Genomic DNA, 72,089 nt, shown 5'->3' with positions numbered 1-72,089 from the left:
TAGAAAATACAGATACGCGAGAAGAAAACTCCATTCGTAGAAGAGGTCGTCCGAGACTTATTCGCACAAATTCACGCGGTAGGCCTCGAAAAGAATATTACACGTCAAATCGGAATGGTGAAGAATCATCCAACGAAGACGAAAATACAAGTTCAGTAAGAAAAATTGCTGATAAAAACCATTCAGATGATGAACCTGACAACAACGTTTTTGAAGATTGTGAAATGGCGTTTCTCACTACATACCAAACTCCAGTAACGATTTTGGAGGCACTTGAAAGCGATGAAACAAATTCCTGGTCAAAAGCGCTAGAAGACGAAATGGTGGCACAACTAAAGAATAAAACATGGGAAGTGGTCGAAAGACCGAAATCACGAAAAGTTATTGGGAATAGATTCGTGCTTCGAACTAAAGATGACGGAAAACAGAAAGTACGATTAGTAGCGAAGGGTTTTGCACAACGACCAGGTGAAGACTTTCATGATACGTTTTCTCCAGTCGCTCGTTCAACATCTATAAGACTACTTGCGGCACTGGCAGCAAAAATGGATTTGGAGATCCATCAGATGGATGTCATTACAGCATACCTAAATGGAGAGCTCGAAGAGAGTGTCTTCATGGAAATTCCCGATTATCTTATACCATTCCTGAACAAAGTTGTTTCATCAAAACCAGTGGGAAAAACTTCAACAATATTGTGTGGAAAAGTTAAAGAAACAGCGCAGCATTGGTTAAAGGCGATTAAATCAAGTAAGTCACCTGTATGTTTATTAAAGAAAGCTCTTTATGGACTCCGTCAGTCTGGGCTATCATGGTACATGAAATTGACAAAGAAACTACAGAATATGGGTCTAAGTGCAGTACAACAGGATCCTTGTGTATTCACTAAGCGAGAAGGCAACGACATTGTTTTGATGACAATATATGTCGATGATTTACTAATAGCGTCCAATAATAAGTTTCGTATAAAAGAAATAAAGGCTGCACTTGCGAATGATTTCGAAATGAAGGATTTGGGAATAGTAAGTAATTGTCTTGGCATCGAGTTTCATCAAAATTTAAGCAAGCATCAAGTTTTTCTTTCACAAGAGAAGTATGCAAAAAGCATCATTGAAAAGTTCAATATGAAAGACTGTAAACCAGTGAAGACTCCCATAGAATTGAACATTAAATTAACGAAACCAACAAAAATTGATGAAGGTGTTATGAAGATGTATCCCTATCAAAGCTTGATAGGAGCATTAATGTACTTAGCTGTTACAACTCGACCTGATATTGCGTTTGCTGTAAACTTTCTTAGCCAGTTCAATTCAAATTATAACGTGGAACATTGGAAAGCAGCAAAACGAATTCTAAGATATCTTAAAGGTACAAGCAACTATGGTCTATTGTATGAGAAAAACAATGAAGAATTGTATGGTCTGGTTGACGCTGATTGGGGCGCTGACTTAAACGATAGACGTTCATATTCAGGGTATGCGTTCATTATATCAGGAGCAGCGATATGTTGGGAAGCTCGAAAGCAACGTACAGTAGCGCTTTCAAGCACTGAATCAGAATATATGGCCATATCTGAGGCCACAAAAGAAGCGTTATATCTAAAGGCAATCCTTGATGATGTTGGCATTACAAGTAAGACAATTGAAATCTTTAATGATAATCAAAGCGCTCAAAAATTAACGGAAAGCTTCAGGTATCATCCACGAACAAAGCACATTGATATTCGTTATCACTTTATTCGCAGCAAGGTTAACGACGGCACTGTTAAAATCAAATATATGCCAACAGAAGAAATGCCCGCAGACGTCCTTACCAAAGGACTCACTACAGAAAAGCATGTTAATTGCTTACGGAAATTAGGAATGAAATATTAAAGTCATATTTTACACATAATAAAAGCACTTTAAGAGGGGGTGTTGTTATGTAAAGTACTTTTTTAAATATTAATTGCCTGGCAACTCTGGCCTGTCATTATTCTATATTCCTTTTGTAATTATTATTCATTATTCATTTTTAGTATAGTTAATAAAGCGAAGTAAAGAACATGTTAAAAATACATCGGACCGTGTTTCACTTTTGCTAAAAATATATAATATAATTCATTATCTATTAATAAAATTATGTCATTGTAATTTATTATCTGTTAATAAAATTAAGTTAAGTAATAATATTGTTTTCCAATAAATAAACTAAATAGCATCAATCATATTTTTGAGTTTAAAATATTATCAATAACACTAACCATTTTTCGTTGAGTGTAATATTCAAGTTTTGCCGAAATCAACACGCACGTGGACTAATCAACTCTTTGAAATAAGAACCAATAAAGAACAACGAATGTAAATACCGAAAAAGAGAAAGAAAACTAACTGAAAGGAAATTTTTAAGTATTGCGCCACTTTGTGTAATATCACAAACAAATGTCTTAAGGAATTTTTAACATCAAAAAACCAAAACACACAACAAAATTTCTCGGAAAGTGCTCTTATTTTAGCAAGTATCGTGGTGAGTAGGGACTGGGTGGGCAAAATAGCAAGACCAGGTGGGGAAAATGATCATGCGCTATTGTGTAGCATTAGGCTTTTTGTTTTTCTACTGCGTGATATTTTCACCTCATTACTCAAAATATTGAATATTATTATTTGAATTATTATAGATTTTATACACAATTTTTCGAGCAACTCTCAGTTTCTTTTCTTTATCTTCTTTGGTAAATACTTTCAAATTACTGCTTTGAAATGAGTCATTTACGGACAGTGTAAATGCCATTTTAGAATGAGACGTATAATTACTTATGTTGAATTAAAGAAATATTCGAAATTTTTAGTATGTAAGTATGGCAAATCCAAAAAATTTAGAAATCAAGAAAATGTTTAAAGAAACAATAGAACGTGCAATAAGAAATATATGGCAGGCTTTATAGTGAAAAATTCTTAGTTGGTAACATCATTTAATTTTACTGATTTTTTGTTCTTAGCGTCATTAGTTCTTTAGACTTCAGTTGAAAAATGTTTTTACTTATAAAAATATTATCAGAATTGTCTTAAATTCAAGTAAGTCAACCTGTGACTTAAGGACTTAAGTTTTGGTTATAAAAGTCCACGCAAAATGGTAAAGAAAATTAGAAAAAAAAGACCCAAAGAAATCCGTAATGCTAAGGTTCTAAATATGGATGAAAAGGTTGGCATATTAGAACCTAAACGTGCACGTTTCAACGAGGAATTGAAAATAGATCCTTCTAAGTTCACTCAAAGTAAGTTTTTGAACATTTTATTTTTATTTCCAAAATATAATTATAATCATGTAGATGCGCATGAATCGGTTCAACCTTGTATAGAAACTTCAGCACAAACTTTAAACTTTAATGAAATAAATACAAACTTAAATGGATTATATGAAGCTGAAAATACAGACGCTTCACAATCGGAAATCGCTCTTTTCAAAAACAAAACTCAAAAGTCTTACGAATTAAAATTAAAATCTCAAAACCAACTTTCTGCGAACAATTTAGATATTAAAAGTATTAATGATTCTGCGCATGCTGCTGGGATTGTTAACTCAAACAATAATGAATCTTTTATCAATACATCTCTAAACGGTTCTGTGCTACCCTCAGATACCATGTGCCCCAACGAAAATGACCCAAAGAAGAATACAAGCCTCGCAACTGGTTACAAATTGCGATCACATAATAAGATATATAAATACACTAACAATGATAGCACAATGAAGAATAAAAGTCTTCCAATTCGTTTTAACTTAACTTTGGACCACAAAGTAAATGCAACAACTTATGTAGAAGATACTACTAGCTGCGCAACATCTTCCATTATTTCAAATAACAACAATGATATGGTAAATCTTAAAGGGAGCAGTTTTAGTTTACCTCTTGCTGAATTAAACATTTCTTCGAATCATTCCGAAAATCAACGAGGCAACTTATCATACTCAAGTGCCCTATACAATAATTCTAATACATTCACAGGAATGCCAACTGGGAATAATTCTTTTATTGACTATTTAGAAAGAATATCAAACTCTTCAACTAAACAACATGAGCCAACACGAATCAAAAATTTACTATGTCCACCTCTTTCTCCCTCTGGAAATAATCAAGTTCAACAGAACTTACCATCAAATAGTGTAATAACTGAATCATCTCCAAGTATTCAAGAGGCTCAGGAACTAATGTCCTTGATTGTGTTAAATGTACCGATAAAAGAAAATTTTCTTTGTAAGTTTTGTGATCTCGCCTTTAGTATTGAAGCGGAGTGTAAACAACACGAAAATACTCATGACAGAAATAAGCCATATGGCTGCCAGTTTTGTACATTAATCTGGAGAAATCGTAGAGATCTTATTGAGCACATTAAAAATAATCATTCGAAATTAAAAGCAAATATATGTCCGCTCTGTAAAAAGGGATTTAATCGTCATTCAGATCTGAAGAAACACACTGTGATACATACAGGTGTGCGCCCTTATACTTGTGGTTTATGCAGAAAAACATTTTCACGAGACTTTAATTTACAAAAACACTTTCTACTACACACTGGACAGCATCCATTTGTATGTCCATATTGTCCGAAGTGCTTCTCCAATTCTACTAAACTGATACAACATATACAATTTCATAGTGCTAAAAACTTGTTTGAGTGCAAAATATGTAATGTATCATTTTCGCAACAGAAAAAGTTTATAATCCATCAACAAATCCATGGAGATTCGGATGTAGAAAACAACAAAACAGATTTCCACTCTGTTGCAAATACTAGCAGTAATGCCTCGACTTCAGTGTCAGTTGACAAGTCGGTTTATGCCCTGAAAAGTTTTTATAAGGAAATTAATGTTCCAGTTCTTCAAAATTTGGATACCAGTGACTATCTTAAAAAACATTCACAGATTGATTCAGATGGATTTCTCTCTTGTAATAAATGTGGCATGACTTACAAATGTTCGAAGAAACTTGTACGACATATAATAGATCGCCATGGTGAAGCAAATTCATTAGCATTTTTAAAATGTGGTGAAACTTTCTATGAAGATCCATCACCCGAAAGTATACTAACTTTCGTTGTAACACATCCAAATCTGTCCATAAAAGAACTTTGCATACATTTTAATATAACGGAAGACGAAGCTTCTGATAATATAACGACATATAATCCATAGAATAACCATATAAAGAATACAGTTTTGGATAACAACAGTATGATCGGTTTGGAATCTATCTATTCATAATATATGATAATAGTTATAATAATATTTGAATATATACAATTTTAAGTCAATTTTCCTTTCACTTGATAGTGTCAAATGTAGCTCCTAACAATTTTAGACTACAAAACTACATCAAAAAAGTAACACAAGAAATATCCATTAAGAAGTTTATTATTATCGAAAAAAGTTTTTTTGACACAAGATGAAATTAAATTGTACATTTATAGAAATTAATAAAAGAACCAATAAGGGAATTAATTATTCGTTTTTACATTTGTAAATCAGTTATCATATCTTTTGAAAGTATGTGTTAAAGAACACCACGAAGTTGCCTAAAAACAAATTATTCACATACTCTATATAACAAGTATCTGGCTATATTACTCTAGAACAGTCCGTACTGTTTTTGTTTTTTAATAGTAAACGAGTACATTGACTACTTCTCTAATCAATGTTTTGTGGTAGAATAGACATAAAGAGGTTTTCGAAGACACTCATTTATATATATATATATAACTTATATATATATGTATAACCCAATATATAAGCTGGAAGAGCATAAAATACGGACCATAGAAAAGCATTAAATTTTATCCATAGCAAGCATAATATATATATAGATATATATATATGTATATGTATATATATGCTGATGAGCATAAAATACGGACCATAGATAGCATTAAATTTTTTTTTTTATTTTATTTTTTATTTTTACAAAATGGGTCTTTAATTTATATACATAAATTAATTTTAATGTAGGTATGCACTCGGAGAATAAGACTTCAGCAATTTCGAGGAAGTTTTGATTTGCCGATAAAGACAAGACGTTTTTCTAGCATGGTATTCATAAATTGCAAGAAAATGGATCCAATATGTAGAAACCGATACCAGATATTTTAAATAAAAAAAATTAATTTCCCTTAAAAATATTTTTTTTTTTTGCCAGAAAGAAGCCGGATAAAACTTATGCATACACCTAGTACCTTGAGTTACAGTTAGATAGATAACTAAAATGGAAGAAGCACATCTTTATTTTCAAATAAAAAGAAGCTCAAGATAACTTTTTGTTTCTTTCATTTAAGATCAATTTAAGATGATGAAATCAAACAGATCTGTTACATTTTGATCTGAATCAGCATTAGCTGACTATCACCCAATGCAAAATTTATATATATTTAATAGTTTTCTTTAATGTCTTAGAATAGTGTAAATAAATTGGAGAAGTTCAAACAAAAAATTAAAACAATGTAAAATGCTTTTAGCTAATAAGACAGTAATAATTGGCATAGTCTCATGGAGTTGAACGCTGATACATTTTCTAGTAAACACTTATTTTTGAAGAAAGATATTGAAGAGAATACTGTGTCATTTTAAATAGCTTTTGGAGTCAATGCCTTGGCTCAAGAAAAAAATAAAAACGCAACCCCTGATTTTTAATATTTTGCACTCTGTTAATAAATATTAAAAATGGAACCTTTCCACTCAGTTACTAGAACAGTTTCAAGTTACTTAAGACCTAATATAGCAGTATCAAGCATCTACTTCACGCCGCGGCGTGACAAACATCATAACAAACTTAATTTACCCTTTTCACAATATCTTTTTGCAGTGTATAGTAATTAATTTTACGGTAATTTATGAAAAACTTAAGAACAAATTCATCACATCTTAAAAATCAAAATAGAGAGGTTTCGAACAGTACTGAATTGCAACAACAAAATTTTTTATTTTTTTTAATTAATTGAATATTTGGCAGACTGTACAGCTGTTTTGAGTATTGCCAAAAACCCAATATCGGTGGTCTTAAATTATTTCTTATATTTAATTATTCGTAAATAATTTTTTGAGATTGCAAATAAAAATAAATTAAAATTAACTTATTCTCAAATAATTAAGATAATAAAAAAAATTTTGTTGTTGTACTTCATTACTGTTCGAAACCGCTCTATTAAACACAAGACTGTGTATTAAGTTAAATACTACCGTCAAAACTTACATTAAAATTAAATATAATATAAAAATTATGATTTTAATTTTTAAAAGCAGAAAATGTTTTATAATGAATATTCTTTTTTGAATGAATATTCTTTTTAAAAAAAAATTTTATGTGTGTCCACTTCACTGAAATGCACTGCAATATTAACAATTTATTATATTTGTTGAATTATATTTATTTGGTTTATTAATTTAAATGCTCTTACTCGTATAAATTTATGTAAATATTGTTTCCTGGAGCACAAAGTTATTTACTACAACACTCTACTTCTGGGATTCCCCTTCACAAAAAAAGAAAACAAGACTAGAATAGAAACAAAGCGCAGTTTAAAATAAAAATTTGATTCTACGAAAGTTGATACCGAAGTTTTCTTCTTCCAACCTCACGGTAAATCCCCACAATAATGACAGCGACGATGATTCCGCTTATCAGCAGAAAGTTTTAAATTGTTTAATAAACAAAATTAAATGAAAAAAATTAAAGATCTTCAAATCAAAACATTTATAAACTGATAACACTAAAGTGAAATCAAGCATTTAAGTGTGAAGATTGAAACCGAGAAGATCAGTTCAAGACTAAACCATCAAAAAAAAAAATAAAATGAATACTAGAAACTATTTGCAAATATTCTTAGTGCTTGCAATAGGTAATAAAATTTAATTATAATTTAAATAAAATTAAAGTCATAAATTATTTTATTTAAAGCATTACCCGCTTGCTTTGCGATCACCGTACAACCGCGTAGTTCATGGGGTGCTGTAGCAGCTCGTTCTCCCTCTCGCATTAGAGGCAAGGTGGACTATGTCATCATACATCATTCGGATAATCCTGGTGGCTGCAGCAGTGCACAACAATGCAAGACTATGATTAAGAATATTCAATCGGATCATAAGAACAGACGTAGCTTTAGCGATATTGGCTACAATTTCATCATTGCTGGAGATGGTAATGTTTATGAAGGCAGAGGCTATGGTTTGCAAGGCTCCCATGCACCAGGATATAATCGCAATAGTATTGGCATTGTATTTATTGGTTCTTTTGAAAGTAAGTACTTTTCATCAAATACTAAAGTGATTTTATTTTAATATTTTATTATTTATTTAAATATTTTAGACACTGCACCTTCCGCTCAAATGTTGCAAAATGCTAAGGATCTCATTGCTCAATCAGTGCAGCAAGGTTACTTAAAAGAGGATTACACACTGTTGGGACATAGACAAACCAAAGCAACCGCTTGTCCAGGTGATAAATTATATACTGAAATCAAGACATGGCCACATTGGAAAAACATCTAAGATATTTTCTAATTAAATGTTAGGTTCATTAGATTCAAAAGATCAAATTATGAATTAAGAAAGGCTGATAAGAATTTTTATAGATTATAGTATTAATAAATAAAAATTGTAAATTGCAATTAATGAAATTAAAATGAAATTAAAACGTCAAAATAAATTTAAATAAAATTTTTTTATTTACATAATATTTATATATAATCAGTTAAAGGACATGAATGATAATTGATAATTATTAATGTGGTTGATTAAAGAGGCAATGATCAATGACGTAAGGGATCCATATTAAATTTTATTTTAACATCAGTTATGATGGCAAACTTATCGGATCTCCTCAACATCATATGGAAAACCAAATGTTTTAACAGGAATAGAAGATAACTATAATTAGCAAGTCGCCTCTCCCAGAATAATCTTCTTCTCAACCTATAATGGCAGAGACTATTTAACTCAATTTTAAATATTCTTACTCAATTATTTTCTATAGAGCGGTTATTATCGAGAAGTAGTAAATTACAACAAAAAATTTTATTTTTTTCTAATTTATTGAATTTTTGGCTGACCATACAGCTGTTTCGAGTATTACCAAATACCCATTATCAATGGTGTTGGAATTATTTCTTTTATTTATTTATTCATTAATTATAATTATCGTAACCTGCTGAATTTAAAGCTCAGAGTGAATTATCTTTAGCCAACTGACCCAAAGCCATACTTAAGTCGTATGTTCGAACTTGAGCTTTCTTCAATTTATTGTGAAAGTTAATTAACTGGTTAAAGTTAGAGATTTATAGTACTGTACGTGGTATTTACATAAGCTTTTTCTAAATAGTTCAAAATATATTATTGCTTCATCAATATTTAAACAACGGAATCAGTTTTAATGGATTCATAAATTAATTCATAATTATATAATGAATTTATATAATTCATATAAATATAACTAAATACTTATATAAAAAAATCCAAAAGTAGTAAATTAATTAAATCGTTATATAGATCACACCAGATCACACCTGTTAATGCACAAACTTGAGGCCTATGCTCCACGAACAGTTAACGGAGCTAAGAAGAAGAAGAAGAAAAATGCACATACTGATAGTTTGAGTGACAGTTTTATCTTAACAAGTTTTTCGAAATCTTAACAATCAGATATTAAAAAGATATTTAAAGTACCTAGAAGTACTAGTTGGATTTGTCGTTGTAATTTCGAAACCAGTGATGAAGCAAAGCACTACAACTTTAGTAGATCTTTATGCAAACAATTCAGGTTGATTATTTTTTAATATCACATTGGAAGACGCGTTCTGGCCCAAGCAAACATGGTATAATCGTAAAGAATATGACTGGACATGATATCTGTAGCTAGGGGTAACAGACATTTTTTCTATCAGCATTTTTCTATATAAATACTTAAGATTGGTAATTTGTAAGATCTTGTAGCAAAAAATGTTACATACCAATTAATTAAGTTTCTTTTAAAATATTTTTAATCTCTAGACTTCACTTCATAAATGCGATCGTGTTAAAATTTTAGTAGACAAAAATTTTGGTATTAGAAAAAATCACCTTAAAATGACTCAACCACAGCAACAATTCAACATAGCGTCCAGAAATACTGCGTTAAATTATCAAAAAAAATTTTATACTCTTTTACCGCTAGAGGACAGTAACCTTATTTTTAATTGGAGTTTGTCTTGACTTAGAAAAACGGTTTTAATGTTTGCAATATGAAACACAAGCTCAACAAAATGCTTTTCAACATATAAAAAGCTTTAATAATAACGACATAAAGATTTTTAAACAAATTCAAAATAATTAATTTATTGGATATTGAAAGTATTATAATAAATAAAGAATAAATAAAAAAATTTGTTTGAAATTTAGTTTTAAAAATCAATTATGACGAAAGAAAACTTTTTATTTTACTTATTCATTTTCATTTTTAATATATAGTTTAAATATAGTCCAAATATAGTAGTAATATTTAATAGTTAATAGTTTAAAAAACTTTTTGGACTTTCTCCTTAGATGAGAGTATTATTACAACTATTTTTGTTTTTCTCTTTCTTGTTCTTTCTCTTATCATTCTCAAATATATTTTGAAAATTAAATTAAACAAACTGTATTACTTATAATTATTTCTTGTATCAGTATCGCTTGAGTTTTGAAGTGTATTTCGCTTGAGTTTTGAAGTGTATTTCGCTTCTTGATTAAAATATTGTAAAAAAAAATAAGTTGTCACTAAATTTATTTAATTTAATTTAAAAATATATTTATTATACATTCAAAAAATATCTATTTCCGAGATTAAGAAAATATCTAATAATCTTATGAATCTTTAAAGTTTTATGCTAAGAATAACAAAAATATATAGATATATGCAATATGTTATGTTGTTACAGCAAAAGTGAAGCCAAAATTTAAGTCGCAGACGGTAAGTATTATTAAACTATATCTTTTTATAATGGAAAATTTAATATTTACTTTCTAAAGCAAATTTCGACACAAATGATTTTAATAGTCTGCTTTCTACAGAAAATTCCCATGCTCTCGACTTTTGCAGAGGATGTAAATTTTATTAGAATTCAAATATGCATTTATTTTGTTTGTCTATATTTTGAGATAGTGCTTGAAAATACATTAATAATTCTTTTTTAATAATCCTTTTTGAAATTAAAGGCATGCTTTAAATTGGTAATAATATGCTCATAGTTTTTTTATCTTTGTTAAAAATAAACTAGCAATAATTCTTTCTAAATTATATAATTCTAAAAATTATAAATAACTGCATTTGAATGAATCATGCACTGAACACACTGAGCTACTAATTAACTTATTGATGTTTTAAATGCTTGCTTTGATAGGGATATTCTTGAGAAGCAACACATTCATATTATATAAAATTATAAAAACAAATATTGTGGTATAAAAACGTTATTAACGAAATAATACTACAACAGTAAAAAATTTCTATAAAAGAATATTTTCAAAAAATAAAAAAAACAATCGTTTCATCCTAAATAGAAATACACTTTAATCAATGTAATCAAATTCGAAATTCATACAATAAACACAAAGCTACTTATACGAATACAATGAATACAATGTACTTAATATAGAAATATTCCTCAGAAAAAACACATATTGTGGCAGCAACAAAATATTAACAAAATAATACGACTATAATCTTAAATTTCTAAGAAACAATATTTTTGAAAAATTATAAAAAAAACAACCGAACTAGCTATTGCAATGCAAATTATATAGAAATATACTGCAATCAGATTCGAAAGTATTTAAATGAATCATACACTGAACACACTTCGCTACTAATTCAGTTATGAATCTGTAAATAATTTTTTCATATCATCAATATTCAATACTTCCAGTAAATGTATTTTAAATTAGTTTTCATTATTAATCATGTGATATCTCAATTTTGGAATTATATAAAATTATTTTTAGTGAATGAAATTTTAAAACTTTAAAGATAATGAAATAAAATTTGACTGTTACTTACTTGATTGAACACACGTCGCTGACAACAAAGAATTCCGTTAACCAAATATTACGAAATTGTTTTTGGTTGCTGTATTTTAATAAAATTTTATATAATAAAATCACGAAATTGTCGCCAATTTATTGAATGTAAACTTATAATAAATTGAATAAACATTTAAACTTTATTTTGCACATGTTTCTATCTTTTTAAGCTCAAAATGTTGTGTAAGCAAGTCTTTTACAAAAAATTACAAGAAATAGCACTTTTGAACCACTCTCTTGACATTTACACTTCACCTAACGAAGATCAATACTGATTTCCTCTCTCTCATTACATATGACAGATGGTTGGATTTTAATTGAAATGTTATCGGTTCTGATCACTGCAACAAAATGACAAGAACACATTGGAAACAAAATAAAATTGAATGAAAAAAATCGTATTAACTGTTATTTCTGTTATCTTTGCGCTGCGCTGTTGTTTAAATCTAATCTTTGAAAAATCTGGACTTCCATACTTCACAGTGTGTTTGGTAAATTTATGCATGTAAATATAAATATGTACTACTTAATGTCTTGAATAATTGCCTAATAAAATCATTAAGCATACATATATTGTATTATTTATATTCATTTATATATTGTTTTGCAAGCGAAAAATAATTTTATTTGTATCGATGGAAATGAAAAATTTTAATTAGAGACTATTTACATATTCGCCTTAAAATGTATATTCCTCTTTTAGAAAACATTTCATCCGATAAGTAGGTAGGTAGAAAAATAGATAGAATTAAATAGAAATATTATGAAAGCATAAGTATGAATAAGTCACTTCTATGGATATCTATATATACATTGAAAAAGTTGATTTTTCAACAAGAAAAAATGATTTGGGATTTCATTGCATTTAATTGCAATAGGTGCCACTACGACCTTTAGTAGGTCTATTCCCTTTATGAGGCTTGTTGGGGTTTTTATTTTTTGTTAGAAACGAACCAAATTCATTGAAATAAATTTAATTATTAATGAACCAATTAATCATAGCTTTCCGATAATCAGTTGGGGAGCTCTGGATCGATATGGACATTAGGCAATTAATTGCTCCATTATCTCTATCTGTTCACAGTAGCATCTGCATTCGACTAATTCAAAGCTACCGGTATGCAAGTAGTAGTGCTGCGGTTACTCCGCAAAGGTACCGATATCTATCTATTAATTTTTTTAAAAATTAGTAATCTGGCTGAAAACATAAGCCAGATGAAAGTTTTACACAATATTTTGTTAATATATATTATTACAATAATATTATTAATAATAATATAATAATAATATATGTTAGAAATATATATTATTATCTCTCACGTTGTTGTGGGCTAATTAGATATTCCGAAGAGCATATATTTTTAATAATAGTCTTTGCCAAATTAATATATATGGAAAAATGCTGCTGTCATGAAGTACAATATGTTGAGTTCTAATTGCTTTATTTGAGTACCTGATAAATGATTGAATTATTCTGAATTTGTAACAATATTTAATGAATCTGTGTTAGAAAGGTTAGAACATTCTCATTAAAATTAAAGACCAATACTATTTCTAAGGACTTGTTGCGATATATATTTTATATGATTCAATATAAAATGTGCTTTTAATTTTTAACTGTTTTAATAAATTTTCAATATTATTCCGCAATTATTTCGCTGTCTACTTTACTTAAAGTATTTGCCTTTTATTAAATTTTCTACATTAATTTTTTGCTCTATGAACCAATTTTACACCCACTTTTTTTAGCGTTAAATATCTCATTTTCTGCCCTTCACAATTTAATTCACTGCAAGGATGCTACCGCAGCTGGTAAGACATGTCATTTGCAAACATTTATCATACGAAATATTACAACACCTCGTCTTCTCTAACCATAATAAATGTCTCTACTGCACAAAATGGGTCACACTTCCTGCAGCCGCAAATTCTGCTTCACTTTTCTTCTTGTAATTTTCTAGGCAAACATTTTGAGAATCCTTTTGCGGAATGTGCATAGTGAAAGTGAGAACACTAAAATGTTAGAAAAGGAAAAAAAATAAAACTCGAAACTCAAGTGTTTAAAAACGCAAGACTACTCAAGCATTCAAGTTTCCATACATGAAAAGGGAAGGCAGGACCCAAACGGTGAAGTGTATATCATACAATATCCTTTGTCAAAGAATTCTGTAACTGTTGTGATGATATATTTTCTTTATTCAAACATTTATAAGGGACCTACAAACGAAATTTGGGAGAACATATTTATGTGTTTTAATCATTTTTAAAAATTTTAATAAAATTGTTTAAATTATTTCGATGTAATTTATTTCGTCGGCCGTGTAACAACGATTGTAGTTATAAATCTTCCTTGAATTTAATATACAAACATCGCTTTTCTTGGAAATTTTATTAGTTTATTATTATTAAGAACTATTTATATTGTTTATATAAATAAATATTTTACAAAGTTTTTCATATATCTTTTACTAACTAAAATTGGATAGATTGGATGGATAGTCCATTTTGCATGAGCAAAAGGCTTTAATCCAAAAAAAGCTTTTATTTAAGCTTTTATTAAAATAAATTTTAAAATATATGTATATAGTTTTTGTACTATTATCCGTGCGGGGTTTAAATTTCCTAAAACCCTTCGAAAAACAGAAGAGCTGTATTATTAAGCTATACTTAATAATACATAAAAAACTTAATAATTTAATTTTTATAAAAGAAAACTCTCGCTCTACAATTCTAATGTTTTGCTATAAAAGACTAACTCACACTTAGTAGGCGAATGCCCAATTTTTAAGGAACACAGAGTACTGTATTTCCGTAAACCAGCGCTCGATGTTAATGAAACCATACTGATACTGAATGGCCCCAACTGGAGATTATTAACGGATTTTATTAAAAATGCATTAAAATATAGGCAAAATATTATTAACGACGATTTTTAAATTAATTTATTTGAAATCTATTATTTTTGGTGTAATAATTTAATTTAATATTTATATTGTATTTAGTTTATAAGTAATAATATTTATTTAATATTTATAAAAACTTGTTATTAGATTAATCTAAACTTCCGGCACACGGCACATGCCATAGTTGTAAGCTTAATATATATGTATAATATAATTTTTTATTACTTTTTATGTAATACAAAAAATTTAAAATGAATTAAAAATAAAGCTAAAATAAAATAATAATAAAAGACTAAATAAAGCAGCGCTAGTCTATGCCTTTGTCATTAATATCTAACATTAAGCAGAACTATTATCTTATATGTCATGCCTTTTTTATATTACAAAGAATTATTCAGACATCACAAGCCCATTCCTCCGTCATTAAAACATGATATTAAATACAACTATTATTTTTTGGATCTTTTTTGAATATTTTTTGTATTGTATGGTATTATATACAAAATATAACTTTATAGTTTTAGCCGAGCTCCGCTTCATAGGGTCTAATGACTATGCTTATATAATAAAAAAAAATGTCTACAGGATATAGTATCTGTACCTGTCCCATGGACTCACTTAATAAAAATGGCCAATCTGCCGTACGGACTGCCATACGCACTAACATACAAACTATTTTTTAGACTCATTAAAAAAATAGAATTTAAACTCTCCTTCAAATTTTCTTTTAAGGATGAGAAAGCTACTCTGCGGACTCGTTTTCAAAAGGCTCAGCTGCTCTACGTACTCGTTATTAAAATTTAGATTATACATACGGCAGTACAGATTCGCTTTTATAAAGATAAGCTGTCTCACATACATGCTATAACGAAATAGTTACCCCGCAGATTCGATTTTCCAGACATTTCATTTTTAAAAGTAGAAGCTGTTCTATAAACTTGATATAAGAATGGATAAGCTAAAGTCCGCACTTACGCTTGTTGTCCTACGCACTACACGCACTATAACCATTTCCTAATACTTTGAAATAGTTTTGTGTATTAAAATACACAGTATATGCTATCTAAGTATATTAATAATAAATTTTAGCTACATAGTATCAATAATAAACAAACCAATAATAAACTTTTTATATATTTTTTTAAAAATAGTGCCACAATAAAGCTGTGTTTCAAAAACACAGTTCACCAGTCTCAACTTACTTATTTGGCTATAACAACCCGTTACCGAGTTTCGGCAAGACGCAGCATGTCTCCCCAGGCACCTCTCTGCGTGCGCAACTTCACGTATATCAAGTCCAGTTAGTGCTCCCTCAACTTGATCATTGCACCGGAGACACGGTCTACCTCTACGTCTTCTTCCGCCAACTACTGCTTCAAACACCTTTTTCGCCGGAACATCTTCATCCATTCTTACGACATCACCAAGCCAGCGAAGCCGCTGGATGTTAATGCGCTGAATTATATCAATGTCGTGATAAAGCTCGTACAGCTTGTGGTTCATTCTAATGCGGTAGTCGTCGCCAACTCGTAGAGGACCAAAGATCTTACGAAGAACTTTTATCTCGAACACTCTCAGTGCTGCTTCATCATAGGTGTTATACTATGCTAATGAACCAGTCTCAACTCCCGTCATAAAATGTCAAAAATTACTTATTTGAATAGATTTTCTACTAAACTACAGCCTATTAAATATCTCTGTGTTATGTAATGTCCGGCATCATTTTGCAAAATATTTCAAAAATATTGTTCTAAATTAAAATGATCTTGTTTACATTTGACAATAGCCCAAGCCAAAAATTAAACATTTTAAAGTTCTCACTCTATTGATTCCTTTAGTGTTGTTAACAAATAACTAAAAAATTATTCTTATATTATTAATATTTCTAGTGATTACTCGCCAATGAGTCCGGGTATTGTCGATGATACTTGGCCGTTCCGTTTACAGAGCGTACCTGTTATCAAGTTGACACATTTAAAAGGTGGATGTGAGATTATGCTGTGCTTGCTTGAGATATTAAATGCAAGTTTCCGTAGTGACATAACTCTAGTCTTACGGATTCAGTCTATTGAGCTTAACTAGTGACTGGAGCTTTGAACAACAAAATAAGATTGAGTGAAATGCCAATCTTCAGTCTTCTCTAGGGACTGGACGTCTGGACACTAAATAAAAATTTATCAAACGTAATAAAATTTCTTTCTCATTAACATTCTAACACAACATAACTGCAACTAATCTTATATATAATCGATATAGTGTATTATAACGAATTTATTGATATTCTTATTATCGCAATAACCAATCAATTGCTCACAATATACATTTAAAGAGTTTGGACACCTCTGCGAAATATTTTTTATATGGTACAAAGTACACATACGTTAATTTTTCATAAAAGTATGTCGGATTAATATGCAAGATACATCTCAGATCAAGCTATCTCATTAGTATTATTACAACGTATTGCTGCATAATTTATATATTTATTTGATATTTGATTGACATATGTAGATCAATTTGCTTAAAACTATATTTCCCTAAAGCAACTGAAAAGTTTATCTTTCTTCGCATCTGTCGAGTATTCAATACTAAAATAGTTTCAAACCAAAAACATTAACCAAAATTTAAAACGAATATGAGAAGCCATGGAATATTCAGTAGCCAAACAGAAAACTGCATGAATAAAAAAAACTTACGAACATTGCATTTGATTTGAATTTGAATATAAATATACAAATGAGAAGCAGCAGGCGTTATTAGCCATGTCAGCTCGGCATTTCACCCAAATAAGGAAGTAGCTAGATGCACTAACAGAGTGCATATAAAGTGCAACAATTGCTTGCAGCTGTCCAAAAGCATTTGTTATACATTGCAGTGCATTTGAATTTTGATACGCTATCCACGATATTATTACGTTTATTTTTGCTACACACATCACAAGGGATATAGCTAAGGATCACTATGAAAATTGTATGTTACCTATAAGTGCGCTTTAATATTTTTTATATGTTTTTTTCTTATCATCAACAAGTGTAAATGTTTAATTTTATTTCTAGCAATTATTGCTCATCAGCATTTGTGCAGCTGTTGCTGCTGGCAGTGTTATACCTGCCACACCCACATACCATATTGCTGGCATACCCACTGCACATAGCAGTCAAGTGTTTGTACGCAATTACGGACGTTACTATGTGCCTGGCTATGTGCCCACTGCAGTTGTGCCAAACGCCGCATATCCAACGTACGCTGGCGTATATCCTACCACGAACATTTACAGATACGGCACTTCTTATCCTTATGGTTATTATCCTGCTTATGGTTATGGTTACAGTAGTTATGGCGGCACATTATGGTAGCTCCCACAGCAAAGAATACAGTGCAGCATTCCTATTGCAACTTAAGTCAGTCGGCAGCTAACAAGTACTTTCACTCTAACAGCTTTGGCATTTCATACTTTTACTTTTTAATGCTGGCACTAATACTCAATGTTACTCATACGCCCAGATAATCTTCAGCACACTACTTTGTTGTTGTTGTTTTTGCTGTTGATTTTTAGCTTATCGAAAATGCATATTATCATATTTAATTATTATTAATTCTACATATTTAATGTAATTAAATAAAGTTATATATTAACTTAATAATGTATAAAATCATTTTTTATTTTTTAACCTTAATTTTAATGTAGTCAAAACAAGGGAATTTCTGTTGATTTTACGTATGACATTAGATACATAAATTATATTGAAAAAAATTGTACAATTGCATCGAATGTCTTTAAAGGTCGGTCACTCAACCTATAACTACCAAAAAAGTTTATCTAACCTTGACATAAATCATTTATAACCAAATAATGTATGTGCACATGTGGTAACATATAAAATTCAGAAAAACTATACTTAAGTAAATGGAAGTAGCAAAACAAAGCAAATCATATTTTGCTTAGCTTTTTTGTACTTGGTTCCATATATCTTCTGACCTATTGTGTCCAATGTTTACTACTCAACTGGCCAACCATAAAGTGGTCACCAGTGTTCACAACGATTTTTTAATTTTCATACGTGATGTGTTTGATAATTCGGTAAAGGCCATTCACTGCTTGCAGTTCGCTTTTAGTTTCAACGGAATTTCTTATTTATTTTCAAGTGTGAAATTAAATGCCTGACTTGATTTTTTTAAATTTTAAAAATGCAATAATATAGAAATTTATAAACAATAAAAATTATTTTTAAATATTACTAATTTGTTACAATCATTTTCACTTCTACTTCTTCTTTGCTTAATCAAACGCGAGTTAAAGTCTAAAGCACTTTTGCTCAATAGTGTAATCAATAGTGACCATTTAGATGATCCACTGTAATAAAAGCTCCTCTGTATACTGATAATAAGTTATTCAGATGATTTTATAGAACTATGCTTTGAAGCCCAGCATATTTGCCTGACGGAATATATATAGCATTAGATTTGAGAGAGTGCAATTGTGAATTAACATAGTGTGCGCTTCCACTGAATCGAATAATTCCAGTCTTTCTGTATGTCTTCATTTCGAAATTTTTTCAGCATGCATCTCAGTACAATATTCTGATAAGTTTGGAGTTTTCTAATGGTGAATGGAGCAGCATTGCTATAAGTAATACACTCATAATTATTTGCTTATAAAGAAGAATTTTATTTTTGATATCAAATTTTTTTGGTGTTAATGGACCCTTTTCATTTTTCACAACTATTAGTTTGATGTTGTGGAATACTGTGTTTATTTGGGAACCAGAGTAAACACTAAAAATGACGCCAATCTAAAGATTAAGCGAAGAATAACTCAAGTCAACATATTAACATATATTATTTCAGTCTAGGTAGGCAATTGAGACATAAAGCATATATGCCGACATATAAAAATCACGTATTTCATGTTTCTTAGTGGAAACAATAACCAATAGCATGAAAAAACGTTAGGAACATTCGAGAGGAAAATTCTTCTGAATATCAATGGTCCCTTACGCATTGTGGAAGAGTATCGAATTAGATGGAACAAAGAGCTGTACAAGCTATAGGAAAGGGTTGAAAGGTGCTTAAAACTCCATTCACTAGCGCAAAACGCGGTAAAGGACATAAGCCGCTAATCAGGTTGGATGCCGAAGCCTACTGGATGCGTCTAAATACGACTAACTTCTGTAATAGCCAACTAAGTAAGTAAATAAGTAAGTAATTTGCTACATTAGATCAAATTGTGGACACAGTTCTCCATCCGCCTGAAAAAAGCAAACTATTAAAAACGAATATTATGAGAGTCGATTGATAAGTAGTGATATATGAAAAGTGATAAGTGTTCTTTGAGTTCTATACACTTGATGAAAAGGACTTCCAACCATTATTATTATTAGTGATACTTTTATTAATCGAATTTCTCACAATCAGTCGACTGGTATTTACAATTTACGCGTTTTCAAGCAAGGTAAACGCTCTCTGACTAAGTCGACCGTTTTTACCTACTACTTTCTGCATTTATGTGACAATATATACTTTGAGATTATCACCTAATATTATTTTTATTTTTGTTGTTGGTATGGTCTCGGTTAAACTTAACATTATTAAAATTATTTTTACTAGCTTAACGTTTTGACTGTTTTTATGGCTTAAATCTAAGATACGGCTTTGGGTCATTTCGCTAATGAACACTAATTCTGAGCTTCAAATTTAGCAGGGTATTAAATAATGTTTGGAACTTGCAGGCTTAAAAATGTATATAGGTACGAATAATTAAATATGAAAAATAATTCTGAGGCCACTGATAATGGGTATTTGGCGATACTCTAAACAGGTAAACATAAATAATAAAACTTTGTTACTGCAATTCACTACTGTTTAAGAAACCAATCTACGAATTTCAAAATATATATAAAGCAGTTATTACCGACTTACCAAACAGCCCCACAAAGAATAACGATGACTTTTTGAAATACTATAGAACTGTTAACAAAATCTCATTTTTTTCACACAACTTATGCTATGCACCTAAATATTGTTCGTTTCAATTAAAACAAATTATGCCATGAATTAATTTTACAACTTACTTAATTTTATTCATTTATTTATATATCAGTCAAAATAACAAATCATTTACAATAAAACTGGAGCAGCTGAGAGTGGTGCAGAGTATGCCAATGGTGAACTATAGGCCAAAGGAGCAGCAGCATAAGCAGTGCGGGCTAATGGAGCTGAGTAGGCTAAAGGAGAAGCGTAAGCCAAAGGAGCAGCGGCATAAGCAGCGCGGGCTAATGGAGCTGAATACGCTAAAGGAGAAGCATAAGCCAAGGGAGCAGCAGCGGCCAAAGGAGCAGCAACAGGTGCAACAGCTTTCACAACTGGAGCAGCGGCGACAATTGGTGCAGCAGCGATTCCATTGAAATTTCTAGCAACAACTTGACTACTTGTAGCAGTAACAAAAGGTGCTGGAGCAGTTACGACAGCAGCAGGTGCAGTATAGGCTAATGGAGCACTTAGTAGACCGGGTTTAGCTGCAACACAGGCGATGACAGCGAAGATGACAACGACCTGAAATAGTAAATAATATTATTAGAAATATCCTTCTATAATTTCTCAATTAACTTACAAATTTGAACATTTTGATTGGATGTTTTTTTGTACTTTAAGTTACTGTGAAGAGAACTAAAACGTTTTTGATATCAAACAAAGAGTTTCACACTACTTTTATACAAAAATTTGTATAAGTAAAATGATTCACTTCACAATTGCTAGTTGCTAGTTGATAGTTGGTAGTTGGTAGTTGCCTGTTACCGATTTTTATTTACGAGTTCAATTTTAATTTTAAATTTCAATTTCAATTCATTGACTTAACGCGTTTGTATCTTAAAACGGTTATTGTAGTTTTTGAACTTCATTAAAATTCTCCACACAAATTCCCAAAAATTGTATAAATGAGGTTTCAGTGTTTAATATAAGAAACAAGCAATTTAACATATTTTATAAAATAGTTTTGGAATATTGAATGGAATGACTCAAATATTTTGTTTTGCATAAATGCAGAAGGACAAGTGCAAGAAATGACCTTTTTAAGCATTTCGCTTCACATTTGCAGTTGAAATTTGTATAAAAAGAATTCAGTTTCGGAAGAATATATCAAAAACAAATCAGCTTTTGTTTCATAAACAAACACAAATTAAACTCACAACAAACAAAATGTTCAAATTCGTAAGTTAACATTTCTTGATTAAATGTTAAAAGGATATTTTTAACAAGATTATTTACTCTTTCAGGTCGTTGTCATCTTCGCTGTCGTTGCCTGTGTTGCTGCTAAGCCTGGTCTGCTTAGTGCTCCATTAGCTTACACTGCACCCGCTGCTGTTGTAGCTGCTCCAGCACCTTATGTCACAGCCACAAGTAGTCAATATGTTGCCAGAAACTTTAATGGAATCGCTGCTGCACCAATTGTTGCTGCTGCTCCAGTTGCTGCTCCATTAGCTGCTGCTCCAATTGTGAAAACTGTTGCACCTGTAGCTGCTCCTTTAGCCGCTGCTGCACCTCTGGCTGCTGCTGCTCCATTGGCTTATTCTGCTCCTGTTGTTAGTGCTGCTTATGCTGCTGCTCCAGTTGCTTATGTTAATGCTCATTTGGACGCTGCTTATGCTGCCGACAGTGTTCACATCGGACAAAGATACGATGGCGCCATTGTGCCAGCAACTTATGCCGCTGTTGCTCCAGTTGCTGCTCCAGTAGCACCAGTTGCTCCATTGAAATATTCCGCTGCTCCTGTTTTGCTCTAAACTGTTATCGTTAACCAATTATAATGATCTACTTTCCTTCGAATAAACTACTGATCTGATATTTTTAAGCAAATACTTTGGTTTTATTTATAAAAAATTATGAAATTCTATTATGATATATTTATGGTCTTGTTTATTTTATTTTGTGAATCAACTTCTTATTAATGTGTGCTATTTGTGTACACTTATCATCCCTGAAGTAGAAATATTTTTTAAATTTATTGTATTGTTATTGTAAGGACATCCTTATGATTATCCTTATCGCAGATGATTCTTTGAATTAAATTATATTAAGTCCACATTCTAAATTGTATTGTAAATTTATATATTTTGAATCTTCCCTTCACTTTGTGCATCCTGAGTCCCACCACGATTGGCATAAGTGTGGGTAAATTTCCTTAATGCAAAGTTTGTAATGACTAAAATTTTATTACATATAAATTTAGTGTTACAAAACCGCGGGCATGGCTGAGTACAGAAAAGTAACACATGTCACACTCATATAAAACACAAACACAAAATGACAACCTAACACAGCAAATACCAAATAAATTTTAAAATATCTTAAAATATCTTTTTATTTATAAAATATATAAATATCTTTAGAATATCGTTAAAAGATCTTTGTAAGTTTGGCCGTAGTATGAAGCTGTTTTGTTGTATTTCCTTCGTGGTGAAATCAAACAGAGTTGCTAATCGCTATCGAATGCAAGTAAACAATTTAATTTTAATATAAATGTAATGAAAAGCTGCAAGATATATATTTAATTATTATTATTATTTATGCATAAATAATTGTTTACTGAATTTAACTTATATCATGAAAGAAATGGTAGCAGTTATTGCTCTATTAACAACAGCAGTGGTAAAAATTGAATTACTTTTAAAATCATAACTTATATATATATATAAATAAATATATAAATCAATGTTAAATAAATTTTAATAAATATTAACATTTAAATATATAAAAAATACATATTAATTAGTAATATATGAAATATATATTTTAAAATTTTTATAGAAACGGTAGAGTATATCAATGCATTTAAAATTAAAATAATAATAATAATGAAGTAATTGTTCAATTTTTACAAATTTCAATCTTCGTGAAATTGATTTTTCGTAGAAATTGCCCCATCTTAAGCCCATATAAATATTTCACTATTGACGTGGAAAGAAGTTCCATAAACAGTTAAATGTAATGGTAAAAATGCACAAAAAATGAATTATTCTGTTTTATGGACTTTTGTCTTTCTATCTGCTATACCCAAACAATGTATCTGAGTTTTGTCTAGAATATTTTTTGGAGAAGCCAATTATTAAAGTTTTACAAATAACGAAAATTTATTCATCACACATTGTTTGCCACCTGTTTCAGGTGCCACAAATCACTTAAAATTAATGTACAATATGACTTTAATAAACCTCATATATATATTAACAAAAAAAAACCCAAATAATAAAACAATATTTTTTATTTTAAAAATATTCAATTTAATTATACAGTCAAACTTCCATAACTCGAAGTCCAATTCTGCAAAGAAAAGGTTCGATTTGTGGAGACTTCGAGTTCGAGAATTTTTTTAAGATATGTATTTTAAGATATTTATTTATTTTTAATCAAATAAAACACAGAAGTTATAGTGAAGTAAAATAATCAGAAATTAGGGTTTGGGATTTTAATTACTTTTTCTTAATTTTAGTAAAAACAGATCCAATTTATTTCATCAGTTGGAGTCTCATACGTTTGTAAATAAAAATTTAGAATTTTGAATGAATCTTGTACTTCATTCTTGAAAGGTTGATGAGCAATTTCATCTACTAAACCCTCATCACACTTTCCTTTGCGCTTAAAATCGGATCCACTGATTCAGAGCAATAATGCTCAGTAATATCGTTATCTGTAGGAAAGCTTGATGTAAAAATTTTGTTGTCAAGCTCAATATAATCGTTAAGAGTAGCATTGGAATTTATTTTATTTAGTTTAAACCACATTGCAAACGACTGGCATTTGCAGAAGCAACATAAAAAAGAAAAAATTAAGCATTTGGTTCGGAAAAAGGGATTTCCCCTAGCAGCAAAATGCATTTATACTTAAAAAAAAAATTCGAATTATAGAATGCACTTTCCCATATTAGAGAAATTCAAGTTATAGAAGTTCGAGTTATGGAAGCAAAATTGTATGTAATATACCCTCTAAAACCTTGGTGCATTGTTTTTGGTTCGAGTTATAGAAAATTCGAGTTATGGTTGACTGTATTTCAAATTTCAAGCAGATCATTTGAAAAACTACGAAGTTATCACACATTATGTTTAGACGCATGCTCTAATGCAGGGCGAACACCAAAAAAGTACCATAAATATTTTAGTATAAAAATAAGCCAAGTCTATATTGAGACAATGCCAGTAGTGGTTGGACTCATGATGCACAAAGTGAAAGGAAGATTCAAAAAATAGAAATTTAATACAATTTAGAATGTGGACTTATTATAATTTAATTCAAAGAATCATCTGCGATAAGGATAATCATAAGGATGTCCTTAAATTTAATAAATTTCAAAAATGTTTTCTTCTTCAGGGATGTTTAGTGTACACAAATAGCACACATTAATAAGAAGTTGATTCACAAACTAAAATAAACAAGACCAAAAATATATCATAATAGAATTTCATAATTTTTTATAAATAAAACCAAAGAATTTGCTTAAAAATATCAGATCAGTAGTTTATTCGAAGGAAAGTAGATCATTATAATTGGTTAACAATAACAGTTTAGAGCAAAACAGGAGCGGCTGTATATTTCAATGGAGCAACTGGTGCTACTGGAGCAGCAACTGGAGAAACAGCGGCATAAGTTGCTGGCAAAATGGCGCCATCGTATCTTTGTCCGATGTGAACACTGTCGGCAGCATAAGCAGCATCCAAATGAGCATTAACATAACCAACTGGAGCAGCAGCATAAGCAGCACTAACAACAGGAGCAGAATAAGCCAATGGAGCAGCAGCAGCCAGAGGTGCAGCAGCGGCTAAAGGAGCAGCTACAGGTGCAACAGTTTTCACAATTGGAGCAGCAGCTAATGGAGCAGCAGCAGCAACTGGAGCAGCAGCAACAATTGGTGCAGCAGCGATTCCATTAAAGTTTCTGGCAACATATTGACTACTTGTGGCTGTGACATAAGGTGCTGGAGCAGCTACAACAGCAGCGGGTGCAGTGTAAGCTAATGGAGCACTAAGCAGACCAGGCTTAGCAGCAACACAGGCAACGACAGCGAAGATGACAACGACCTGAAAGAGTAAATAATCTTGTTAAAAATATCCTTTTACCATTTCTTGATTAACTTACGAATTTGAACATTTTGTTTGTTGTGAGTTTAATTTGTGTTTGTTTGTGAAACAAAAGCTGATTTGTATTTGATATATTCTTCCGAAACTGAATTCTTTTTATACAAATTTCAACTGCAAATGTGAAGCAAAATGCTTAAAAAGGTCATTTCTTGCACTTGTCCTTCTGCATTTATGCAAAACAAAATATTTGAGTCATTCCATTCAATATTCCAAAACTATTTTATAAAATATGTTAAATTGCTTGTTTCTTATATTAAACACTGAAACCTCATTTATACAATTTTTGGGAATTTGTGTGGAGAATTTTAATGAAGTTCAAAAACTACAATAACCGTTTTAAGATACAAACGCGTTAAGTCAATGAATTGAAATTGAAATTTAAAATTAAAATTGAACTCGTAAATAAAAATCGGTAACAGGCAACTACCAATTACCAACTATCAACTATCAACTAGCAACTAGCAATTGTGAAGTGAATCATTTCACTTATACAAATTTTTGTATAAAAATAGTGTGAAACTCTTTGTTTGATATCAAAAACGTTTTAGTTCTCCTCACAGTAACTTAAAGTACAAAAAAACATCCAACCAAAATGTTCAAATTTGTAAGTTAATTAAGAAATTATAGAAGGATATTTCTAATAATATTATTTACTATGTTATTTCAGGTCGTTGTCATCTTCGCTGTCATCGCCTGTGTTGCTGCTAAACCAGGTCTACTAAGTGCTCCATTAGCCTATACTGCACCTGCTGCTGTCGTAGCTGCTCCAGCACCTTTTGTTACTGCTACAAGTAGTCAAGTTGTTGCTAGAAATTTCAATGGAATCGCTACTGCACCAATTGTTGCTGCTGCTCCAGTTGCTGCTCCATTAGTTGCTGCTCCAATTGTGAAAACTGTTGGACCTGTAGCTGCTCCTTTGGCCGCTGCTGCTCCTTTGGCTTACGCTTCTCCTTTAGCCTACTCAGCGTCATTAGCTCGCGCTGCTTATGCTGCTGCTCCTTTGACCTATAGTTCACCATTGGCATACTCTGCATCACTCTCAGCTGCTCCAGTTTTATTGTAAACGAGATCTTACGTTGAATGACTGATATATAAATAAATGAATTTATAATTTTTAATTTAATATACATCTACTTTAATAACTATCTACAGTATTAACTTCTTAGGATTGTCTTCTAGGGATTTTTTTTATTTTAATCGGAGTAGCACTAGTTACTATAATTAAGTTTAGAGCTTCAGAACATACATTTAAACTATGAGATTTTAAATGGAATATGTTTTAGTTTATGAACCAGTTAACTTTAGCGTTACCATTATACTATAATTAAAAATTTGTTAACACTATTTTTCAGATCTAAAGCCTTTATTTTTCTAAGTAAAGCAAATCTGATCTATACAATTTTATTTACAGTGATATAAATTTTTATATCAATTAATTAGTGCATTATTTAGTAAAGAATAGTAGATAATATATAGTATCTAGATCTAGTTTGTTTATACGCGCTGAGACTGGATTGATATACTCAGGCGTATGTGGTTGTGCATTTCACAGAAATTGAACAATTAAATATTAATTGTTTAAAAAATAAAATGAAAAATTTCATGGGAGGATTGTCTTCAATAAATTCATTGCATTTACTGTGGTATTATAGCACTTTTACAATGCTTCATCTAGGCAGTTTTTTTATTAACGTCGCTTATGAGGTTAAGTGCCATACGAAGATCTTTAATCTAAATAAGCTAATTATGAATAAACGCTAGGAGATATATGTATTATCCACTGTGCAACCTGGATTCAGTTACTGTTCAATCCCTGAATTTTGCTAGACCCACATCAATCGACTCGTACCTGCCTATCTAAACCAAAGAATCGATTTCTTAATATATTTACTCATCTTCACTGCCCAGTCGCGAAAACTAAATAACCTTCTACCAGGTGCACGCACCTTTTATATCATTAATGGATCAACCTTACTGCGTTGAAGTTCATTGGCCGTTGACAAAGTTTATCTTCTGTTCTTCTGCAACGCACCGAGCGAAAATCTAGGTAAGGTTGGAGTAGCGGCCTAGTGTACCAAGAAAGCCCACTTGAGCTTAAATAATGTCCCGTTGTGGTACCACAGTAATAGCATTGGTTTGTACATAGCTAAGGTGATCAGTATACGATCAACGCCGAAAAAGGTAACGACTCCCCCATTGGGTGAAGGTAAACCAACCTGGTAGTTCTATGAATCTGGGTAGATCCCTAATATTGTAGGATTTATGACGTGCCAGAAGACAACTTGGTCCAGAAACCTTTAGCCACCAGCCCAGGACAATCAATCGGAATGTTAATCAAAGAAGTCCAAGGATGAAGCAGTTATTGCCAAAGGATATTGGAGCCAATGAAAGCGACAGCATCCTGGGAGGGAGATAGATCATTTGGCCTTACCCACGTGGAGGCGATCTAAGCTACACCCCAGCGAAAGTCTAGTTTTATGGCGAATTCTCATCTCTGAATAATGTGGAGCCTGGAAGTTGAGCCTTTTTAAGCTTTGATGCAGTACCACACCTATGCACGAAGGCTTTCTTGTTTTGACATTTTTTCTATTGTTTTTTTTGTTGTTAAATAAATTATAATTCGAAATAAATTTCGTGGTGACAAATAATTTTTAGTCTTTGTTAAATTTTAATGTCTTCACTCATAATTTAGATGGCTTTAGGTGTACCAACTGCGTGCCTACGGGAGTGAATTTTGGTGAGTTGGTTTTTATACTGTATATTACTACCAACAACGTCTATCGAAATAAAGCATTAAAAACTTTCAGAAAGAAATTAACAATTTAAAATGCGAATTGAAATAATATAGAAAACTTCCAATAAAAATTGTTTAAAATTAAAAAATCAGTAATTCATGAATTATATCCTCCATATCAAAAAATAAATATTTACATTACATTATTAAAAAATAATTTTTCCTCCTTTCACCTGAAAAACGAATTATCCTTTCACATTAAAAGTAGCAACTGCAAGTAATTACATTTAATATTATGATTGCATATCTCGCACACGTTAACGTCTTTACAGTTGCTTCAGCTACTGCAGTTGACAGCAGCTCTGCTATATTTAGCTTTGTTTTTCTTTATTCGCATGATTTTGCTTACACTTGCTTTTGCGAGTTTATGTACACCGCTGCTACTGCACAGCTAGATTTAATGTTTTTATTATATTTTGTTGTATTTTTTTTTCTCTATTTTATGTAGAAATTATTGTTTTACATTTTCTCTCCATTTTAGCATAACTAAAGTTAAGAACACGCACAAGTATGTACCTTCAAGTTATGAAGCTAAAATTTATCTCCTCGCGTCATCCTCTTAAAGGCAAGCACTGCTAATATTAACATTTTTTTATCTTTACATTGTTTTTGTTCGTAAGTGACTGTAAGAGCAATGTTGCTATATGTTGGTCGCTGACAGCTTTAAGCATAACGCCTTCATTTAAGTGACGTCTGCATTTATGCTTAAACAACATCATTTTGCTTGGTAACACTGTTAGCTACTGCTCTCTTAAGCTCAGGCACTGCATTCTACATGTTGCTTACTTTCTTTGCATATTAAAACTCTACTTGCGCTTTTGACTTTGTTATTCTTGTTAACTTTTTGTTTATTGGTGTATGTAGTGCGTATGTTGTGTAAGTGTGTGTACAATTTGCATACATAACATATATGCGATTTGATATCCTCCTTTAGTGCATACAATGTGTAACAGCTGCTGCTGTTGCTCTTATATCTGTTATTGCAATTCAGATTGCTTTTAATGTAATAGCAGCACAATTTTATGCGTGACGCATTTGCATTTTCTGCCGCTGTTAATGTTGTTATTGTTGATCGTTGCTTGTTGCTTTTTAAATGTTGCTAATATTATGAAGCAACTTTTCTGACAGTTTTTCTTGTCACATTGCTGAAAACAAATATTTATGTTTACATATTAAATTATGTTAAATGAAACCATTAATCATATAGGACATGTGTAATTTTAATATTAACGCTTTTACATTTTCGTAATATGATTATAATATTTTACCACTCTTATTAAATATAGTGTTGGAGCGCTTGAACTCAAATAATTAATATATTGTATGATTAATTTTTCTAAATTTGATATATTATATATTGTAAGTTATATATTTAACATATTGTACAATTGATATATTATATAATTAATAGGTTAAGATATGTTTAATTAATTATTCTAACTAATCCCTGTATAATCTGTAATCAAACCAACAGTTCTAATTCTTGCTCTTTATTGCCTGTTGTTTTCGTGCTCAAGATGAGCAAATTTTACAGTTTTTTGTATCATTTTCTTAATAATTTTGTATTATTTAAATATATTAGATAGACGAATCTTTCACACTCTCTATCTTGATAAATATTGAAAACGGATTTCCTCTTTCATACTATTTTATTATGTTTTTTCGATCAAAGAAACAATTTTCGCTGCAAAAACACTTTTAACCGAAATACCCTATATATGTACATCTCCTTACTCTTAAATGTTACCCAAAGATTGTGAAGAAAATGACATAGTCAATGTATGGCATCAAAATTGAATGTGTTTCTCAAAAAAACAATTACTATTAGAGCCAGCAATATATATCAAGACTAACTCCATTCTCTAAGATATTGTGATAAAAACCGATATAGACAAATTTCAGTATAATTATAGCATTCAACTCGATATAACATGACCTTTTAAAAAATATATATCAGGATATCAAGTTGCTTAATATCGAGAATTTATGTAAATGCTGTGTAGTTTATAAATTCGTTGTCTATGAGTTTAGTAAAAAATTTATATCTAATGAGATCCTTTCACTAAAGTTATACTTAATTCATTTCCTTAATATTGATATATTAAAAAAAATTAGTTTTTACAATTATTTATATAATATTTCTTTATTTAATTGTTTAAGTACTTATTATGTATCAGTTCATAATCATCTCAATAGGTGTTTGCTTAGCTTAAAGTACATAAGAGTATGGAGATGCAGCGGTATAGTGTAAATGTGATGCATATGATGGTGCATAGGCTAATGGTGCAGCAAGTCTAGGTGCTACTAAAGGTGCAGAATAAGCTAAAGGTGCTGAATATGCCAATGGAGCAGCAGCTGCCAGAGGTGCTGCTACTGGTGCAATTGGTCCAATAGGAGCAGCCGCAAGTGGTGCTGGTGCAACAATTCTAGCTACTGGTGCAACTGGTGCAACAACTCTAGCTACTGGTGCAACTGGAGCGGCGGCTACAATTGGTGCAGCAGCAATTCCATTGAAAGTTCTAGCCACAACTTGATTACTTGTAGCTGTGATAAGTGGTGCTGGCGCAGCTACAACAGCTGCTGGTGCAGTATAAGCTAAAGGTGCACCAATTAAACCTGGTTTGGCAGCAGCGCAAGCAATTAAAGCAAAGATGACTACGGTCTGTAAGAGATTTTAAATATTAAATGGTATACATTATCCTTAAAATTACTATTTTTTATACTTACAAATTTGTACATTTTTAATTTTTTATTAAATGTTTGTTTTGTTTCTTCGAAGTTGACTTGTTAGTTTCTGATATTTGATTGCTAACGGTTTTCTGCTTTTATACCTTCCAGCCCACAATAAAATAATTTATGACTAACCCACTCAAAATTGATGGCAACTGGTCGTACTCAGGGCATCCAATTTTTAATTATTCATGGCACGTCGTTTTAATTGATATATCGGTACCCAGTGGTAATGAGTTCTGTTTTGAAATTATTGTGCTCTTTGAATATTTGGTGGTCTATTATTTTATTACATATATTTATTACATATATATTGTATTTTTAAATTTATAATTTTTTTAACTTAGTACTGTTGATGTAGCATTTATTTATAGGTAATAATTTTTTTTAAATAAAATAATTTTCTCTAAACACCAGTTTTTATTTTTACTATTACTGTTAAAAAATCAATTTATTAATCTCTTTAAAATTGAATTATGCTCAAATAAACTATTTTAATATTTCAAATAGTAATGCATATACTATCAGATATATTTTTACCGTAAAACAGTTACTGTAATATGTTGACTACACCTAAACCATAGCTGCTCGAATCAACACCTAATGTTTGGGGATTTCAATATAGCATATACGAGTATCAAAACTCATCATAAATTCTTTATTATATTAATAATGTTTCTTCATTATTTATTATTAGTATTATTGAACTAAAACATAAACAGAACCATAATGTTTTTAATTTACTGCAGCTATGAGATACTAATTTGATCTTTTAGTTTCTGATCGCTGACCCTTAAGTCACTCTACTATTGCTCCTATTTGAACTTCGCCACTAGAGTCTTCCACTCTCTGGCGAAGTTATGAGAAATAAAATGTTAAATAATTACTCATCTACTAAATTAAACTTATTTATTAGTTTTCAATGTAAGTATAAATATTTCAACCTATTTTAATCGTACGTCCACACATAAATTTTTATGCTTGACAATTATTGACATTGAATTTAAGTTTTGGACGAGTCGTAATATTGCAACAATTTACATGAATTGAAGACAAAACTCAATTATTTAAAAAATATACTAAATGGTACCAATACAATATTTTGTCTATAGTTTTAAGGTCATTGAACGACTTATAACTTAAAACAAATTTTAAAAAATATTGCTTTATATAAATAACTGAATTTTTGGAAACATCAACACAGTTCAACTTTAGTTGTTTCTATCAACAAAACAAAATTTTTAACAAACCAAAAATGTTCAAGCTTGTAAGTTGTATCCTCAATGGTTTTAAAATAAAATTATATTAAAAAAACGTTATTAATACAATATTTTATTTTTTAGACAATCGTCATCTTTGCTTTAATTGCTTACGCTGCTGCCAAACCAGGTTTAATTGGTGCACCTTTAACTTATACTGCACCAGCAGCTGTTATAGCTGCACCAGCACCACTCATCACAGCCACAAGTAATCAAGTTGTGGCTAGAACTTTCAATGGAATTGCTGCTGCACCAATTGTGGCCGCCGCTCCAGTTGCACCAGTAGCTAGAATTGTTGCACCAGCACCACTTGCGGCTGCTCCTATTGCACCAATTGCACCAGTAGCCAGAGTTATTGCCCCAGTTCCAGCACCACTTGCGGCTGCTCCTATTGCACCAATTGCACCAGTAGCAGCACCTCTAGCAGCTGCTGCTTCATTGGCACCTTTAGCTTATTCTGCACCTCTAGTAGCACCTAGACTTGCTGCACCACTAGCTTATGCACCATCATATCCATCACATTTACACTATACCGCTGCATCTCCATACTCTTATGTACTTTAAGCTAAGCAAACACCTGTTGAGATGGTAATGAACTGATATGTGATAAGCATCTATTAAATGAAATAAAATAATATATTAATCAAATTTTTTACATCTTTTAGTCTTTTTCTATTATTCTTACTGATAGTACAAGTGACAAAATATTTAACTTCCTTAAATGATGGCATACTACGAACAACTTTTCCAACCACTATAAATTTAAACCACTATAAGTGTTATAACGTCCTTTGCTTTCTACCTCTGTAGCATAAATTTAAACTTCGTTTAAGAGCTTTGCGTACATCCACAGGACACGCACTCACCTTCGAATAGACTTTGTACGCAAGGATTCATGTCGAAAGGAGGCGAAAAAAGTTGCATTAAAATAGTAAAACTAGTAGGTAGCAACAATATGCACACAATGTTCATTTAATCTAATAGTGCCAGCCAGGTATGCTGGTATCCTTGCTCCTTTTTTCATACAAAGTGTGTACATCTTTCATGGCGCCACCACAATTTATGTGCTGTAGTTTTTAAAAGCACTTTTCTGTTTTAAGTAGATAAAAGTACTTTGTGCATATGTTTCCCTTGTAGGACGCACACTTTTACGACCATGATGACAATATTGATAATAGCCGAAGTTGTGACATTTAAATTGTAAAGGATCAGCTAAATACTTTAATGATTTCTTATCGTTTAAGGTAGATTTATTCTGCAATATATAAGACTGAGTAGCAAGAAGTCATCTTTGGATCATAACTGGCTAAAATTTATTACAACTATAATAAATATGTTTTATGGATGAATTTTTATTACACCAAATAAGTACTTAAGAGAGGCATATATGTCCCTTTTTACTAACCAATAACTATATGTTTTATTGAGATAGAAAATATTTGTTTAAAAGATTAATAAAATAAAAGAAAAAATAAAAAGATTTCAGAAAAAACTTTTGGATGTCTTATGTTTATCGTAATTCTTCTGAATATTTATATATATTAAATATAGTTTTATATTGTGGAAGGTTGGGACAGCACACCGTTCATCAAGTGACCCCACTGAAGTGAAGGATTAGCCGAAATAGACCACGAAACGTTGGATCTTTTGTCGTCGGTCTTGGATATCGTTATTAAGTTAAAGCTGCATCGCTTGTTAGTGCTCATTTGATTGAGGTTGGCTGCCAAATCGTCACCAATCCAATGATGTCCCATGACAGTCAACTGAAAAATATCTACTGAAATGTTTATGTTCTAATTTAAAATAGGGTCTTACTCAGCATAGCATTTTAGAAATATAGTTAAGTAGCGGTATCTATATTGCACAGTTCCAGACGTCCTTGCGTAATATACAAAAAAGGCATTTTACGGATGATCAAATTTTATTAAGCTAAAATTAAAATAAAACGGTGCAAAATTATAACATTATTCAAAAATGATTCTATAGAAATAGTCTCTCTAAATTGTTTATAAAATTCTATTCTATATACCAATTAACCTCTTTTTTATATAAAACTGCTCTTATTTCTCCATTAAAGAGCATAATGTTAATTATATAATTATTAACTGAGAACCCAATACTTTAACATAATACAATGAAAAAAGTTTAAAGGAAATAAAGTCGAATATTTCTACGAGCAACTTTATATCGACATTTCTAGATAAATGCTTACACGTTCATCGAACTTATTTTATATAAATTGAATGTGGTTGTGAGATATATATAGTATCGTCTTAGTCGAAATTATCTATTTGATGCACCAGAAAATGAGTTATTTTGTTCTTGTAGCATTCTTCATTCTTAGTAAATCCAAAAGCTATTTTAATTATCAAAAATGCAATGCATCTGCATCTCCATTAGTATTATTATTATTCTTTGTGAACGTGAACTTCCATCATGAACAGGGATTTTCACTTTTCAAATGTGCCAATAACGCTTATTTACAAAACTATATAATCTGAAATTAATTTCATTGTTAGAGATGATATTCCATAATGAAGTGAATGAAGCTGTTTTGAATAGCTCTAAAGTTCAATTTACACAATGTCTATGCCATTAATGATCAAGTTTTCCGATTAATTGATTTTCTGAAGCTCTAAACTTAAAATAGTAACTAGTGCTACTCCGATTAAAATAAAAAAAAATCCTTAGAAGACAATCCTAAGAAGTTAATACTGTAGATAGTTATTAAAGTAGACGTATATTAAATTAAAAATTATAAATTCATTTATTTATATATCAGTCATTCAACGTAAGATCTCGTTTACAATAAAACTCGAGCAGCTGAGAGTGGTGCAGAGTATGCCAATGGTGAACTATAGGCCAAAGGAGCAGCGGCATAAGCAGCGCGGGCTAATGGAGCTGAGTAAGCTAAAGGAGAAGCGTAAGCCAAAGGAGCAGCAGCGGCCAAAGGAGCAGCTACAGGTCCAACAGTTTTCACAATTGGAGCAGCAGCTAATGGAGCAGCAACTGGAGCAGCGGCGACAATTGGTGCAGCAGCGATTCCATTGAAATTTCTAGCAACAACTTGACTACTTGTAGCAGTAACAAAAGGTGCTGGAGCAGCTACGACAGCAGCAGGCACAGTATAGGCTAATGGAGCACTTAGTAGACCTGGTTTAGCAGCAACACAGGCGATGACAGCGAAGATGACAACGACCTGATATAGTAAATAATATTAATAGAAATATCCTGCTATAATTTCTCAATTAACTTACAAATTTGAACATTTTGATTGGATGTTTTTTTGTACTTTAAGTTACTGTGAAGAGAACTAAAACGTTTTTGATATCAAACAAAGAGCTTCGCACTATTTTTATACAAAAATTTGTATAAGTGAAATGATTCACTTCACAATTGCTAGTTGCTAGTTGATAGTTGGTAGTTGCCTGTTACCGATTTTTATTTACGAGTTCAATTTTAATTTTAAATTTCAATTTCAATTCATTGACTTAACGCGTTTGTATCTTAAAACGGTTATTGTAGTTTTTGAACTTCATTAAAATTCTTCACACAAATTCCCAAAAATTGTATAAATGAGGTTTCGGTGTTTAATATAAGAAACAAGCAATTTAACATATTTTATAAAATAGTTTTGGAATATTGAATGGAATGACTCAAATATTTTGTTTTGCATAAATGCAGAAGGACAAGTGCAAGAAATGACCTTTTTAAGCATTTTGCTTCACATTTGCAGTTGAAATTTGTATAAAAAGAATTCAGTTTCGGAAGAATATATCAAATACAAATCAGCTTTTGTTTCACAAACAAACACAAATTAAACTCACAACAAACAAAATGTTCAAATTCGTAAGTTAATCAAGAAATGGTAAAAGGATATTTTTAACAAGATTATTTACTCTTTCAGGTCGTTGTCATATTCGCTGTCGTTGCCTGTGTTGCTGCTAAGCCTGGTCTGCTTAGTGCTCCATTAGCTTACACTGCACCCGCTGCTGTTGTAGCTGCTCCAGCACCTTATGTCACAGCCACAAGTAGTCAATATGTTGCCAGAAACTTTAATGGAATCGCTGCTGCACCAATTGTTGCTGCTGCTCCAGTTGCTGCTCCAATTGTGAAAACTGTTGCACCTGTAGCTGCTCCTTTAGCCGCTGCTGCACCTCTGGCTGCTGCTGCTCCATTGGCTTATTCTGCTCCTGTTGTTAGTGCTGCTTATGCTGCTGCTCCAGTTGGTTATGTTAATGCTCATTTGGATGCTGCTTATGCTGCCGACAATGTTCACATCGGACAAAGATACGATGGTGCCATTGTGCCAGCAACTTATGCCGCTGTTTCTCCAGTTGCTGCTCCAGTAGCACCAGTTGCTCCATTGAAATATACAGCCGCTCCTGTTCTGCTTTAAATTATGGATAAAAACCATATTCGATTGAAAAATAATTAAACTAATGAACTGAATATCTCAAACAATTTTATTTTTTATGGTTCTAAACTATATTGTCGGATATAGTAGCCTAATATAGTTGAAAGTTTTAGCCTTTTATTAATTATTAATTAATTAATTAATATTAATTATTATTTCTTATATCCAAATTTTCAAAAAATGTTTTTAACGTTCCATTTGTGATTTTGTGTCAACTATTTGAAGTTTTAAGGTTTACTTTTTGGTAAAGATATTAATTCCCAATGACCATTAATATATTGTTGAATTTTAATTCTACTATTTAAAAGACGATATTGATGGCTACTGACATATACGATACATATTTCAGCAATATGAGTTTGATATTAATGAGTTGTTATGCGACATTGTAGTTTAAAGTGCATTACACGCTAAATATTGCTTCGTTAGACAAGGGGCGCAATATGAAGCATATTGGTACTCCTGAAAGTGACCTTTATGAGATGTAATCAAAAAGTAACAAAAATGTTTATTCCTTTTCTATTTTATTCTTATCGTATTCAAGTAACTTAATTCTAGTATTTTTTTTAACTATTAGTTCTCCGTAATTTAAGAAACACTGTTGGAATGTCTTTTTAGGTATGGTCTTGAGCGACTGTACTTTTGACTTTAGAAAATAAAAAATGTTACTATGTAATACACATTGAGCGTAGATGTATGCGGTATAATAGTGATATACTGCTTCACCACAGACCATTGAAGAAGCATCAAATTATTAAAAAAAATTTTTCTTGCCACTCATTTCATTTCTTAAACATTGGTAAAAACAGCTTCTCATGAACTATTTATGATTCCTACTTCCTCAGCAAGCTTTCTCTCTCTATTAGAAAACACTATTTATTTAATTTTTTTTCATGTTTTCATCATTGATGAATATATTGGACTGACCAGACCATGCGTTGTTTTTAATATCTTCTCGCGCTTTCTGTGAAGATCATTACATTATGATTGTGACATAGCCGCCAAAAAACTACTTTAGCATTGTACATGCTACACTATTTATCATTCCGTTTATAGCATATCGGGTTTCAGTATAATAACTCCGACCCGATTCTTTCCCACACAAAAGATCCTTAACCACGATAATTTTCATTCGCTCTGCATAACACAAGCTAAGTATCGCAGCTGCTTTATAGTTAATGTATGCGTTACTAGCAGTGCAACCAATATACAAAAAAAAATCGACAAGAAACATAATGTACAACTTTGAAATTCTCGTTACTTTTTGAACATATCCTTTATGGGGATTGTTAACAAAGGGAAATTTTTATCAAAATTCGCATATATCCTTGCAATAAATTAATTTAGTGCACTGAAATTTGCAACAATAAAAAGGAAGTTAATATTTTTGAAGCAATCATTAAATTTTTTTTATTAAATACTTGCCAGTGAAGTTGTTGAAAGTCTTTATAAAAGTAAAGGAAAGAATATCTGTTATTAAGCTACAGCTTAAATATGTTGCAGCATAAATTCAGTATAAATTTAGTGCGAGTTCAAAATGTAAAGCTGTCTTTTCGCAGTGTCCAAAGGATAAACATCTGTATTAAAATATTGCTCAAGCGATTAATTCTCTGGCAACAGCAGTTTTTGATATATGAAAATGTTAAATTTGACTTCAACCCAAAAATGGAGATTTATTTATAAATAAATACTCAATATATTAAAATTACTTAAGATTTATATTGAAATTTAATAATATAACTCAAAAAAGATCAGTCTTTGGAAGTGCATAGTTCAAAGTAATCTGAGATCTATACAGAATGTTAGCACGCCTTGGAATGAGCAGTAAATCTAACTACTAAACCAAAACTAATTTTTGGTTTAAACAAAAGTGTTTAATAGTAGATATATTGAACTCGACTTAACTATTTGGAAATGATATGTTAATGCAACTGAGTTTGGCTCCTACTGGAAAGCCCGATTAAATCATGTGGCAGGCAATCAAAGCAAAAGCAATCAACTGTAAAATTAGTAAACGTACTAATTTATTTAAATTTTATTTCATTTCGGATGCATCTGAATGGTGCATCCAATGCAGTTGTGCAGTTGTGCATTTTAGCGTTTGGAATGTAATTCAGTAACTCAGAAATTGTTTACTCCTTTACTGTCCATTGATTTCTGTTTATATTTGGTAAAATCTATTTAATTTTTATCGCAGTTTTACGTTTTATTTTAACGGATTTACGGCTTTGCATTTCAATTGGAATGCTTTAAAATTTTTGTAACTGACCAATGTCAACAAACTCATTGGCGGATTGGTTTGAAAACATTTTAGATACTCGCGTTTCGCATTTTAAATGGTCGAAATAATTTTGATTTATATTTAAGGTCAATAAACACAAATATTTATTTGCAAATACCAATACAGCTTGATTTGATATTAGAAACAGAAACCAATTTGATTTAGAAATAAAATCAAAATTATTTTAATAAACCATTAAAATCAGCATATTTTCAACACATTAAATTGAGATATGTGATAAGTGTTTATATAAAGCATTTAAAAATATATTGTATATTTAACTGAAAATATGTATAATTCAAAATATATTAAATATTTATTATAAGTTAATAAAAACTTAATAAAACTTTCTAAATCGAATTTCGTTTATAGCGACACTACTTTTATCACTATAAGTTGATTTTAAATGCCTTCATCTTGTTATTAACCTAGTTATGCCATTGTGACACCGGGTTCGTTGTCAGTCCCAATGCTTGTCTAGCTACGATAGTACATTGTTTAAAAAATATATAGCGAATCTGTCTTCTTAATCTCGAAAGGATTAAGGAGCTATATTACACTAATTAGCAAATAAACAAAATTAACATTTCTTGTTCGTAGATGTAGTCATCAACACATTATATAGGTCTAAACTAAAAAAACATTTCTTAGTTAAATATTAGTAACTATTATTTTCCTGTTCTAACTGGTGAAGTAAACAACATCTTATAACTTTTGATTTATAATATTATATTTAATATATTACTTAAAGTTATTTTTATTGTTGAGATCATTTACAATAGAACTGAGGTAGCGGCAAGTTGAGCAGAGTAAGATAATGGTGCACTATAAGACAATGGCACTCCTGTATATGAAGCACGAATAAGAGGAGCAGAATAAGCTAAAGGAGCAGAGTAGGCCAAAGGAACAGAGTAAGCTACTGGTGCAACGGCTTTTGCAACAGGAGCAGCAGCCAATGGAGTAGCAGCAGCTAAGGGAACAGCTACAGGTGCAACAGTTTTCACAACTGGAGTAGACACTAATGGGGCAGCAGCTAATGGAGTAGCAGCAGCTAAGGGAACAGTTACAGGTGCAACAGTTTTCACAACTGGCGTAGATACTAAGGGGGCAGCAGCTAATGGTGCAACAGCTAATGGAGCAGCAACTGGAGCAGCGGCGACAATTGGTGCAGCAACGATTCCATTAAAGTTTCTGGCAACAACTTGACTACTTGTGGCAGTGACAAAAGGTGCTGGAGCAGCTACAACAGCAGCGGGTGCAGTGTAAGCTAATGGAGCACTAATCAAACCAGGCTTAGCAGCAACACAGGCAATGACAGCAAATATGACAACTACCTGAAATTATATAAAATTATTTATAATCTAAGATATTTTAATCATTTTTTTAATTAACTTACGAATTTGAACATTTTGTTTGCTTTAAGTTTAATTTGTGTTGTTTGTAAATCAAAAGCTAATTTGTATTTGACATATTCTTATGAAATTGAATTCTTTTTATACAAATTTTAACTGCAAATGTGAAGCAAATTACTTAAAAAGGTCGTTACGTGCACTTGTCCTTCTATATTTATTAAAACCAAATACGTAAGATATTTCGCTTCATTACTCACATTACCATATTTGAAATTTCTCGACATTATATTAAACATCAGGGCGTTGTTGATACATATATTGGTAAGTTGTGCGATGAATTTTAATGGACTTCAAAAACTATAATAACTGTTTTAAGACACACATCAATTAACGAAATCAACTCACACATCGCGGTGAACGGATACCAATTTTCATCACTAACTGAAAAACTTAAAATAAAAATAAAAAGGAAATTATTATGAATAAGTTGGTAAGTAATTCTATATAGAACTAAAGAATTTTAAAATAAAACCACTTCTTTTTAAGATTATCACTTTACTCCCCTACATAGCATGCGTTCTCGCTATGCCTGGTGTACTTAGAGCCCCGTTGTATTATACTGGATCTGACGAGTTGATGGCTGCTCCATCTTCTTTCATCACTACTCAATATAACCAAATTGTTACTAGAAAACACAACGACATTACTATTGCACCAGTAGTTACTTCTGTTCCAGTAATGACTCCATTAACTACAGCTTTAGTTGTAAAAAGTGTTTCCCCTGCACTTACGCCTTTGGTTACAATAGATCATTTAGATTATACAGATCCACTAGTTACTAATCCAGTAGTTACTGATCCAATGGTAAAAGGTGTTTTTTCTGCACCTGCTCGTCGTTTCATTGCTGGTGATCCTTTAGACATCACCGCTCCATCTGCTTACTCAACCTCAACTGTTCGTGACGTTTATACTTCTATTCCTTATGGAGATACTTAACTTTTATTATGAATATTTTGAACCAAATAAATAAATAAAATACTTAGGAGTTATTTAACTTAATTATTGTTGTCTTAATCTATTAACATCACTCAATAATAATAAGCAAATATTAGTACAATATATATACAATATATGTAAATTATAATCATTATACAATTATACAAAAATAATTGACTGAATACTTCAAGAACCTTACCTAAATTATAAAGGGGTAAACGAAAGCATAGTTCAACTTTTTACTTTATTAATCTATAAAAAGATATGCAGATCCTTTGAATAATATGACACGGCATCAACAGCTCAAATATCACTATAGTAAAAACGGATTATCATATCCACGCTTTTACTGCTTACTAAAAATCTCCAACGAGTATGTTTATGCAAATATAACTTATTGAGCATAAACTATCTTATCTTAGTTTAATAGTATAAACTATACCTTTCTGAATGTGTGAAATAAAAACCAGTTGAAATTCTTATATATATATATATATTTCTTTAAATTATTAGTTAGTTCCTTTTACATTTAAATTGCCGGACTATTTAACAATATGGGGCATACCTGAGAATTGAATCTCGGGTTAATTACCTTAACAGTCAAAGAAAACTTAAAAAAAAAAACTTTATATCATATATGGATGGACTTGTAACCCATAGAAAATGCTTCCACATTTATAAAATTTAGAAACTTGCTTTGAAGGGTGAAGAAGAGAAAACCGTTAAATATATATAATAATTGTAAACTGTACATGACCACGTTCAATGTGAAGTATTGTCCAAGTATTTAGTACAATAAAATTACTAGAAGGTCTAATTCAAAAGACTAGTGCCATTGTAAATTTTATTTTATTACTTGAATTTATACAAAAGTCCAAAGAATTATTTTAAAGGTCCCATTTTCGAATATTAAACTATTCCATTCAATGCCACATTTACAAACGTTTAAGAAATAGATCATCTCTTGACAATTCTAGCAACGTAACTGAAATCATTGCTTTTATATATCTTTTGATCTATCTAATTATCTGTATATCTCTATCTATATATTTATTTTTATTTTTTTTGATCTATCTATCTATTTATTTATTTATCTAGCTATAGGGGTATCTAAATATCTTTTTTTTTGTGTGTTATCTTCCCCCCTAAATTTACTCCAAATGGGAGCAAAAGGTCTCAATCCATTCACGATATCTTATTTTGTTAAGAGAATTTTTAATTGTGACCAGTTCAGTCCCATAGTTTCAAGCTCTGCTAGCACCGATCTTCTCTATGTGTTACTTGATCTCCCAGGTTTTCGTTTAAACGCTAGATTCCATTCTAATGCGGCTTTTGAGATATCAATGGCGTTTTTTACGGAATGTATGCCCAATCCATCTCCAGCGTTTTCTCATTATACAGTACTTAATTTCTTTTTGACTACAAAGTTGCTAGACCACTTCGTTACTAATTGTATAAGGCCAGAATTCTTTACAGATTATCTTTCTTATTTCATTGATATTGATTCACCAAGTTTCGCAACCATAGAGCATAACAGATTTAACACATGGTGAATAGAGTTGCAGTTTTGTTGATCAACAATAGAAACTTCTTGAATATATTTTATGTGTAATATTGCTAGGAGATTATAGCTAACTATCAATCTGTTTATCTACCTATCTATCTGTGTATCTATGTATATACATATCCATCTGTCTATCTATCTTACTATCCATCTGACTATTTATTATCTAAATAAACTGATTAATCATATAATTAAGAAACAATGTTTACATTTATAAATTAAATAATATTAAATAAAATTATGTATATCCTGCACAAATGGTTTTATTAAATAATTTAGACGTTTTTAAATCTTATAAAATGGTCTAGTTATTCAATAACAAAAGATGATTTTTCTTTAATTTGATACTGGATACCAAATTGATACTCTGAGTACAGCTAATCAAATTTATATAGTTTACAGCATTTTATTCTCTCGAGGCAGCAATCTAATCATCCAAACACTGCAATATTTTTTGAACGATAACTCTAAGTTTCCGGTATGTAAATCTCAATGTCTGAAATAAAAAAAATTTAATGAAATTCGACAATTATGTAGTGATATTTACAAACTTACCACCATATGCTTCTCGAAAATAACAAAGTAAAATGCCATAACAAAGAATATTATGACTGACACCCATAATAGCAACAAAATGGCGACTTCAGGATATGTAAGAACATCCGTAATTAATTGAACCATCCACTTAAGCAACATTGTATTCTAGTGTTCCAATAAAGCAACAAACAGAGTATCTATAACTTTCTTCTGAATGAAACTTCTCTGTAACTAAAATTTTATAACTAATATAACATCATTGACATAAATTTGATATTAGAATTCAAGACTTACTGCGAGAAATATAAAATTTGCTATGTGATACAGTGTATTTAATTAAAAAGATGAATTAAGAACAACAAACTTTTAATTCCATTATAGGTAACAAAATCTCAATTTGTAGAAATTTATTGAGCACTTATTTCAGAAGAACGTACTCCAAAAAAGCGAAGAGAGTTTTGTTATCAGGAAATTTTATAGTTTCTTATTGACCCTGAAACCGCTTTTGCATTACTTCAGGAAGGATCTCTTTTATGTTGGTATTTTAAACCATGCTTTTTTGATTTTCCGTTTGTGTGATCTTCATTATTTCACCACATTTTTTGGTTTTTTATCTATTTATTACACAAGTTTCTGTTTCTTTTTTCTATGTCTGATTTCTTCATCGTTCGCCAGTTCTCTGGTTAGGCTCACATCTTTCCACTATATTCTCCGACTTTGTTGAGTGGTACAGATGCAAAAGTATCCATGTCTGATCAGTTAGTAATTTTTGTCTCCCGATTTCCATTTGAACCAGGTAATTAGATTAGGTATCTGTATAACTGATCCTCTTCTTTGTATGCTAATGTTCCGTGTGTCTTACCACGTTGCGATAGTTTATTCCTGATCTTTTCTTTCCAATATCCGTTTTCGGGTATTGCATTGATTCATTTCTAATTGCGAGATTTCTGGTTTGTAGGCATTCAACTGTTTTTCTCTATTTCTTTATTTTTCTCTAGGTTGTAAAATTAGTAGAATATTTATGTATATCAATATATTTTTCGAATAACATTTCAAAACATAAGAATAGAGTTTATTCTTGTCACATTTGTAATTATGACAAATAGGTCTCGGTTGTAGACTTAATCGCTTCTAGCAGCATATTTATTAATAATATTTCATTACATTGAACTACTTCTCGCTATTGATACCATATTTGAGAGCTTTATCTAGTTCTCCAGCTTGTGAGATTAGTAGAGTGTATATATATATATATATATAGTATATATAACTTTTCAAATAAATCATTAGAAAGCATTAGAACAAAGTTTGGAAAAATTTCTAATTATGACAAATAGGTCTAGGTTGTAGACTTAATCGTTTATCGCAGCATATTCATTAATAATATTTAATTACATTGAACTACTTCTAGCTATTGACACCATATTTGAGAAACTTTTCAGTATATATAAAGACTATGCATATTAGAAAATATATGTAATTGAATCCTTTTCAGAACTTTGAAATACCAACCAAAAATTGTTCAACAACAGCTGCTTATAATACTTAGTTAATATATTCAACACGTTGTCTAGACACTTGAAACCTCGTACTCTACACAAATCCCAATCCCTCTCTCTACAGTTGCATTCTATATTTTTTCACGATAATCATTGACAGCAGCCGGATGTGATTGGTAAATACGAATTTATTTCAACGCAACAGCTCACAGTGGAGTCACTATAAAAGTTGGATGCACGAACTATTTCCCTTAAGGATGTGCCGGAAAAACGAAGAAAATAAAAGAAATTGAATTTGAAAAAAAAAAAAAAATAATATGAAACAACGCTGTCAGTTTCCAATGCTTTCACCCGCAAAGACTCTAAGCGTCCATTTTGCAATGTGCTTTGCATAATAATACTAAAGCCAGACTGCTAAGTGCAATTGGAATGGTCTCAAGTGTGCGATTGCAAGGAAGCAGGACAAAATTTACAATTGAAAACGTTAAGCATGAATTCGACCATTCATACAATCAATTGCATTATTTGTTGCCATTGATGTTGATAGTGTTGGACTTGTTATTATGGCTTTTTTGCATGTTGTATCCTTTGAGTTTAGTGACCATTGCTTGTTATTCCTTTAGATATTTTTAAAATGTATTCACTTGCATGCTGTGCACTTGTCTATTGAACATGGGACAAGGACATACCAGAGATACTATATACCATAGTATGTTGAAAAATGTACAAAATTGTTTTGCAATTTCTTTAAATAATTTGAAAAGAGCTTCTAACGAATTGCTTAAAGGCAATTCTCACTGCAATCCTATTGAGTTCGTTCGATTTAGTTTTATAGATACATTTAGTGTATAATTTTTATTTTTAATTTTTTTTTTTGGTTATTTTCCAAACACTTTTAACCACATTAAATGTATGGATTTTATTATATCTATTTTATTTACTTAATTTACTTTTATATACATATTGTGCTGTAAATATATGAAGTGATATGCTTCTATGCACATGAGATTGCCCACACTGAAGCTCTAAAGAATACATTTACGACTATATTTTAATTTAAAATTTTTAATAAAATTTAACTCCAGTTTAAATTCAATTTTTCTATAAAACTTTATTTAACCAGACTCGAAGTTAATTATTTAACACTAAAATTGTTATTAAGTAACTAATAACTAGTTTTTGAAATCAAAAGCGTAGACGTTATCACAGAATGATGAAACAGCACTGGGAGTTTTCGAAAGAAAAATTCTTCATAAGATCTTTCTCCTTTACGAGTTGGCGACGACTATCGCATTCAAATGAAACATGAGCTGTACGAGCTTTATCAAGACATTGACCTAATTCAGCGAATTAACATCCAGCGGCCTCGCTGGCTAGATCATGTTGTGAAAATGGATGAGAATGGATTCTCTAACAAAAATTTTTTTGAAGGAGTAGTTGGAGAAAGAAGATGTTGAGGTAGAACTTGATGTATCAGACAAGAAAAAGCAGGAAAAACGCCTGGACAAATATGCTGCGTTAGATAATGGGTATTTGTTATTTCTAAATAAGTAAGTGAATAGGACCAATTTTTGTAAAAATTTTTTAATATATTTTAAAAAAATATTTTTATAAAAGTAATTACATTTTTCTCTTAAAATATAAAAATATAATATATAAGATAAAAACACTTAAATACTTATTTTTAAAATATTTTTATACAAATAAATAGATTTTTCGCGTTTTAAACACTTCTTTTAATTTATTTGAATTTATATAAAAATACTAACATATGGAGTTTTCGATTGGTGAATCTGGGATAATTCTTCCAATCGAGATGTAAAAGTGCATCGTTTAGTGCTATGTTCATTTTTGATTGGTAAATTTAGTGCAAAATGTATAATAGTCGAGTTGAATTTATAACACTCTAGATATTTTGCCAGAGTAGCAAGATTACCCTGAAATTAACAGCTGTTTTATATGATTTGACAGATAAAGTGTGATTTGATTCGATATATGTATGTATTTATGAAAAATTTTAATGTCTAATAACGCTATTACAAAAATATTAGAATACTCTGAAAATGTTCGATTGAGCATCAAAATTTGGCTGATCGAGAGTAAATCTAGATTAAATACAGATTTACCAATCAAAAAGGCCATTATTTTTAAAATATTAAAAAAAAATACAAATAATATAATTTTTCTCTTCTTAAAGACTTTTTAAATGTAATTGAATTTATATAAAAATATTTAAAGAAGAATTTGTAAAAATATTTGCCATATAATTGTGTCTAATTAATTAATTAATATATTAATATAATATAACTGTTACTCATGATATCATTTCAAAGTCTTTATTTTTTATTATTATTAAAGACGCGAATTTTAATTTTTTAATATACCATTATTTTTAAAAATATATCAATTTTTAATGTCTTCATTATTTATGATGGGAATTTACTTCAAGTGTGCAAATGAAATGTTTATGGAATTTTAAATAAGTGCAATGCAATTAAATCAATATATGGTATGCTCGTGTTCATCGGCACTCATAAGAAATCGTGGTCTGATTAAAATATTTGGCAGCACTTCTGGGCAGTATAACATATAGAGTTTCAAAAAAGCCCATAATAATTTCATTACTTCAGCTAATTACTTATAGTTGCTTAGTTTGTTTTTGGAATAATAATTTACAATAATCCATGTCATAACACTTACCATATCATGCAACGTTGCTAAAGACCCTTAAAAAAATTTAATTTAAATAAAAACAAATACGGTTTATTTATCTGCAATAATAAATATTTACTCTGTCTTGCAAAGTCAATGCAAGGTGAATGAAATGCAAGAATGCTATACTAAAATTGCAAGAGTGCGAAAACACATCTATAACAGAACTTCAATATCAAAATGAAACAGCTGTTTTTGCAGCATACCATATCCACATGAGAAGCAACAAATGTCAAAACAGCTGTTTTTTTCCTTTTTTTTTGTTTCGTTGCAAACATATATCCATGTGTTTTGGTATAGCAAGATTGCAAGCAATTGCAAGAAACTTTGTGCGTGTACAGAGTGAGTATCCCAATTATATTAATTTAAATGCCTTGCAATATAAAAGTTTTCTGGGTATAGTCGAGTTAATTTTACTGAAACTGATGCTGTGTTGCACAACTGATCGATGTGTTTTTAACATTTTCTATTGTAATTTGTGAACTTTTCTAATTTATCAAATTAAGAAAAGGTATTAAATAAAATTAACTTTCAATGAAAATTCAAATATCGTTATGCCTATTTTTGTAGTAAGTAAGCTTAATTTAACTGGTTTTGAGCTCAAAGGCGATTTCCACCAGCATAGTTCTTAATGTAAACATTTACAAAAAATAAGAATATTATACGTTCTACCGACGTTTTTAAGTATAATAATCAGAATCGATACTGCAAAGAAATGCTGTTATACCCGTACAACACCTATTAATACTCTGAACTTTTTGTTCCATTTGATGTCTTTAGATCTATTAGCAAAGGATCTAATAACTGTTAAGTCAATAAAACTTTGCAAATCAGCAGTTTGGCGAATTTATACGACAGATCATATTATAATGCGAGATTAACTTCTACCATAATAGAAAGTCTACTTTTTATTAACATTATTCTAAGGTTCAAAACTAATTGGTCAAGTCCGACGGATATAATAATAAGAGTAGTAGTAGTAATAGTCGTAGAAGTAAAAATAATAAAAGTAGTTCCTTATTTAAAATCAAAAATTTTATATTTAAAATTTTTAAAATTTTAAATTTTTACTTAAAGTTATATAGAAGAAAATATTCGGAACTGAAGTAGGACAAAGATATTGTGTCACCGGTGCAATTAACAAAATTGCTTAACATTTCAATATCTATTTAATATAGACAGATGAATAGATGGATATATAACTATATTATGCATCTATATTTCTATATCTGCGATATAGAAAAGTAGTGGAAAAATGAGCATACCCTTAAAACGTTTCAGACAAACAAGTAATAATATTTTTAGCTTCCATAAATCCAATTTAAGTGGTTATGGTAAAGGTCTTAAAATACCATTATTATTTACTAACTTTAATTTACTCTTACAAATTAAAATATATTGACTCAGCAAGTATAATTAACGTGTTATATATTGTTTCGGTCTTGCATACGAAATTACATTTTTATCAAATGCAGACGATTAAAAGATATTGAGATAGCATCAAATTAAAAGACATAAAAACATTCTGAATTATTTACGACAAACGCTATTAAATCCACATTATCTTAGTCTGTTATCACATTTTAATCTAAAGTATATTTTAATAAATGATACTGAATGTATTCTTTACTTAACTAACTTGTTAAACTATACCTTGGTAAAAAAAGGTGCCGTTAAGAAACACTCTTACATTCTTTTCTAACACTATTTTGAATTATGTATTTGAAACCCTATATAATCATAAATTGATTGGATATTAGTTGTCGATTATAGTTTAATATATGATTTATATCTGAGCTAGTAGGTGCGTTGAATTTATATTCTTGTCCTTCAGAAATTGCTTTGTCAATAATATTGAACTTAAAATTCCATGCCAAATGTTACAGATTACATCAATAATTTATCATTAATTGTTTTTTCTTTATATTACCTATTTTTTCCTGAGAATAGGGTCCTACCAAGCAATTTGGAATCTATGGCTAAATGCACATGGTGGTTTGAGATCCTTTGATAAGTGATTATAATTGTATTTCAAAAGTCTCTAATATTAATTAAATGCACCATTCAATAAAGAAAAATGTACTCAATTTAACCAGTAGTTTTCTTTATTGTTCAAAAAGGTAGTGTGATCCTGTCCAAAAAAACAAATCAATATGAGGTCATATTCATATGATAAAACTAGAGATTATATCCTAAGTAACGAATAAGAAAATGCTTCCCAAATTAGTGGCGAAGAAGAGAATGAAATACCTTCCGCCCATCACATAAACTTAGGAAAAAAAAACCCATCCTATTTAAAATAGGATAGGATGGCAATATTTCTACGTATAGAACATAGAAAACAATACCTTGAATTACCATAGCACCTTTTAATTTTTTTTTAAGACCCTGATATAAGATTTAATAAGGTACATTCATAATTAATATATAAACTACAAAATAAGAAATAAAAAATGCATCACATTATAAACATTTTATGTTTATTTTCTATGAAAATAAATAGAAAATTCTTTAGGTGATACATCAGATAAATTCACATATTTTTTTGTATGATTACCGCATTTGTAAATAAAGATCATGTACTGGTATATGGCAGAATGCTACATCCTTGTTATCATTGGTATAATTTTTTATTAATTATACAAAATAATTGACAACACCTGGTCATACCTTCGCCATAGAGTCATCACATTTAGGGAAAAAGAGATATTGACCTCATTAGTCTATTTTAAATTACGAAATTTTACTTCTAACAAACTTGAAAATACTGTTCCATATATCTTCCTTTGTTACGTCTTTGCTTGAACTAAATAATGGTAATCTACTTCACCTGTTCTATTCATATATTTTATCTTTTTAATTATTATTATTTGAATATTCTATAACTGATTCATTATGTATTTAGAATTCTAGTTTGTAAAATATTATCAGAATTTTTATTCATTTTATTCTTTGCATTAATTACTATTAATTTTATTTAAAAATCGATTTTAAACAATTTTTTAATAATTTAACATTAAGTATTAAAATTTTATATTCAATTTTTTATTCAATATATTTGATAATTCATATAATCCAGTTAATAATTTGCATCAGAACTTGTAAGTGTTTACGCACAAACTACATAATTTTCACTCAACACTTTTTGCCCATGTTATCCTATTGGAGCATTAATTCTACTTTAAACTGGTCTAAACTTGATATGTTCCAAAATTCATTTGTTACAGAATTTGGATAGATACATAACGTACATTATGGTTTGCAGAAATGAGCATATCTATAATTTTATACGGTATATAATATTATGGACTTCTCCGTGTATTTGTATTTATCAAGGACAATACAAGTCTACAACCATATCTCTACACACATCCCTAATTTCCTTTGAACGAATGCATCAACCTCTAATTTTATAGTAAATTATATTATGGATACATTTTAAAATTATAGTAAAGTCCAGAAAATATTAAAAATTATTGGTTTATTAGTTAGTTATCTAAAACCTTTTTAAACTATACAAAAATTGTTAAACCTGCAGATATGTACTACATACTACATATATTGCTTTTCACACAAATTTTCTAAGAACTACTCCTATAAAAATAATGGAGATAAGATAAATATGTTTTCCAGTTATATTTATATTCAGTGACGTGGACATAATTTCGCCAATGATTTTGTGACAAGAAGAAGAGAAGAAAAACTTAGAAGTTGAGAAAAACGGCATCATTTAAAATTATCCCCCGGTTCCATTGTCAGAGATGACCAAATTCAGTTGAAAAAAGTTATCAAATATCGTTTTAAATAATATTTTTTTTTTTTTATAAGAAACCCATTATTGCAGATCGTTATCCTCAAAAAGGATAAATTCGAAATACAAAAAAAAAAACCATTGTAACTTGTCAATAATAATCTTACCTGTTCTCCTATTCCACATTATTTTCTCATCTTTTCTTCAGTACTCACAGAAGAAGAATATATTAACATTCTTATATTTATTGTGTTGTTATTCAAGCCTGTCCGCCATATTGGGGGGTATCGTGTGGAGGCAACAGATAGAAAGGGAAATTATATAGTGAAATTGTGTGTGATCTATATCAATGTCAGATGAGTAATTTTATGACGATTTTAGAGTTAGATATGTTATTTGAGCATCGTCAGAAATAAACGGATTAGTTTGTAACAAGTAACTATTTAACACCTTGCCAAAGTCTCCGTTAGAACAATTTTAATGTCATGAGGACTAGACAACTCTTCGATGTTAGTCGAACTCACAAATGTTTTTTTTACTTCAACATTTGTTAATATATTTGAAATACAAGAATTGCTATAAACTATATAAACTCCCGAATGACCTTAATTACTTTTACAAATATATTCTAACAGCGTTTTAACACATCATCGATACATAACACATCATTGACTCCATTTCTAAACATAACGTGTTTATGGTACAGATGCTTTCCTAACACATTCATTTTGCCTATAATTCAGGTATAACTATTTAAATAAACACAGACATTACAATTCATGTGTTATTACTGCTGAAAGTGTTTAAAACACTACATACGCATATCTTCGAAATTGGTCCATCACATTATGGTAGAGAACACCATCCTATGGGTGTATTTTACTTTAATATATGCGTACCCCCTTAACTACGCCGATAAATATTACATGCAACACTAAAAAGCTTTCAGAGTATTTTTAAATATGTCTGGAGAAATGGATCTTTAGTCATGGATCTGCGACATTGATGCTGAAGTATTGCCCAATAGTGCAACTAGTTCATAGGTACAACCGGAAAGTGTATTTTTCAAAATGTATCAATAAATGGTGGTACATTCTATTAACTCCATACCTGGTAATTAATTATTAATTGTTTGAAAAATATACCTACTAAAATATCAGCTTGTATTTTTAATGTTGAAAGCAATGACCAAGAATTTTTTTATAATCAGTGTTCAGGTTGTCAGATACTATCAGATTCATCAATTATATAAGCAGTATATTTACCATTTCAGAAAAAAAAACCATTGGCTACATGGTAATAAGTCATTTCAAAAGTTTACCTAAATAGAAATATATTATATATTAAAATATTATAATATATAATAATAGTATATATATATTATAATATATAATAAACTATTAATGGTCGCTAATTAATGCTTATATTAAGGTCGCCGTAATTTAATATTTTATCAAGGTAATTATAGGAATAAATAATTATTAAAATTTACACAATTTCTCTTTGATAGTAACATACCATATATAGCTTCCGCATAACTTGGCTGTTCATTCTCCAACAAGAGGAAGTATGAGAACTGCTCGCATATATACAAGTCGTACCAAAAAATCCAGTTGTAATAAATTTAGTTATTTATTAAAACTACATATCTTTCACTTCCATACTTATATAAAATTTCATGCCATGATTTCATAATTCTTAGAAATCACACTTCCAGACCAAATACTACTCCATGCAACGACTCTTTTATGGATGCAATGGGTTTTCGATAGTAACTTGTGGATTTTTATTGCCCCTATACGACAGTTCTATTTTTGTATATATATATATTACGGAAAAACTGAGCCGTTGATTTTTGTGTAAACACAGTTTGTTCCATGTATTAAACACTCGGCCAACTTTAGTTGTTTCGTTAACTTAATTCTATTGAATGGCTTTGTAAGCACTTATATGAAGTTTAACATAATGCATAAACATGCATAATAATGCCGTACGGGCTAATAGAGAATCACTAATTTTTTAATCAATTTTCAGTATTTTAACATGTTCTGTGGTTGTTAAACGATACATATTTTTTTATGCGAAACCTTAAACTAAACATATGATACTTTGGATAAGAGTTGTGCTTGTCAACTGTCACTATGCAGCCAAATTAGGATCGCGATATGTTTAAGCCTTTATATAGTGACCCATTATATCTGACAGACAACTATGCCAGTGATATAGTATGAATTCCTGAAATAAAATAACTGTTACCACTATTAAAATTTACAATAGCCCATAAAATTTAATTTTAAATGTCTAAACTGTAAACCCTTTGAAAAAAAAAATTATGTTTTTATTTAAATTAAACAGTATAAAAAAATGAATAAAAAAAACTTACTGATTAATATTTTAGTAATTTATTAGTTAGTTAATCAATTTTCGTTTTCGCATTGTATATTTGTAATATTTATAATAATAAGAATGTTGTTACTTCTACTCGTATATTTTATTCGCTGAGTAACATTGAGAAAGTAAATTAATATTATTTTATTAATTACATTTTCAACTTGTATTTTAATAAATAAACTAATAATATGAAATAAATAAATATTTATTTTTATTATCGTTAATATGCTTTTAGTATTTATTAAGAACAACATACAACATATTTAATTTTACATATGCGTAATGTAACCACAAATTTATAGATCGAAAATGCATATATTGTTCAAATACATAGTAAGTATACTTAAGTATATATGAGTATGATTTATATATAACTATAACTGCACACTAGTTAGTAATTGTTTATTTTATTTTTTATATATATTTATTACATGTTCTTTTGTTCATAGTAGTAGGACTATATTGCAAGTGAATATTGCAAATTTCTTTTGAGATATTAACGAAATAAATTATATTTTTAAATTTTAATTAATTGTAATTATTGCAAACGAGTATTTTCATGTTCTTGCTTATAATAATTTTTAACATTTATATGCATTTGCGATATATATTTTCGCAAATAAATATACAATATATATTGAGTTTATATGCACTTAAAGCATATCATATTCAATTCTAACTTTTTAATGGAATTGCAAATGGTAATTAATGCTTATATATCAAGAGTTAATAAATTACAATTAATTAATTTTTATTAGTAAAATTTTTAATTTGTTGCTTTAAGGCAAAATTTATTTACAATTTAAGAGAAACAATATTAATATACAATTTAATAATTCATTTCATTATATACAAAATACATTGTTTAATTTGTTTATATTAATAATGGTGTCTATGAAAAAAAAACATATTCATATAAAGAAAGACTTTAAATTAATCAAATAATTTGTATTAATTATGAATACCGACAAAGTCACCATTACAAATAAATGTATAATAATCTTTATTCTAATAATTTCAATGGCTTATTTTAATGAGTACATAATACAGACTATATTAAGTATTGTTTTATATATGACATACCTTAATAATTTATTTATATTATATATAAATATATAATAATAAATTTTAATAGTAGATATATAAAAAAAAAATTTAATCCCTATTAATTACAATAAAACACTACATATAAATATTTTCCGAAAAAATTTAATGCATATTAATTAAGAAGTTGTAGCTGTTGTTATTATAAACCGTGAAGGTTCATTTCGTAGGAAAGACGAAAGAATACAAATACATGGACTAAGTTCAGATTCGGTAAAGGTAGAGTAAGAAAAAGAAGGCATATTTGCGAGAGAGAGAGTGAGACAAAGGTACGAGTGGGTGTTAATTGAAACTGGAATGTGTCGAGGCGAACGAACCTGGACACTTTAATGAATCAATAGAACAATTGGATTTAAATTAGTAAGCGTCATTTAAAATAACAACAAATGGGTGACGTCGTGTGCATAGGGCTGCAGTTATAGTTTACGTAACTGGGTGAGCTATAACATAACATAACTAATGGGAATTGAAAGGTGTCCCTATTAAAGAAGATTCCCTTATAAAAATCACAAATCAGGAACTCTACTTTCAATTCCAGTTGTTTCAGATAGGACTCCACACTTTGCTAATCAATAAAAACACGAATATTTAACAACGATAAGCCAACTTTATTCAAATTTTCTAAGAGCAAAATCGGAAATGTTTTCCTCAATTAAATTAAAACAACTGAAAATATACAAAATTGAATTTTGCATTTCAATTTCAGTAAATTCATAGCCTGTGCTATGGTGTGCCACATATCTATACTTTTATAATAATTATATATCATATATATAATCCGTTTCACATAGAGACTGTTAATTAATTTCTCTGTAATTAAGCTAAAGCTCAAGCTATTTTTCGAGCATTTCGTTCGAAAAATAAAAATGAAGAAAGTGTTTCATGTGATTCATTCACAAAGCTTTAGTAGCGTTTTAGCCCACATCTAGAAATTCTTCTTCAAAAAAAGCCAATGGATATAATAATCGTAAATGCAATGCAACATACATCGAAAACTGACAGACTTACCAACATCGTGTTATCAAATCTCAAAATAGTTACAGGCTCCTCGGGGACATATGCAGATCTGAGGTCTATTATTGCTTAGTCTGACGAAGTGATAAACAATAATCTAGTCAAAGTTTAAAGAGGGGTTTTGAAAATACCTCGAGTTAAAAAAGAGTATATGTGCTTAAGTGCACTAGCTCAAAACAGCTTCAACATAATAATACATAATAATAACACGTTTTTATGGACTAAAATTAATTTAAAAATTCGAATATTTCCTAAGACCACTAATGATGAGTACTCGAAACAGCGTTGTATGGTCAGCCAAATTTTAATAAATTTACTAAAATTTTTGTTGTTGTCTTTACATTTCTATTTGAACCCTTCTAACTTTAAAATAACTTACATTTACAGTAGCAAAAGACCCTACTTTTTTTTATTTTTTTTTTTGTTATACATATATTGAAACTATATATTTTGTTAAAGTAGTGAAAAAATTTTCTATATACTTAAACCACAAATTATTTAATTATTGCAATTCTATCTTTTCTTGTGTTATTTATTGGGATACAAATCATAAATATTTCTATTAAAATTTATTTATTATTTGCACTTTAATCAAAATATTTGCGATGTCCAAATATTTTTACAATTTAAGCTTTTTTGTTTTTCTATTAAACAGATAGCATATTAAAATGATAAGTAGTGTAAACAGTTGTGTTTTAGTATCAGATGCCACTTTATAATTTTTGATAGCTAAATGTTCAATCAGTTGGTACGTACCGTAAGAACTTAAGCCAAAGCGAAATGTACAACCCCAACTACACATGTGTATTCGATAGGAATGAAAAAAGCAAAAAGCAGCGAACTTAAGTGAACAATAGAAAAATTCAATTCAATTCGATTTTCTACTTAAGCGAATTCAAAAATTTTTATCGCGAGGACTTGTATATACAAGACTTATATCATATCGCCTGTACTTTATGAACATCCCGCTATAGCTAATCCTAAAGTATGTCATATTTAAAACGATACATAACAAAGTTTTTCATTAAAAGATTTAACGAAAGTAACTTACGTCTAAATTTTTTTGTATTGCGTAAAAGAGTAACTTTTTTAGTTGTATTTTGTTGATTTATATTAGTTGGTGATGATTGCTTGTGTTCCGACTCCATATAAAAACTGCTAACAGTTTGTGTACTGCAATGCTGTTTCTGTTGACGGTAATAGTCATTTAAATTAGTTATATAATAATATTCGTGTTCGGCGACATCTATTTCAGCATAATTATTATCTTCTTCGTCAATCTCGTTCTTGTTCTCGTTATCGTTGTCTCCGTACTTTTCTTCAAAATTAAAAGCCTCTTCGCGTAAGTGGTGCGTAAATTTATTAGTCATTTCGGCATTTCTGGCGAATAATTGATCAAATCACATATTTTCATCGAATTTGGCAAAATTATTATCATCATCCCATTGAAAATTATTACCAATATTAGTCGTATTGTTTTTGTTAATACCGTTATCACTAGTTTTCGTTTCAGTGGTTGGTGCTTTAAAGAATTCATCATCTTCGAATGGATCTTCAGCTTTTTTGGCGAATATATTTATTGATTCCGACTTTTTTATTAGTTCCTGTCGTTGTTGCAATTTGCTATTTCGTAAATTATGTTTTTTTGTGGCTGCATTACTCGTGGATTGCAATGAATCTGCATGCCATTGATCCTCTTTTTCGAAATCGAATTGTGCTTTCGAAAAATCATCTTCAAAAGCTGCATCATCAAATTGTGAAATTTTAACATTATCATCGAATCGTAATTTTTGCGTACTGGGAGGTGTTGCACGAGATACAGGTGATGAACCTGTGTCCAAATCAAATTGTTGTAAACTGCTCACACTTGTAGAGTTCTGTGCAAATGCCAATTTTTCGCGTTCAGAAAAATCATTTGAAAATCTGAACGAGGATTTTGTTGCTGGAGTCGTAGTTGCGCTGCCAGTGCCAGCAGGTGTTGAATTGCAACTAGAAGCAGTACCTGCTGGTGCTGGTGGTGGTGAACTCTGATTGAAATCAGATTCAAAGCCACCATCAAAGCTAAATTTAGTACATGAACCACTTACTGGGTATGCACTACCACCACTAGCACTTGCATTTGAACGTGGAGTAGGAGTTTGTTCAAAATCATCGAAAGTGTATTCACTACGACCATCTCGAGTGTGATATTTTTTGGGAGCCGACGAATTGCTTACTGAAGTATTTGGTTTGAACCCAGGTTTAGATAGAGCATGTTGTCGTCTTTCACTTTCTAACATACGTTGATGCATTTCATGACGACGTCTATTAAGTCGTTCAAATTTATCTTCATCTGTAGGTTGATCATCATATTCTTCATCTCCATAGTCATCATCATCTACATCATCTTCATCATCGTTGTCGTTGTCGTAAGTGATATAATCATAATTATCACGGGTATGTACGCCAGCTGGATTGCCATAACGACCTCCAGTAGTAATGTTGGCATTATTGGATGAGAGGTCCTTTGCTCGTTGTCGTTGTTTTTTACGAAATCTAGAAAATTAATATTTATTAAATACCATACATAGGAATGATATATTTAAAAAAAAGTACCAGTTGGTAAAACAGTGTAATAGAAACTAAATATTATGCATACCTTCTATCTTTTTCGCCATCAGAACCAGAAGGAGTATGTCCTAATGCAGTTGCCCTGCGATTTTCAACTAATCTTCTTTCATTATCAGCAGCACTTGAAGGTCGTTTCCATGGCTTTTGTCCTGGTAATGGTGGGTCTGTAATGAATTAATATTTACGTTATTTACAAGTTACAAAATATTTTGTTATAGTTCTAAATGTACCTTCCCCATCCCATGGACTAGAACCACTACTTTTACGCATACGTGCTTGTGAAGATGATACAACTCCGCCTGAACTGGCTGCTAATTGACTTGGACGTTGCAAACTGCGAGTATCTACAGGTGCTCCACGTGCTCTTTGATGTAAATCACTTTCAGAGTCCTCATACTCAATGTCACCAGTTGCTCGTAATTTCATACCTTTTCGCAAGGAACGTGTTCTTTCTGCTCCACCCATATATCTGTCACGAAAATCTTCTCGACTCTCCAAGCTGCCATATACATCACCGCTACCAAAACTTCGTCTTCTTCGTGTAGCACTTTCATACGATTCTACACTTTCACGATCAAATGACTTACGATCACGTTCATACATATACTCAGTAGTTCGAGTCTTGTAGTTAGTTGGTAAACGACCGTCATCATAAACATTTTCGTAGTCTGAACGACGTCCTACTTTTAATTTTTCAAAACTGCCACCATCGCGGTAGCGTTCTTGTATTGTAGACGAATCTGCGTACTCTTCAAATTCGTAATTTGGCCTGGCATAGTCGCGATAATATTTACGTTTATCATACCCACTGCGGCGATCGTAACTAGAAACAGTAGCTGGCATTGGCATACCACGTTTATCATAAATTGGAGGTCCATATGTCGAACGCTCATAAGCAGCACGTTCAAAACCACGAATGCGAGAATTAGAAGCTTGATCAATATCTTGCGGAGACCAAGTGTGGTGTTGAGAATGATGATACCAACTGGGCGAATCTGCAGTAAGCAAGAAGTAAAGTATTAATTGTTAAGTATTATATACCATATTATATTTATTCTTTACGCTATAATCGTACCTAAATCAAAATTATCTCTACTTCGTGACAAGCCGTGCTTAAACTTTCGCTGATCCCGGCGGTTGTTAAAGTCGTCTTCATAACTAAAAAAACAATAGCATATATGTAATCAAAGAAGCAATCGAACATATTAACTGTGTACATTTCAAATAAATAAAAACTTACTCATAGTCTTCATCACATGAATTCATGCGTCTTGCATGACGCATATAATAGCCATGACGATCGGGTTGCACATGAGTTTGACCGGCTGGCATTTGTGGCATCGGATGTCGTTTTTGTTTTTGAAAATCTGGCGCTTCATCATCCCAGGGGCTCAAATCGCGTGATGAAGACGAAGTTTGTTGACGATCCTTCTTTGTCCAGCGTCTACCAACATTAACTGAACCTTTATTCCAACCTTCCTCTCTAGGGTCAGAAGAGCATGGTGACTCTGCAGTGTCGTTTTGTGAAGTATTAGATGGTGGTGCTGGCGGTAAATGCAATGACGTAGATTTGCCAGATTGTATTATGCGACCTCGTTTATCACGTATATCAACCGGAAAAACAGGTTTCGGTGAGTCAAATGTAGCCCATGACTCTTTGTTCTTTTTGGAGACATTGTTTAATGGAACATCTGTAGATTTGATTTGCTTGGTTGCTGTATCAATTAAGTTTGAAACTGCAGAAAGCTGCGATAATATTGGTGATGGTTGAGTTGACTTAGAAACAGGCGATTTTTGCTGTACGATACCCGGTACAGGAGATTTTTGCAGCGGAATTGGAGATGTGCTTACATCGTTAAATTGAGACTGCGTTGTTAAACAGGAAGCTCGAGTAACAGATATCGATATAGTTGTATTTGCGCCTGTTGCACTTGTTGAATTTGCAGGAGATATGCGTTCACGTGAATCAAGCGATAAATTGGAAATAGCGCGTTGCATTAGTTCGTCAATTTCTAAGTCATCTTTAGATGAAGAAAGGCCGCTAGTGCCTGCTACCATAAGGAACTTACTGTCTTGTTTGCTGTTTGGTAAATTTGAATTTATACTACTAACATCACCTATACTGCCCGTTTCTATTTTATCTGATCTTTCTACATCTAACTGTTGCGTGGAAGTAGAAAGTTTTTCATATTGGTCTTGTGGCAAGCCGCATAAGTCACCTCTGTTTCGTTCAGCATCTTTATCATTACTATCCAAGCTGCTTTCAGCACCGCCATCTTCGTCTTCATCATCTTCTACTGTAAGTGCGGATGACGATGGTTCAGCAGGAAAACCACGACTATCTACAAGACCTAAACGATCTGGTCCTGTACTACACACACGTTCATCCATTATCTGCTTTAGATCTTGATCTTCATTAAAGTCTTCGCTAAATTCTGTGAATTCTTGCATCAAATTATTTTCATTATCTTCAATAACGGGCTTTTGATCAAATAGATTTTCCACAAGTATTATATCCCGCAAAGCAGCATACCGATCCTTTGCTTGTGCGACCACTTCTGTTATTTTTGTATCGAACTTGGGAAGCGTAGATTGTTGACCAGTCTGTATGGCAAGAAAATCATCATCTTCAAAGTGAGCATCAAATCCAGTGTTTACATCCTGCATACGTGTCGACTCATCCATATGCACTGAGTCTACAATCATTGTCTCTTCTTCAGGCGGAGTAAGGTCGCCTATAAGATTTGCGTTTTGTTCACACTGCTGCAGTTCTTGATCTATTATTTCACGAAAAACTGCATACCGATCAGCTGGCGGTACAGCAGGCACACGAGTAGAATTACTAGGTATAGGTGGTGCTATTGGCGCGTTATTAAATTGGGCAAAATTGGCAACAAATTCCTGTGCATTTTGATTTTGATTTTGATTACTAGTCGGCATGTCTTCACCGAAAGTATCATCAAATTTGGCAACAAATGTGGCTTGTTGATCGAAATTAACTTTAAATACTGGTGCTTGGTCGAAATTTTGGTCATTTTGATTTGCATTAACTAAAACGGGGCTAATAGAATGCGGTTGCTGCATGTGCATAGATGTGTTGGATGGCTTCGATTTCTCTATAAATTCGGATAAATATGTGGTTAATTCTACTAACGTCATGGTACTTAATTTAGATGTCGGTACATTTAATTTTATTGCTAATTCGTCGATTCCAAGCGTAAGTAGTTGACTTAGAGTGATGTCCGGAATAACTGCGGCACTAGCTGCCGCTTCTTCCATCTGCATTTCTTGCTGTTGCTGCAAGATTTCTTTTTTATTTTCATAAATATCCTGTGCTTTTGTCTGAGATTGTTGACGTTGAGCGCGAGTACGTGTTGAAATTTGCACTGGAGGTGGCAACAAGGGTGGCACATCCGAACTACCCGGCATGTTACTATTGCTTGCAGTACTGAGACCAATAGGTGCTAAGTAATCATCTTCAGTATGACCGGGTTTACGCGGTCTCCCTGGTCCAGGATATGTGCCATCTGAACGGCCTACCCGTCGCGAAGGCAACGGTATAGGTGGTACATCAGCTACGCCCGTCGATACTGACCCAGCGGGTGCCGATAATTTAGCCGTTGAAATAATATACTCGTAACGATTACTGCTGTTTACCGGTGGTACTGCATTACCCGAAGTGATACGTGGTCGTATAACAATATCATTAAATTGTTTTTTCGGTGGTAAAGGTGGCGGTTCAACGTGAGATATAGCATCAGGACGTGGTGGTGGTTCTGGTGCAGTTTCATTTTCACTTAATGAATCGCTTTCTTGCAGACGCCGCATATTAATGCTATTAGAATCACCTCTTTTCGAAAATCTTGCTTGCCCAAATAGATGCGGCATTTTCTTATTACTGATGCTTGAAATTACATCAACTGTTTGTTGTTTTAACATAGATGAGGGCGCATGTATACCCGAACTAGAGTGAGAACTGCTCCCAGATATTGTTGGCCTTGAACGCACTGTACTAATATTATTACCCATGCCAGTGCTATGTGCATCACTAGACGGACGTTCAAGTTTGGAAATATCACTTTTCCAAGTAACAATACCAACAGAAGCACTACCACTTTCAGGTGGCAGATTAACTTGCAATGGTCCATTAAAAACATCTTTAGGACGTCGTGCATCAGTCGTTGAAGATGAAGCAGCAGCGGAAGAGGAAATGGACGGTGAAACGCGTTGATTAGTATTTTCATTTTTACCAGAAAATTCGAACTCAAATGGATCCAATTTAGTAAAGATATCACCATCTTGAAATGGATCACTTTTTTTACGCGTTGGTGAAAACGGATCAGTATCTCTTGGCAGCATTACAGGATCAGCGCCAGTGCCAGTTGACGTTGGAGGAACAGGATCTAAAGTGTAATGATTTAAATGTAAATTAGTGGGTATATTCGTTTCATTCGACGAAATAGTTGATGGATATTGCATTTTATGTGCCTTGGTTGTAATAGCAACCGAGGCGGACGTGGTTAATAAGCTGTTGTTAGTATATCTATTAGCAATAGTTGAATTATAAGTAAAATTAGTAGTAGCATTAATAGTGCAAGTGCAAGTGTTAGTAGTGCTTATAGCTGTAACAGTTGGTAATACACCAATTAATGAAGTCGTTGCCGACGTTGAAATGATACCTGCATATGTGTTAGTATTAATTAGATTAATAGGTAGCGGCTTTGATAATTGCTGTGCCTGCAGTTGTGCTCTTTCAAATTCAGTAGCTCTCGAAGTGGAATCCGACAAAGTTCCCGATCCAATTGTATCATCGAACAGACCTTCCTTGCTAAGGAATTCATCTACAACAGCGGCTGCAGCTGAGTAATTTGAAGCGGTTATATCGCCATATATTTGAGTATTTGCTGCGCTGTTGTTGGCTGATAAATCTTTAAGTACCTTTTTAGGTGGATTCTTAAGCTCCTGAAAGAAGTACTTTTTGTCAACATATGGACGTGTACGCCCAGTACCTAGTGGATCCAAATCTGTAAAAGCATCTGCATATTGAGACACAAATCAGTGAAGTTATGGGCTAAGAGAGCCAATTGTGCTGCTTTCAAATAGGTTGGTTGGTTGATAAACAATCAAAACAAAAAAAAATAAATATAAAAAATAAATAATTTACAAAAAAAAAAAAACATTTAAAAAAAATATAAAAAAAAAATAAAAACTTAAAGTAAAAAACTAAAACGTATAACATATAATAGGACAAAAATTAAATCTTAAAACGACGAAAAAATTTCCAAAACCAACAATAAATTTGCATTTGGTTGACACATAGACTTCTTACAGACTAGACCATTACCAACATGTAATCAGGCTTGGCAGAAAGCCAAGTTAATTTTACCTATTCAAGGTAGCTGTAAACGTATATTGGACACACATTAACCGATAGGTTAGTTGTGAATTCAACAATCTGAATCAGTCTGAGCAGTTGTCTCATCCAAATGTTCAAAAAATAATAATTATTTGACAATGTTATATTAAAATTCAAATTATGAAAGTAAAATATACATTATTAGTACAAGACCACAACACAAAAATATACAAGACAGATGCACTTATAACAAGGCTAACACCAACGAAAAATATACATATATGTACACATAATGATCGGATGCTTACCGGACTTAGCTGCTACAGCTGTAATATTGGGATGTTCGTTTAGAGCAGAAGCCAATGCATCAATGGCACTTATAGTACTAGTATTAGTTGCAATATGCGTTATGGAATTACCAACTCCTGTATTAGCTAATACATCGTTCTCAATAGACATTGAATGCTCATGAAACTGTTGTATTGGTGTCTCTATAGTTTCAGAAGGTGCCAACGGTGCCATTGGCAAATTAACGCCCATACCCATCACTACTGTCTTTGAAGTATCAAAAACATCATTTTGCTGATCCAAATCATTTAACCAATTATCTTCATCCTCTTGCTGAGCTAATGTTGCAGTAGCACTACTATCTGCAGCTGGTGTAGGTGATAGTAATGATGATAGAGCAGGATTTTGTACAGTGGTTGCATTTGCATCTGGCGGTTTACCCGGTTTATTACGCGAACGATCAGACTCAGGTGGTGGCAAGATATTGTATGTCTAGAAATTATAAATTATTAACTCATTACCTCGGAAAGGAACATGCAAAAATAATTTATTTTAAATACCGGAAAGTTTGTAAATGAATCGCCGAATGGATCTTCATCGTTAGTTGATTTTCCAGTTGTATTACACATTGGTGGGTGTACAGGATCGCTTGGTGTAATACGTTCCATTTGTGTTATACCTCGTTGTATTGAACTTAGTTCTTGTTCCAAATCAACAAGATCTGCCACAGATTCTGGTGACATCTAAAAAAATGACGACATACATATATAATATGTCATTATATATCTATGATATAACGATATTTTTCTTGATAATTATAATACATTGTATGAATATATTGTTGAATAAAAGTTTTAAAGGAAAGCTTAAATCTCCGAAGAAAAAACAGTATTAAATTTTGCTTGGACGATATCATAGAAGCATAGAATAAAGGCATGACATAACAGAGTGGACGATTGCAGTTGTAAGAGATTTGACGATTCAACAATTTCAAATATACAATTTTTTAAAGTGCGTTTGAAAGTAAACAGAGTTTTTTAAAATCAAGTATTTATGAACAGGTTATATATCGGTTATGATTGCATATATCGGTTAAAAAACTAATGCACTGTTAAAGTTTCATGATATTTGGATAAGTCCAACCAGAGTTATTACGTCTAAAGTGACAGTCATTCAAAATGTCGGTGCAAGCTTTTTGTATAGCTTCTAGTTCCATAAAATATTTTCTTTTCATCGGCAAATACAATACAATAAAAGTGATACTGTGGTATATTAGGTTTAAATACGTTTTTCAATACAAAAATTTGATTACAAACGCCAATCGAAGTGTTTATTTTTGGTTTTCAGTCACTTGTGTAGACAAAATCTTGCACACTGTATGATAGCCGTTTCCACTCGTTTAAATGTCATGAAATTTCGTTAATTTGTTTGTTTGTTTGACTAAAAAACCCGTTGCCGGGTTTCATCCTTACACAACATGTTTCTCACGACGCCTCTGCTGCGTGACCGATTTCTTCAGTTTCGTACATCAAGTGCCGTTAGTACTCCCTTAACTTGATCACTCTCCCGGAGACACTGTCTACTTCCTCACCTATTTCCTGCAACTACCGCATTAAATACGTTTTTCGCTAAAGAGAAATGATAAAGATTTCTTCCTCACGTCGTGTCCAAGCCAACGAAGCCGCTGGCTTGTTAATTCGCTGATTTATATCAATGTCGTAATAAAGCTTGTACAGTTCGTGGTTCATTTGGATGCGGTAATCGTCGCCTACACATAGAGGACCAAAGATCTTACGAAGAACTTTTCTCTCAAAATTTTGATAGTACATTTATAAAAAAAAATCTACCTTACCGACACATTCAATTGCCAATAGATAGTCTTACTATAACTATTTTTAAAAAGTCCTTTTTATGTGAAGTAGAAATGTGTACCAAATACTATTGCAATCATGTGCATTTTCTTAATGTATGACTTTCTTAAGTAATACCTCTTTTGAAACATCCTTTGAATCTAAATTAACACCAAGTCTTGAAATACCAGTAGCACCCTGGCCGCTTATACCACCGAACATTGCCATAGTACTGCTTCCAACGCTACCGCTTAAATCATTATGCCCACCAACAGGTTTTAACGACGCTAATGAAGCACGTTGATGTTCATGTAGTGTTTTAGATTGTATCTGTTGCCTGGCCAATTCAATTTCTTTTTTCTTTAGCTCGAATACAACTTGAAAGAGATCACGCATTGCTAAAACAACCTACAAAAAGACATATATAAAATAAATTTTTATTGAAATAATTTAAATATTAACTACCAACCTGACTAGCTGCCTTATCAGTTTTTATACCGAAGAATCTATGCCCACTATCTGGTGAACCGAAAATGTAACCAAATGCACGTGAATCAGTCATATCTTGTGCTATAAATGAGATCTTATGCACAGGATGGTGATACAAGGAATCACCAGTTTTTTCATCTCTCAAACGTAAACCATCAATAGTAACGTGTATTGTTATGCGCTGCTTGTGTTCACCAGCAGCGCGTATAGCCATTTTTAAGTCTTGTAAAGCCTCTTGACACATACGGTCACCACGCGCTTCTCCCACTTCCAATATCCCAATAAGTTTTGCTTTAAATTGTACGCCATCGCCAAAGAAACGTCCTGGATCATTGCGATCTGTAATATAGATATTTTTGTTTTATTAAATGATTCCAAGTTTTAAAAATACTAAATTAAAGGAAATAATAAGCTAACGTTTGAAATAGTTTGTGTCATATGTGCCAGATCCATGTGAACTGCCACCACCAACAGAAGATAATGTTGACGACAATGATAGATTTGAGGCAGATGATAGTTTCGAAACTAGTGATTTGACCATTATATGATTAATATATCCTTAGTTATATATTTTTATGTAGTTATGAATAATAGCTGCTGTTCCTTTCATTGCTTTTTATAGCTGCTCTACATAACAATGACAATACATATTCTTTTTTCTGATGTACAAAAATATCTACAAACACTTTTCGCGATATACTTTTTTCCGCTGGAAATGTATTCTATATGCTGCCATACAAATTCTAGTAAACAATTGTCAAAAGCTTTCGCCGTGCCCCACTGCATGTAACACATTTATTAGTAAATCACTGGACCAGGAGAATGTGTACTCTACTTTATATAGGTGCAGCAGCCTCACACAAAGCGCCAACAAAAGAATTTTATTTATTGTGATAAAACAACCCGTCTCATACGTTTCGCTACCCTTGAGTTTAGTTTGTTTTATAAAACATTTGCTTTCAATTGTTGTTGTTTTTCATACGTTTTCGGTTTTGTTGGAGAAATAAATAATCTCAGCATTAGATGAGCAAATATCTATACAATCTACATTATTTAAACAAATTTTTGTGTTTCCCTATATTCTTCCCGCGAGTCCGCTGTACTTTTGTTTTGAGGTACTCTGAAGGCAGCAAAATTTATTGATTTTTCATGCGCAGTTTTTCTAGTTCATATTTCTTTACGAATTTTTTAATTTAACATCAATTCACTTATTCGTTCAATTAAAACTTTTTTGTATAGCATTTAAACATGTTTTTTTTAATGCATAATTATTTAATTAGTTAGAATTTATATGTAATTAAGTGTATATTTTTGCGTTTAATTATTGGATAAAAAAGTTTTACATTATCTACTGTACTACATAATTTTAGCAATGAAATCGGTTTTGACAATATGAATGCACTTTATTTCTCAATTTATCACATTTTATTTCAACAATAGCAATAATTTTATGGAAAGAATTAAATTGCAGCTGCCGACAACTGCAAGCAGCAGTAATGGAAGTAGCAATGAAAACACAAGCAAATAAAAAACAAACAAAAAAAATTGGCAAATCATAACATTGAAAATATTTACGTGTGAAAGAGCAGGCCAGCACTATTATTCATTCATTATTTTTATGAAGTTTATCTATTCATACTGTTCTTTTCGTACAAAATATTTGTTTGTGCAATGTTCATCGTTCCAACTTTGTTTAATTTATAAATAAACGTTATTTTTAAATATATTAAAAAAAATTTATAAAATATACTAACTATAAATAAATAATAATTTTAATATTATTAATAACTTCAGCAAAAAATTGTTTACATATTCAGCATATATAAAAGTTATATATATTTATAGAATATATATAAAAGAATAAAACTGATAAATGCCTTATAATCCTTATAAACGTATATGTTTATCGAATTTATATGTAGTGTCAAATCTTATATGAAGAATCGTTAACACAAACTTGAAAAATTTACACAAAAATTTTACCAAATAAATATATCGCATAAATTTATCTGTTGTCAAAACAGAGTTGCATTCCAACAAAAGCAAGTTATTTACAAATAATATCTTTGTAAGTATTTTTAAGTTTGAATTTTTCACTCAATTTCGGCATTTTATTTTATAATTTTAAAGTTTAACACAAATATTTAATATTCGAACGATATTGGCTAAACGTTTGGTTGAAAAACTTGCACTGCTAAGACATGCCAATGGAAACGACCAAAACTTAATTTCATTAATATAGTTAATTTTAACTATAGCGGCAACATGATATTAAACATCAAAGATCTTAATATGTATAACAATAAGGTAACAAAAAATAAATTTTCGTTTAAATTAAAAAAAATCTTCACTCTTTACATGATGATTCTTAAAAAAAACATTTTAATTAAAACTTAATTACTTTATTAACAATCTAAACCAAAAATTAAATTTAAAAATGAATTCCAATTTAAGGCTTTATTTGTTTTTGAAAATTCTATATTTTACACAATTATTTTACTAAATCGAAATTTATAAGTTTTAAAGTGGAATGTTGGTTGCTTTTAAAAACCAACTCAAATTATAAACGAAAGAAATGGAATAGTGTGGCGAATGTTGTTAATACTATTTAAAAAAAATTAAAATAATAAGTCGTCTACTGACATTATATTTAGGTTAAAAACTAGAAAAACTAAAAACGATCCTTTAGAAAAGCACTTTGCGCACATTATATGGAAACACTTTCAAATGAAAATTTAGTTAAACTGTTATTTTTATTCCTACTGATCATTATGATTTAATAAAGATTTAAAAGATAGGTTTTAAATTTCAAATATATTTTTTATTTTTTATTTTAATACTGCTGCAGTTTGTGTGGATATTACACATGTTGGGTATAACTAAATAGCAAGTTGTTTACTTGAACAAATTTAACAAGTAAAATTCAAACAAGTTCTGTAAAGTATAGAATAATAGTTCGCTCTCACAAACTCTTTTCTAAGTAGGTTTTCGGTTACGGGAACACAGTGAATTTCAAATCAAAATTAACTTGATTTTTATTACAACTACGTACGTGAATGGTTAGTTAAATTATTTAGGTTAGGTTACGTTATACCGGTGATCCCTGGTGAATCTACTTAAGCTTATTGACCCATTATGTTAACGTATATGTAGGAAAAACTCGGGGTTTAAAACCACCTAAAACCTTTGGCGAAGCCTAAAATACTAAATAGTGTCAGGTCTTGTAATTGATCAACATCCTCAAAAAAAAACTGGGCTCCTAAAGTGTTATGCTGCCACCGTGTATGAGATGGGTAAAAACATAATAGATGAGAGGTACTCTCATTGTCTTCCCCACAGCTGCGGTTTGATTGAAAGGGAGACCCAATCTTCTAGCATCTAGTTCCCTAGTTTACAGTGGCCTGTAAGTAAACCAACAAAAAGATCAACATCTCTACGGGGTATCTCAATAAGAATTTTGGATTTCTTTTTATCAGAAAGTGGCCAGATTGTATACAGATGCCTACACATCGTTGAATCTTCCCATCTTTTAAATAATTTAAAAATTAATTATTTTAGTGAACTAATAAATATACTGATAAAACAATATATATTGAATTTTTATTTTACGAACTATACTATATTTACTATCTTCTTTAAAATAACTAAATATATATACATTAAAGAAAGAATAATCATTCCACATTATATAATCTTATGATATATTGTATTTTAACGTTCGTTTTAACGAAAGAAACTAAATTTTTAATATAAACTATGGTTTTCAATAAAGAGGTATTTCGAATAGTATTAAATTACAACAATAAAATTTTTTAATATTTTATAATTATTTATATTTTGTTAATTTTTTATTATTAATTTTTATTTTATTTTATTTTTGATATTTTATATTTTTTATTTTATTTTTGATTTTTGATATATATTATATTATATAAATTTTTTGATATTTTATTATCATTCGAAATTTATTAAATTTTTATTACTTTAATTTTTATTTTATTTTATTTTTATTATAATTTACATTTTATTAAATTTTTATTATTAATTTAATATTTATTTTATTCAAAAAATTAACCAATTAGCGCGTGTAAAAATATATAAACAAAATTTGATTATTACAACCATTAAATATCAAATTAAAATAGAAACCGTTATTAAAAAATGTATACTATAAATACTTATTACAATATATATAAATTAAAATATTGAAACTATATTTTTACTTACATTTACAAGGACTCGTTTTCTTTCGTAAAGTTTGCATGATTTTAAATATTGTTTAACTTTCGAATTTAATAAATAAAAGTGTTTTATTTAAATAAAAATATTTCAATATTTAATTTTTATTTTATCACAGTATATAATAAATTAGTTAAATTAATGCAAATTAAAATCGTGCAATGGATGTCTCCTCTGTTAAAGGCTATATCATGCATTTTCCACGTTTTTGATTACGAGGCTTTTGTTTACTTTTCTATTTAGGAATTTATTGTTTTGTTATGTTTTCCATACACACGGTCGATATGACTATTCGCCGGCATGGAATACAGCAACGTTTATTGATTTTTCACTTGTACCACCCTTAACCATTTGGGGTGCGAGTAATTTGTTAAAAATTTTTATGACACCAATTTTCTAAATAAATTTTATATTACAACATAAATCAGTGATTTTAATGCACTTTAATATATTTATTATTAGAATCATTTGAATAAAATATGTATTTTGTTATTTTTACTATTCGGCAACATTTTTATTAATTTTTATGAATTTAAATTAAATATTAATTAGAAGATTTATTTTATACATTGTTTAAAATATTATCAAACTAATTCGGAACTAATATTACAATAAAATTTCTGTATAAATTAAAAATTTTATTTCACTTATTAAATCATCTTAATTATCTTGAAATTTAATATAGATTATATTTTTCAGTGTTAATAGTAAATATTATGTATTATTTTAACTAATTAACTGTTAAATTATACTGTTTCGTTAATTTT

At 30.6% G+C, this 72,089-nt stretch overlaps 12 protein-coding genes across 13 annotated transcripts; 6 read left to right on the top strand and 6 right to left on the bottom strand.

Annotated features, from left to right (window-relative positions):
- Nucleotides 1–7,752: 7,752 nt before the first annotated feature.
- On the top strand, nucleotides 7,753–8,657 carry LOC119668713 (peptidoglycan-recognition protein SB1-like). The gene is made up of 3 exons (XM_038078316.1): nucleotides 7,753–7,865; nucleotides 7,925–8,263; nucleotides 8,333–8,657. The coding sequence occupies exons 1-3, from the start codon at nucleotides 7,820–7,822 to the stop codon at nucleotides 8,512–8,514; spliced, it is 567 nt and encodes a 188-aa protein (XP_037934244.1). The 5' UTR covers nucleotides 7,753–7,819; the 3' UTR covers nucleotides 8,515–8,657.
- A 9,149-nt stretch (nucleotides 8,658–17,806) lies between these two features.
- LOC119672965 lies at nucleotides 17,807–18,562 on the top strand. The gene is made up of 2 exons (XM_038084150.1): nucleotides 17,807–17,930; nucleotides 18,017–18,562. Exons 1-2 carry the CDS (start codon nucleotides 17,922–17,924, stop codon nucleotides 18,314–18,316), a joined length of 309 nt encoding a protein of 102 aa, XP_037940078.1. The 5' UTR covers nucleotides 17,807–17,921; the 3' UTR covers nucleotides 18,317–18,562.
- Nucleotides 18,563–21,077: 2,515 nt separating this feature from the next.
- On the bottom strand, nucleotides 21,078–21,582 carry LOC119668573 (cuticle protein 38-like). Its single transcript, XM_038078126.1, has 2 exons — nucleotides 21,571–21,582; nucleotides 21,078–21,512 (listed from the first exon to the last, which is right to left on the bottom strand). Exons 1-2 carry the CDS (start codon nucleotides 21,580–21,582, stop codon nucleotides 21,078–21,080), a joined length of 447 nt encoding a protein of 148 aa, XP_037934054.1.
- A 575-nt stretch (nucleotides 21,583–22,157) lies between these two features.
- Nucleotides 22,158–27,152, top strand: LOC119668571 (cuticle protein 38-like). 2 transcript variants are annotated; one of them, XM_038078122.1, is made up of 3 exons: nucleotides 22,158–22,169; nucleotides 22,235–22,544; nucleotides 26,803–27,152. In XM_038078122.1, the coding sequence occupies exons 1-3, from the start codon at nucleotides 22,158–22,160 to the stop codon at nucleotides 27,150–27,152; spliced, it is 672 nt and encodes a 223-aa protein (XP_037934050.1). The 2 variants fall into 2 exon arrangements, with proteins under 2 accessions (XP_037934050.1, XP_037934052.1); XM_038078124.1 differs by lacking the exons at nucleotides 22,158–22,169; nucleotides 22,235–22,544 and adding an exon at nucleotides 26,682–26,693 and having other exon boundaries at nucleotides 26,757–27,152.
- Nucleotides 25,517–26,099, bottom strand: LOC119668572 (cuticle protein 38-like). The gene is made up of 2 exons (XM_038078125.1): nucleotides 26,088–26,099; nucleotides 25,517–26,029 (listed from the first exon to the last, which is right to left on the bottom strand). Exons 1-2 carry the CDS (start codon nucleotides 26,097–26,099, stop codon nucleotides 25,517–25,519), a joined length of 525 nt encoding a protein of 174 aa, XP_037934053.1.
- Nucleotides 27,153–31,092: 3,940 nt separating the features above from the next.
- Nucleotides 31,093–31,622, bottom strand: LOC119678673 (A-kinase anchor protein 14-like). The gene is made up of 2 exons (XM_038090647.1): nucleotides 31,611–31,622; nucleotides 31,093–31,545 (listed from the first exon to the last, which is right to left on the bottom strand). Exons 1-2 carry the CDS (start codon nucleotides 31,620–31,622, stop codon nucleotides 31,093–31,095), a joined length of 465 nt encoding a protein of 154 aa, XP_037946575.1.
- Nucleotides 31,623–32,868: 1,246 nt separating this feature from the next.
- Nucleotides 32,869–33,436, top strand: LOC119678662 (actin cytoskeleton-regulatory complex protein PAN1-like). Its single transcript, XM_038090637.1, has 2 exons — nucleotides 32,869–32,880; nucleotides 32,957–33,436. Exons 1-2 carry the CDS (start codon nucleotides 32,869–32,871, stop codon nucleotides 33,434–33,436), a joined length of 492 nt encoding a protein of 163 aa, XP_037946565.1.
- A 2,239-nt stretch (nucleotides 33,437–35,675) lies between these two features.
- Nucleotides 35,676–36,141, bottom strand: LOC119678653 (cuticle protein 38-like). The gene is made up of 2 exons (XM_038090625.1): nucleotides 36,130–36,141; nucleotides 35,676–36,071 (listed from the first exon to the last, which is right to left on the bottom strand). Exons 1-2 carry the CDS (start codon nucleotides 36,139–36,141, stop codon nucleotides 35,676–35,678), a joined length of 408 nt encoding a protein of 135 aa, XP_037946553.1.
- A 568-nt stretch (nucleotides 36,142–36,709) lies between these two features.
- On the top strand, nucleotides 36,710–37,271 carry LOC119668969 (testis-specific gene A8 protein-like). The gene is made up of 3 exons (XM_038078673.1): nucleotides 36,710–36,721; nucleotides 36,780–37,116; nucleotides 37,222–37,271. The coding sequence occupies exons 1-3, from the start codon at nucleotides 36,710–36,712 to the stop codon at nucleotides 37,269–37,271; spliced, it is 399 nt and encodes a 132-aa protein (XP_037934601.1).
- Nucleotides 37,272–40,343: 3,072 nt separating this feature from the next.
- LOC119678648 (calphotin-like) lies at nucleotides 40,344–40,978 on the bottom strand. Its single transcript, XM_038090612.1, has 2 exons — nucleotides 40,967–40,978; nucleotides 40,344–40,904 (listed from the first exon to the last, which is right to left on the bottom strand). The coding sequence occupies exons 1-2, from the start codon at nucleotides 40,976–40,978 to the stop codon at nucleotides 40,344–40,346; spliced, it is 573 nt and encodes a 190-aa protein (XP_037946540.1).
- Nucleotides 40,979–40,999: 21 nt separating this feature from the next.
- LOC119669608 lies at nucleotides 41,000–41,962 on the top strand. Its single transcript, XM_038079586.1, has 3 exons — nucleotides 41,000–41,243; nucleotides 41,299–41,412; nucleotides 41,469–41,962. Exons 2-3 carry the CDS (start codon nucleotides 41,401–41,403, stop codon nucleotides 41,916–41,918), a joined length of 462 nt encoding a protein of 153 aa, XP_037935514.1. The 5' UTR covers nucleotides 41,000–41,243; nucleotides 41,299–41,400; the 3' UTR covers nucleotides 41,919–41,962.
- Nucleotides 41,963–57,029: 15,067 nt separating this feature from the next.
- Nucleotides 57,030–68,310, bottom strand: LOC119673244 (protein disabled). Its single transcript, XM_038084487.1, has 11 exons — nucleotides 67,501–68,310; nucleotides 67,064–67,422; nucleotides 66,733–67,002; nucleotides 65,305–65,487; nucleotides 64,765–65,236; nucleotides 63,780–64,136; nucleotides 60,341–63,503; nucleotides 60,176–60,258; nucleotides 59,331–60,095; nucleotides 59,129–59,264; nucleotides 57,030–59,025 (listed from the first exon to the last, which is right to left on the bottom strand). The coding sequence occupies exons 1-11, from the start codon at nucleotides 67,622–67,624 to the stop codon at nucleotides 57,891–57,893; spliced, it is 7,047 nt and encodes a 2,348-aa protein (XP_037940415.1). The 5' UTR covers nucleotides 67,625–68,310; the 3' UTR covers nucleotides 57,030–57,890.
- Nucleotides 68,311–72,089: the final 3,779 nt, after the last annotated feature.

Source organism: Teleopsis dalmanni, chromosome 1, assembly GCF_002237135.1.
Source record: "Teleopsis dalmanni isolate 2A chromosome 1, ASM223713v2, whole genome shotgun sequence".
Lineage (NCBI taxonomy): Eukaryota > Metazoa > Arthropoda > Insecta > Diptera > Diopsidae > Teleopsis > Teleopsis dalmanni.
The sequence above is the reverse complement of the archived record's forward strand: the minus strand, read 5'-3'. Positions and strand labels throughout refer to the sequence as shown.

Coding starts and splice junctions, on each gene's coding strand:
- LOC119668713 (XM_038078316.1), top strand. CDS start 7,820: ATGAATACTAGAAACTATTTGCAAATATTCTTAGTGCTTGCAATAG. Junction 7,866..7,924: donor ATTCTTAGTGCTTGCAATAG/GTAATAAAATTT, acceptor TTTTATTTAAAG/CATTACCCGCTTGCTTTGCG. Junction 8,264..8,332: donor ATTTATTGGTTCTTTTGAAA/GTAAGTACTTTT, acceptor TAAATATTTTAG/ACACTGCACCTTCCGCTCAA.
- LOC119668969 (XM_038078673.1), top strand. Junction 37,117..37,221: donor AGTTGGTTATGTTAATGCTC/ATTTGGATGCTG, acceptor TTGCTGCTCCAG/TAGCACCAGTTGCTCCATTG.
- LOC119668571 (XM_038078122.1), top strand. Junction 22,545..26,802: donor TTATTCTGCTCCTGTTGTTA/GTGCTGCTTATG, acceptor CTGCTAAACCAG/GTCTACTAAGTGCTCCATTA.
- LOC119673244 (XM_038084487.1), bottom strand. CDS start 67,624: ATGGTCAAATCACTAGTTTCGAAACTATCATCTGCCTCAAATCTATCA. Junction 67,423..67,500: donor TGACACAAACTATTTCAAAC/GTTAGCTTATTA, acceptor TCTATATTACAG/ATCGCAATGATCCAGGACGT. Junction 60,096..60,175: donor TAGAGATAATTTTGATTTAG/GTACGATTATAG, acceptor TGCTTACTGCAG/ATTCGCCCAGTTGGTATCAT.